Source organism: Rana temporaria, chromosome 7 (genome assembly GCF_905171775.1).
Source record: "Rana temporaria chromosome 7, aRanTem1.1, whole genome shotgun sequence".
In the NCBI taxonomy this organism is placed as follows: domain Eukaryota; kingdom Metazoa; phylum Chordata; class Amphibia; order Anura; family Ranidae; genus Rana; species Rana temporaria.
This window is the reverse complement of record NC_053495.1, coordinates 50,855,420-50,927,508: the sequence shown is the minus strand read 5'-3', so window position 1 is coordinate 50,927,508 and position 72,089 is coordinate 50,855,420. Positions and strand designations below refer to the sequence as shown.

The window sequence follows — 72,089 nt, the reverse complement described above, 5'->3', positions numbered from 1 at the left end:
TCTCTGAATCTACCCCATTGTCTACTAGAGACGTGTCTTCTTACTTGAATATTAATGTACTTTGGATTAATGAACCGATCACAATGTGAGTGAGAAACTTATATAGCGCAACACATGCAAACTGAATCGCCTCTGGGCGCTTAGTATCTATTCCCTAAGTAAACTTTTGCCCTCAGAAAATGTAAAGCTTTGCATCAGCTTCCTGTAGTACAAAACGGTTGGCTGTTGTCTTCTGCCTCCAAAGTGAATTTCCAGATTTCCAGTGAATCCTAATCAATTTCCAGGCCTGGAATAAAACTCTGTGAACGGCCTCTCTAGTGTGTATTTCCCAATCATATTCTTCCAATACACCCCACCCAACAGACTAGCTCTCGAGTTCAGAGGTAAGGAAACCTTAAATACTAAAGGACAGTTGTCACCGCTCCAGCCCAAGATATGTGTAATTTGGGGCGACGCCATAAGAGATGAATTATGTCTCCATGATCACCTTTAGACAAAGCATCTTCATTAATGGACTGACGGCACACTGAGCATGCTGTGAATCAGAGCAAAAAAGTGCATGCGACGGTGATAAATCGAACACTGCGATTTTCTAAACAGCAAAGATTAGGGTAATTTCAAAGACACCTACAGTATCTCACAAAAAGTGAGTACACCCCTCACATTTTTGTAAATATTTTATTAAATCTTTTTATGTGACAACACTGAAAAAATTACCCTTTTCTACAATGTAAAGTAGTGAGTGTGCAGCTTGTATAACAGTGTAAATTTGCTGTCCCCTTAAAATAACAACACGGCCATTAATGTCTAACAAAAGTGAGTACACCTCTAAGTGAAAATGTCTAAATGGGGCCCCAGTGTCAATATTTTGTGTGGCCACCATTATTTTCCAGCACTGCCTTAACCCTCTTGAGTATTGAGTTCACCAGAGCTTCACAGGTTGCCACTGGTGTCCTCTTCCACTCCTCAATGACAACATCACAGAGCTGGTGGATGTTGGAGAACTTGCGCTTGTCCACCTTCTATTTGAGGATGCCCCACATATGCTCAATAGGGTTTTGGTCTAAAGACATGCTTGGTCAGTCCCTCACCTTTACCCTTAGCTTCTTTTGCAAGGCAGTGGTCGTCTTGGAGGTGTGTTTGGCGTCGTTATCTTGGAATACTGCGGCCCAGTCTCCGACGGGAAGGGATCATGTCTCAGTATGTCACGGTACATGTTGGCATTCATGGTTCCCTCAATGAACTGTAGCTCCCTAGTGCCAGCAGCACTCATGCAGCCCCAGACCATGGCACTCCCACCACCATGCTTGACTGTAGGCAAGACGCACTTGTCTTTGTACTCCTCACCTGGTTGCCGCCACACACGCTTGACACCATCTGAACCAAATTAGTTTATCTTGGTCTCATCAGAACATAGTACCTATCCATGTCTGCTTGTCTTCAGCCAACTGTTTGCGGGCTTTCTTGTGCATTATCTTTAGAAGAGGCTTCCTTCTGGGACGACAGCCATGCAGACCAATTTAGTGCAGTGTGCTGCATATTGCCTGAGCACTGACAGGCTGACCCGAACCCCCCCCACCCCTTGAACCTTTGCAGCACTCAAACATCTATTTCCCAAAGACAACCTCTGGATATGCCGCTGAGCATGTGCACTCAATTTCTGTGGTTGACTATAGCGAGGCCTGTTCTGAGTGGATCCTATTAAACCGATACATTGTCTTGGCCACGTGCTGCAGCTCAGTTTCATGGTCTTGGCAATCTTCTTATCGCCTCGGCCATCTTTATGTAGAGCAACAATTCTTATTTCTCTACCGTTCATGGACGGACACAGCAGCCTTTGACCTTAGGGTATTATATCCTTCCTTCCAGGAGAGATTAGGCAGAAAACAGCACTTTAAGTGTTAAAACACTTTCCTCAGTACAGCTGCTCCCAGGGGGCGTGGTCCCTCGGGTAAAACCCACACTCAGCCTCAGCAGCTCCAGTTTTTTTCTGCTTAACGTCAGGAGAGACATGGCCTTCTGGAGTCCCTGTACTCTGGAGTTTTTTTGCGATTTTTTTCGCTTTTATTTTGGTTTGTTCCTGCATTTTTGAATCCTGAGATTCTACTATCAACTGCCAACAGGGTGACAGGCTGGGTCTTGACTCTTGTAGTCCCCCCATGTTCCGCCATCGAGCGTGTCCCAGCCCTCAGCTCAGCTCTGTGTCGTCCACGACATGCCCTGTTTGCTCCAGGGGTGGCCAGGGAACTACATGTTCCAGGGCGCACATATGACCGGTCTCTATGGCCTTGTCACAGTGTGTCTGGCCGACAGCCATGCCGTTTAGCGGACATTGGTTCTGTCAGGAATGCCTCTAACCGGTGGTCGCAGGACGGGTAAGTAGTGGCCCCTTGCCCTGGCAAGGTGGTATGGCTGGTGCTTCCCTGGGGAGGTCGAATGAGGGTCCGCCCTGCTTTCCTCTCTCCCTTCCTCCACATGCTGGGTGGCGGCTGTAGGAGGGGCCCTCCTGGGGTTCTTTCGCTACCGGGGACCGTGTGTTGTGGGGTGCTGTTTTTTTTGTTGCTGTGTGTGCTGGCTGTGTTTTTTTACTGTGTCACTGCCATTTTGCCGCAGAACCGGTTTGCATGGCCTGGCCTCGGCACCACAGGTTTTCACCAAGGTGCTCGCCCCGATCCTAGCCCTGCTGAGGCAGCGCGGGATCGCTATCGTAGGATATCTGGACGACCTTCTCCTGAGAGCTTCCTCAATCTCAGAGTTAGAAGAGGACATGTCTATCACATGTCAGACTCTCCGAGAGTTTGGCTGGCTTCTGAATATCCAGAAGTCAGTCTGGGTTCCGTCTCAGCGACTGGAATACCTGGGGTTAATCATGGATTCCACGGAGACAAGAGTTTTTCTCCCAACAGAGAAACTTCAGACACTGCGATCTGCGGTGCAGCAGTTGTCGACCCAGAAGTGGTCATCTCTTCGGTTCTGGGTCTGATGGTGGCCTCTTTCGAGGCAGTTCCGTATGCCCAATTCCACACCCGAGTGCTACAGAAGGAAATTCTGTCACGTTGGGACAAGCTCCCTTTATCTCTGGATTTCCAGATTCAGATCCTCCCTGTTGTGGTTGCTGATGTCTCCGGCGCTTCGGACCGGGAAGTCGTTTCTGCCACGCTATTGGACAGTGGTCACGACGGATGCCAGCCTCTCCGGCTGGGGGGGGCGTTTGGGGCAACCAGTCAGCCCAGGGGCGCCACTCAGGAGTGGTCCCGCCTTCCGATCAATCAAGTTGTGCCTTGCCAGGTGGTCCCTGGAGCTGCAGGACCGACCGGTCAGGATCCAGTCAGACAACGCCACAGCCGTGGCGTGCATCAATCATCAGGGAGGCACACGGAGCTCGGCTGCAGCGAAGGTCGCGCACATCCTTCGGTGGGCCGAGAGGTCTGTTCCGGCTCTATCGGCCGTGTACATTGCGGGAGTACAGAATTGGCAAGCCGACTACCTAAGTGGCCAAACACTAGACCAAGGAGAGTGGTCACTCCACCCGGAGGTGTTTCAGAGTATGTGCCAAAAGTGGGGCACTCCGGACGTGGACTGTCTCAATCGGAAGGTACCACGGTTCGTGGCCAGGTCAATGGACCCGTGGGCGGACGCGTCAGATGTGTTGGGGTCACTATCGCCTAATTTACGCCTTCCTTGGTTTGCTGTTGTTTTCTCACCCCCTCGAATCTTTTTGACACTGCTTGGGGACGTCCCTAAGGTCAAAGGCTGCTGTGTCCGTCCATGAACGGAAGAGAAAATAGGATTTTTGTACTCGCCGTAAAATCCATTTCTCTGCGTTCATGGACGGACACAGCACCCACCCCTCCTTTTTGTTTGTACTGCTTGTTACGAACTGGAGCTGCTGAGGCTGACTGTGGGTTATACCCGGGGGACCACGCCCCCTGGGCGGAGCTGTACTGAGGAAAGTGTTTTAACACTTAAAGTGCTGTTTTCTGCCTAATCTCTCCTCTAAGGAAGGATATAATACCCTAAGGCTGCTGTGTCCGTCCATGAACTCAGAGAAATGGATTTTACGGTGAGTACAAAAATCCTATTTTTTTTCAGATGCTCAGAGTTCTTTGCCATGTTGAACTTTCAGTGACCAGTGTGAGAGCAAAAACACCAAATTTACCTTACCTGCTCCCCATTCACACCTGAGACCTCGTAACACTGAGGAGTCACATGACACCAGGGAGGGAAAATGGCTAATTGGGCCCAAATTCAAAATTTTCATTTAGGTGTGTACTTTTGTTGCCAGCAGTTTAGACATTAATGGCTGTGTGTTAAGTAATTTTGAGGGGACAGCAAATGTACACTGTTTATACAAGCTGTATCCTCACTACTTTACATTGTTGTCACATGAAAAACATATATACAAAAATGTGAGGGGTGTACAGTACTCATTTTGTATATGCATATTGTTTCTAAATGCTTTAGGCTGGGTTCACACCTCCGACGGATGCGGCTTGCAGCAGGGGTCCGGCGTGTCCCTGTTCTCTGCCACGGAGATATGTGAACCGGCTCCATAGAGAGCCGGTCACAATCTCCTGTCATGCGAATTGAATTACAGTTCAGCTAAACTCACACAATTTGAAACCCGCATTTAGTGTGAACCTAGGCTTAGTTCGTTGGGTTCAATATTGCGTTGGCCCACCCTTTGCAGCTTTAAACTCTTTAGGGAAGGCTGTCCACAAGTTTTAGGAGTGTGTCTATGATAATGTTTGATCATTCTTCCAGAAATGCATTTGTAAGGTCAGGCACGGTTGTTGGATGAGAAGGCCTGGCTTGCCATCTTCCCTCAAAGAGAGACTAAGGCCCCATACACATTATTAGATTTTCCAAAAATCACATAGTGCAAGGGCCTGCCTGATTGCATACAAATTGAAACTCTTAAGGTTTCACCCCATATTATATAGTTTTGGTAAATCTGCAGAAAATCTAATAGTGTGTATGGGGTCTAAGATAGATTACAATGCAACATGCTGAAGATTTTCTACAGTGTACAACCATGTGGTTGTTTCTGCATGGCACTGTGATGTGCCCACGCCCAGGAGCTGTGGAAGAAATAAAAAAAAAAAAAAAGCTACAAAAGGAACATTTTTGCAAGGATTTTCTATTGCTCATTACATGTGAGTAATGAGTTTAAAGCTCAGTTTCCACTAGTGCAACTTATCATGCGACTTTGGCCACAAAGTCACAGCCCATCGATTTCAATGGCAAATGTTCCCATCTATGTGACTTTTGAAACAGGTGCCTGCATTACGTTGATACAATTTTGGAGTCACTCGTGGAAACGTAGCCAAAGGCTGGATCAAAATTGCTTCAAAGTAGTAAAGGTACCTTTTCAAAGTCGCATAGATGGGAACAGGTGCTATTGAAATCAATGGGCTGTGACATGTCATGCAACTGTGTCCAAAGTCGCATGACAAGTCATACTAGTGGAAACAGAGCCTCGAGTGCTTTCACACTGGGGCGGTAGGTCTGTGGTGCTTTACCGCTGTTTAACCTGCCCTTTTTGGCTGCTAGTGGGGTGCTTTTAATCCCCACTAGCATCCGAAGAAGTGGTTAAAATCACCCATGTTGCGGTGCTTCTGAAGGAAGCTCTGCCCAATCATTCCAATTGGCAAGGGCAGTGTAGGACCACAGTATACAGCTATACTGTTTATGTGCACAGCACCTCCCAGGCAGGGCCATGCTTGTTTGACCCTCCCTTTTTAGATTGTAGTTCAATCGATACAAAAAAGGTAACAGTGGGGGGGATGAGCGGATGGAGAAAATAAAGCAGTTGTTAGGTGGAGGCAGGATAGGCTTCTCTAAAAGTGGAGAGTAAGAAATAACTGGACAGTTTGGGTAGGGTGTTCGAGGATGGCGCAGTCCTAGAGATGAGCATGGGAGGAGATGACCAGGGAGCTAGAGAGCAGGAGGTATGAAGAGAACAATTTGGTTCGTACCTTGAGACTAGGTTAGTGATGTAGATGGGGGCCGAGTTGTGGATGGCTTTGCAAGAAGTTGTTAGCATTTTGAATTTAATATTTTGGGTGAGCAGAAGCCAGTGGAAGGATTGGCAGAGAGGGGTAGCAGACACTGAATAGTTGGCAAGGTGGAAAAGCGTGGCAGCAGTATTCATGATTGACTGAATGTAAAGATAAGCCAACGATGAGGAAGATGCAGTAGTCGAGGCAAGACATAACCAGGGTGTGGAATTAGAAGCCGTCATGTCATTGATTAAGAAGGGGCATATTTTGGAGGAGAGGTTGAGGTAGTAAGCTTCGGACAGTGATTGGATGTGGTGTCAAAAGGAGAGTTCAGGATTGCACATTGGTATGCGGGGACAGGTTGATAGTGGTGCCGAACTTGTCAGGGGAAGAGGCACGTGGCAGAGGAAATACAATCCAGTCTGTTAGTAAATTTAGTAATGCTTGAGGAGACTGCTAGAGTGATTTGAGATGTAGGAGAAAAGTTTGGGTGTAGTCAGCGTAGAAGTGGTATTGAAAGCCAGGGGAGACCATCAGCTGACCCAGTGAAGTGTAGACCGAGAATAGGAGATGAGGTCCAAGAATAGAACCTTGGGGGGACCCCCTGATGGAGGAAGAGGCAAGGAGAAAGTAGAATTGCGACACTGAAGGTGCGTTGGGATAAGAACCAACAAAGAGTACAGTCCTGGAGCCCAAAAGAGTGGGCATTGTTTGTTGAGGAGGGTATCAAAAGGCAAAAGAATAAATAGATGCTGAACAAAATAATACATTTTAATTCGTCCCGTTAGCCGACAGGATTTTTAGACCAAAGTTTACAGAAGAGAGTGAAGCAGGCTCTATGCAGTAATGAGACAAAAAAAAGTATTGATAGAGGCCACCTTGCAGATAACGGCTGGAGCCAAATGCCGGGCTGCCATTCCCCTTATGGAGTGTGCTGTCACCGCCTCTGGAGGAGCCAAGCCCTATAAGCCTGCTGGATGGTCTGTACGATCCAGGCCGCAATTGTCCATGGTCAAAGCTCGCTTCCCTTTTTTCTTCCCCGAGTGCAGGATGAACAGGTGGTCAGAATGTCTAAAGGAAGAAGTAACTTGCAGGTATTCTTTCAAAATTTTGCACACATCCAGAGGATGATCTTCAGTGGACCCCAGGGTCCTGAATGTAGGTAGGACGATTTCTTGGTTCTCGTGGAACACTGAAGTAACTTTGGGATTTGAGCCCAGGATTGGGATGAGGACCACCCTGTCCGAGAAGATTGTCAGAAAAGGTTCTTCATGGCCTAGGGACCTGATCTCAGAGACCCTCTTGGCCGAGGCGATGGCTACTAAAAAAAGCTAGTTTTGCAGCAAAATTCTTTAACGGAAAGAGGGGAGGATCCCGTGGTACCAAGTCCAGACAGTGAGTCTGGAACAAGGGGAAGATCCCATTTGAGGACTCTTGGCCTTCTTTGGGGCCTGAGTTGACACCCCACAGTAGAACTGCTGGCTTAAGGGGGTGAACAGCCAATAAAGTTCTGGAGAAGGCCAACAAGACCGAGACTTGGACTCTAATGCCGCGTACACACGATCATTTTCCGGCATGGAAAAAAAACGTTTTAAAATGATCGTGTGTGTGTGCGTACTTCACATAATTTTTCGGGCTTTTGAAAAAACGACAATTTTTTTTTTTTGAGCATGCTGCATTTTTTTTAACGACGTTTTAAACAATGTCGTTTTTCGGGTTGTAAAAAATTATTGTGTGTGTGGGCTAAAACGACGTTAAAAACCCACGCATGCTCAGAAGCAAGTTATGAGACGGGAGCGTTCTAGTAAAACTACTGTTCATAATGGAGTAAGCACATTCATCACGCTGTAACAGACAGAAACGCGCAAATTGTCTTACCAACACAGAATCAGCTAAAGCAGCCCCAGCGGTGGCATCATCCGCATGGAACTTCCCCTTTATAGTGCCGTTGTACATCACCGCGCTTTGCTAGAGCATTTTTTTAAAACTATGGTGTGTGGGCAACGTCGTTTTAATGATGACGTTGGAAAAACATTTTTTCTACATGTCGAAAAACTTATTTTTTTTCATGTCGAAAAATGATTGTGTGTACGCAGCATAAGAGCTTATAGATAGGGATAAATCTAGGCCAGATTGAAGGAAGCTGAGGATATCCTGAACTTCTGAATGATCTGTTCGTAGAGGACGAGAATTTGACAAACTTGCCCCATAGTCTCCCATAAAGTTTATTCGTGCTTGTCTTCCTAGCGCTCATGAGAGTGGAAATCACACTTTTAAGGCACACCCAAGAGATTCCAGCCTCTCCCTCAAGAACCAGACCATCAGTCTCAGTAATGCCGGACAAGGGTGCAGGACTTCCCTATGAGAAAGAAGGTCCGGCCCGAGGGGAAGAGGCACCGGATCCCAGAAGCTGAGCTGGATCAGGAGGAGAAACCAAGGCCTGTTCGGCCAGTACGGTGCTATTACCACCACCTCGACCGATTCCGCGTGAAGTCCCCCGCGTGTAATACTTCAAGTTGCAGGGGGAAGAAAATAGATCCACTTCCCGACGGGATCCACTCAAACGTTTGCACATGAAGAAAAGGAGAATTCCCCCAAGGTGTGGCTTTCACGGTAACAATAATTCAAAGGGCGTAATGATTACAATAAAATTTATTACATAAATTAATAAACAAATTGTTTTCTACTATATTTTTTGTAAGAACAAAGTACATAGGTGCGTGTTGGACTCATCCACAGGGATAAATTCAGGCCCTACTCGTTTCAGAATAAAGTCCATTCTTCAGGGGCCAAAATCCATGTGGGGTTGTACTGTATGCAATATAAACAGAAAACAATACATCAAAACATATTACAAAATAATGTTTTTGGTACATAACAGGAAGAACATGAAATTAAACATACACATTACATATGTCATACCCGTCACCACGTAAGTGATGTGTAGATTTAAATTTCATGTTCTTCCTGTTATAACAAAAGGATGTTTTTGGAACATATGTTTTGATGTATTATTTTCTGTTTATATTGCATACAGTACAACCCCACAGAGATTTTGGCCCCTGAAGAAGGGACTTTATTCTGAAACGCGTAGGGCCTGAATTTATCCCTGTGGATGAGCCCAACACGCACCTATGTACTTGGTTCTTAAACAAATTGTTTTCTACTATATTTTTTGTATTAAATTATATAATAAATTTCATTGTAATCATTATGCCCTTTGAATTTGTTACCGTTAAAGCCCCACCTTGGGGGAATTCTCCTTTCCTATTTAACATAGGGGTGTTGGTAACTAACAAGGGTCTCCCTCATAGATGTTCCTCTTTTGCTTTGCACATGAAGAAACCACTTGTTGTCTAACCAAGTGCGCGACAGAAAATCCGCTTGAACGTTCTGGACTGAAGGCCACCGAAATGTCAGATTCTTCTGGGCCCAAGACATGATGGGCTCGACTTCTCTGAGTAGTGTGGCGCTCAGAGTGCCCCCTTGCCTCTTCAAATAGGAGACCACTGTGGTGTTGTCCATTCTTAATAAAACTGACTCTCCCTTCAGGAGAGAAGAAGGACACACCAGGCTGCCCAACGTTCGAGCCCGGGTTGAGAAGACAAGTATCCCACTTGCCTTGAGCAAGTCCCAATTGCATAGGGCTGCCCAACCAGCACCGCTAGCATCGGTCGTGGCCCATGAGATGGGGGCAATTGGGCAGGTTTTTGCGCTGAAGCCACCAGAAAATGCTGTTCCTCATCGTTGATAATATGTGAATAGGTTGACTGTTGTCCCCTGGTTTCCATTGCTGGAGAAACCCTGACTGCAAAGGGCACAACCTCCACGATCTTTTTTAGGCATTGTGAGGCCCTCAGTCATGAGGAGTTCAGAGCCTGTGAAATTCTCCACTGGGAGAGAGAGATGGTGCTTTCTACTGTATCAAATTGGGCCCAAGGTGGCTTTTCCCCAGGTTTAGGAGCCACCCGAAATTGGTCAAGGTGGAGAAAACCTGTTCTCTACAGAGCAGCAGCTGCTTTTTGAATTGGGACAGCAACAGGAGGTCGTTGAGGTAGTGATAAAGACGTATCCCTCTCTTTCTGATGAGGGCCAGAAAAACTTTTGAAAAAAGACACAGGGTGAGGTTGTCAGCCCCACAGGGAGGCAGGTGAACTGTAGATGTCCTTGCCCAACTAGGAACCGAAGTTGCTTGAGAAACTCCTTTGGCACAGGGATGTGGAAGTAAGCATCTTTTAAGTCAATTGAGATTGTCCAACAAGCCGGGCGATTGGCCAGTCTCCATTTTGAATATTTTATATACTTGTTTAGGTAAGGTTTTATCAATCACTAGGCGCCATGAACCGCTTTTCTTTTGAACCAAGATACTAGTAATACTACCAATATCCCCAGAAATTCTTTGTCCGTCTTCAGCAAATCCACGTAGGACAGTAATGCCTGCTTTTACTCTTCTGACCGAGGTAACAGGGTAGGAATAAATTTGGGGGGTGGGGGGGGGGGGGGGGGGAGTACTGGTGAAGGACCATGTGTGGCCTGACGAGACTGTCTTTATGGTCCGAGATTAAGGCCACCCAGACGTGCCAGAAGAGGCACAGACTGGCCTGGGCAGGCGCAATCTCAAAAATACTTAACCGTTCACGTTCACCAGACGCCTGGCTCTTAGCGGACTTTCTGAAGGATGCTTGCCCTCTGCTCCAATTCTTTCTAAAGTCCCGGCCAGGCCTGTAAGAGCGTGCTTGGTTTTAGTGTTCCACACTGCGTCTTCTGTGCTGCGATATCATCCGACCAAGCAGACGCCTGTCCTGGGGAAGAAAGCCCGACCTTTCACCCATGGCCTGGGCTATAGTATCATCCAGCTGTTGCCAAACAATGAGGACCCCCTCAAAGGTGATCCTACACCAGGCTTGTTTGGATGCCGGGTCTGCGAGTCAAGGACATAACCATAAGGCCCGCTTAGCCATGACCGAGGAGAACATAGTCTGAGCCAACAGGCAGATCAGATCGATAGATGCCTCCCCCAAGAAGGCTGCCGCTGAGTACAGAGTCTACATTTCTCTGTCCAGGCTTCCTTGCTAGAGCCAGGGCAAGTTTACACGCCATACCGGCAAGCCCGTAGATTCTCTTGGAGGTCTTGATCCATTCTTCCCACTTAAGGGCCTCCTTGATCGCTTTGACTTTGAGAAACCAGAGAGAAGTCAAAGCCTCCGACACATTTGTCACCTTCCATCTCGCTGTCCAAGGAATCAGGAGACGCAGCGTAGGGCTGGGAAGGACCCGGCTCCACTTATGTCTCATCAGCCAGGGAGCAAGATAGGGTGGTGGACTGGCTACACGTGTGGGCTGTACCCCATTCCTTTAGGGATTGCTGCACCACACGTTTCACAATAGACTCCATGTGTTAGTTCTCCCGTCTTTTTCCCCTGACCGCCCAGGCATAACATCTAGCACACAATGAGTTGTCCTCTGGGACTCGTGTCCCACATCCCCAGCCGCCTCTATGATCAGAGCAGCTGTCATGGCGGTGGGAGCAGTGTCTGGAGGAGGAATGAGAACATCTCCTCTGCTGGTGGGTGCCAGACGGAGAATCTTGTCTAGATCTGGACGATGAGTGGTAATGCTGTGGCTTGGCGAGGTCTCTGTCGTCCCGGACCACAACTTGAGGGCCCGTTTTGAAAGAAAAAAAGAATAGGCCGGGGGAAGGCGGCAAGATATGACAAATGCAATAATAACAACTTGAGACTGCAAACTCGACCCCTCCCCTCACCTGCACGTACCTTGTGTGTGAGGGCTGGCCGAAGGTGGTGACTTGTCCATGACCTCTGGACAGAACGTCAAACACAATAAGCTGGTCTGTAGATGACCTAAGAACAGCCAAACATACCAGGAAAGCCAAATATGTATAATTATATATTACCCCCCTCCCCCCCTTTTGTATTTATCCATTATAGGAGAGAACAGGCACTCCCAGAATGCTTACCCAAAAGGGTGCAGACCAGGCTGGTGAAAGCTGCCGCTTGCTGCCTGCAAGGATTCCCAACCTAACAGGAGCTGGCAGGCCTTTAAATCCCCCACCCGTGTGACATCACCGCCCACCCACCCCCACCTCATGCCTGCACCGTGGTAGGCAGCCACCGGGCATGTCGCACGCACGAGCCAAACCTCACTATCACAGAGGCCCCTCGCATGAGCAAACTATGGCGGCCGAGACCCGGAAGCATCGCGGCGACCTGGAACGCAGAAGCATTAGTGCCTTGAAAACCTACTCGCCGAACCGTGGCTGGGCTCTGTGCTGCACCGCATGAATGGTATGTCAGATTTCGGAAAGCAGCCAAAACAGCAACAATCATGATGTAGGTCCATGGAGGACAAAATAGGAACGCAGTCCCCTAGGGGTGAGTGCAAATTTATGGGAATGGGGTCCTAGCATGGAGAGGAGGTGGGGGTTAACCCACACGTAGGCTGCCATGGCGTCTGTCAGGAAACACTGTTTGAGTGTTGGTGAAAATGATGGGAAAGATTAAGGATACACATTAGTGTAGGATAGATAGGTGACCTTAGTAATTGCAAGGAAACAGGGTCCAGGGGAAACAGGTCTGACGTTCACTGAATCCCCCCCCCCCCATATTTGGATAGAGCAAGGGAGGGTTATAACCCCCATCCGGTTGATTCTAGTCATCTGTGTTCCCCCCCCCAACAGTGAGCAAGAGGAAATCTTTAAAAGTCATTAGAACAGTGTCTCCCACAGGAGGATTTTCCCACCATTTCTGTTCTGGCACTCACTTAACCACTTCAATACCAGGCACTTGTACACCTTCCTGCGCAAGCCAATTTTCAGCAATTTGGCCAAGAATTGCGTAGTCATACTATACTGTACCCAAACAAATTTATAATTTTGTTCCCACAAATGGAGCTTTTTGGCGGCATTTAATCACCTCTGCGACTTTTTTTACGCAACAAATAAAATAACGAAAAATTTTTTTTTGTAAATAAGTAGGTTTTCTTCAATGATGGGCATCACTGATTTTTATGTGTGCCAGTCAGTGCCCATTTGTAGCCAATGATTGGCATGTTAGGCATTAATTTGCACGTGGATGGCCATATAGGGGGGGGGGGGGGGGGGGGTGTACCTGGCCATTCACATGTTAGGTGCTTCCCTGGTGGTCCAGTGTATTTTTTCGTCCAAAAGTTTTCATTACCTGTTTTTGTGTAAAAAAAAAAATATATATATATATATATATATATATATATATATATATATATATATATATATATATATATATATATATATATATAATTTTTTTTTTTACACAAAAACAGGTAATGAAACTTTTGGATGAAAAAAAAAAAAATATGGGCCAACTTTACTGTTTATTTTTTTTTTTGTTAAAGTATATTTTTTTCCCAAAAAAATGTGTTTGAAAGACCGCTGCGCAAATACCGTGTAACATTAAATATTGCAGCAATCGCTATTTTATTTCCTAGGGTCTCTGCTAAAAAAAAATATATATATAATGTTTGGGGGTTCCAAGTAATTTTCTAGCAGAAAATACAGGATTTTTACTTGTAAGCATCAAAAAAAGATTTAGCCTTTAAATGGTTAAACTGAGAATTCTCCTACACGGAGTTCAGTTAATTGATAAGTAGCAACATTGTATATCTTTTCTAAAACTTTGCAGGCTGCCCAGGAGAGAGAGAAGGTCTTCTACAGGAAGCTTCAGGCAACTTGCATTGACTTCTATTACAGAAGCTTTTTGCAAGTCGCGGTGCTGAAGTTTAAATCTGCATTTTTAAAGCACAAATCGGCCGATGCAGATTAATTTAAAAACGCCAAATATCGGCCGATATATCGGCCAACCGATATATCGGTCGACCTCTAATCAGCACAGACCCCCCCCCCGTCAGGAGAGACACCGTTCGGCTCTCCTCTACTTGCGTCTGTCAGACACGAGTGAAGAAAAGCTGATCAACGGCTCTTACCGTTTACATTGTAATCAGCCCTGATTGGACACGGCTGATCACGTAGTAAAGCACCTCCGTCGGAGGCTCTTTACCGAGATCAATGGAGCGGTGTTTTAAAATTGACACATAGATCGCCGCAATGCGAGCCCCCACCCACTGTTATTCTGCTGGACATCATATGACATCCAGTCAGGATAACAACCACCGCCCGGGTTTTTGCTGTAGGCTGGGCGGTAAGTGGTTAAAAATGTGTAATTTTGTTGTTGGTGACAACAGGACAAATAGGGAGGGTGAATTGCCCAAATATAGACAAGGACGGGAACAAAAATATGATCTCCACTATCCAAAAACAAAAAAAGTACCTTCAGTTCTACTTTGATGGAGGGGACATTTGTTGATTGAGGTAAAGTTCAAAAGGCTTTTAACCCATTACCCACTTTATCCAAATAAAACTAGAATGCCAGACAAATTCATTTCTTTTTTTAACTGCCATTTTCCAGTGCAGGTGTGAATCTGATTAATATATGATCAATTACTATGGGAAAAAAAAAAAAAAAAAAAAACTTTATTTGGTAAACAAGGGCGGTATGGGGTTTACTTGCTAATAAAAGCAGCATTTCTGCTGATCAGATCATTAACAAATGTGTCAATCAAGATCCTTTGTTTTACTCTGTGGAGCATGTGGTTGGTCTGTGATGCTGACAGAAGAGCTTTTTTTAATGGAAAGTGAATGTTAAAAAAAAAAAAAAGTGTTGCTCATAGAAACTGCATTTAATGGGTCACTTTTCTGCTACTTAACCACTTCAATACCCGCCCATAGTCAAATGACATCCACAGGAGTGATCTCCCATCCTGGGTGGATGTCATATGATGTCCTGGGGTTCTTGGCCGTCTAGGGGGCGCGCACCGCATTGCTCGGTGCGCGTGATCACGGCAGGACTGCGGATGTGTGTGTAAACACACAGATCCACATCCTGTCAGAGGTGAGGAGACCAATGTGTTCCCAGTACAGAGGAACACAGATCAGTCTCCTCCCCTTGTAAAATTCCCGCTCCCTACAGTTAGAATCACTCCCTAGGGGACATAGTTAACCGCCCTGATCGCCCTCTAGTGTTAACCCCATCCCTGCCAGTCACATTTATACAGTAAATCAGTGTAGTTTTATAGCACTAATCGCTGTATAAATGTGAATGTCACAAAAATGGGTGTCAAAAGTGTCCGATATGTCCGTCGAAATGTCACGGTCACAATTAAAAATATAAAATAAACAGATTGCCGCCATTACTAGTAAAAAATAATAATTTAAAATGCAATAAATCTATCCGCTATAACTTTTGCGCAAATCAATATACGCTTATTGCTTTATTTTTTACCAAAAACAAGAATACATATCGGCCTAAACCAGGCATGTCCAAAGTCTGGCCCGGGGGGCCAAATGTGCCCCCCCTGGGGATTTGGAGATATATATATATATATATATTATATATATTAGTTTGTGGCCCTCAGGGCCACAAAAGATATATACTGTATTTATTGGCGCTGCCTTGGAGGGGGCAGGACGAGCGCCGTCAGATTACATGAAGAGAATCTGTTTACTCAGCAGCGTCTCTATTGGAAGTCCCGTCTCCTGGGATGCCATTGGACGACTGTTCTGTCTTTCATAGGAGGCGGGACTTTGTATTAAAAAGAGGCCACAGGGTAAACAAGAGATTCTCCTGTTTGTAATCTGTCTGCACTCGTCCCGCCACCCTCCCTCTGCCCTATGAGGCTGCAGATGGGCATCGTTCAGGCTGTATTGATGGCAATGGTAAGGCTGCATTCATGGCACATATGAGGATGCACTGGTTGCAATGGTGAGGTTGCACTGGTAAGGCTGCATTCATAAGCCCGTGCGTGTTATACGCCAATAAATACGGTATATCCAAATAACACGCCCAAGCTCATCTCTTCACTACACACAGCCACAAAGGCAAGAGAATTCTTGTTGGGCAGTGTATTAGTGCTCAGACGAACACACTTAGACCGAATTTTAATGGTTCAAAGAATGTCAGGCAAAATAGTCGGCCCTCACGCATGTTCACTTAATCAAATCTGGCCCTCTTTGAAAAAAGTTTGGACATCCCTGGCTCTAAAGGGACACCCCTGGCTCTGAGAAAAAAAAAAAAGGTAATCAAAAAGTAAAAAAAAATATTGCTCCCCCCCAAACTGTCGCTCAGAGGTCATCAAATACCAATACAAATGAAAGCTCTATTTGTGGGAGAAAAAGATTTGGGTACAGTGTTGCATGACCGCGCAATTGTCATTCAAAGTGCAACAGCGCTGAAAACTAAAAATTGGTCTGGGCAGGAAGGGGGTGAAAATGCCCTGTATTGAAGTTAAATACAATAGTCACCCAATTTTTATAAAATGAAACCCCGATTATTTTTTTAAATGAAGCACTCTTACATGTTCTCACATCAGACTCATTTTTATAAAGAAGACAGACAATCACCAACCGTCCTGCAAGTAACATTTAATAAAACCGTAAGAAGGAAATCATTTTGTAACAGACTTATAAATAAAGAGAAATATGAGCTCCATAATGTGTACACAAAAATGGCAGAAATTATATACATGACAAATGCAGTTAGAATAACAAATTTCAAGTCAAACTGCCCATTTAGCATAAAACCGTAGAAAATAAAAATAACTGGCTGCAATGGTTTAAAATGCCCCTTGAAAAATAGTGGAAATGTTCTGAAGAAATATAAAAAGGATATGCATTTCTCAATACTGCACTAAAACCACGTTGCAAAGATTTTTTTGCCCTGGATTACAGTTTTAATAATCCAGAACATAAACCGAACCATAAATTCTGGGCCCTCTTTATGTATGTGGTGGTCATATATAAGCAGGAGAAGTCCTCTCAGCAACCAAATTTTCCACAAGGTATGTAAAAAAAAAAAAAAAAATATATTATTGATATCGATATTATTCCACAGTGGGTGTAAAAAAAGTTTACACACCCCTGGAATATAAGGTTTCTGTGATAAAAAAAAAAAAAAAAAAAAAACAAACACATTAAATTCAGAACCTTTTCCCACCTTTAATGTGACCTATAAACTGTCCAACTCCAATGAAAAACAAAACAAATTTTAGGGGTAAAAAATAAATAAATAATATACTGTGCTTGCATAAATGTGCACACCCCCTTGTAACTGAGGCTGTAGCTGTGTTCAGAATTAAGCAAACACAGTCAAACTCATGTAAATAGGAGTCAGTACACACCTGCCATCATTTAAAGTGCCTCCGATTACCACAAATAAAGTTAAGCTGTTCTACTAGGTCTTTCCTGACATTTTCCTAGTGGCATCCTACAGAGCCACAAAGAGCTTCCAAAGCATCGGAGGGATCCAATTGTTAAAAGGTATCAGTCAGGAGAAGGGTACAAAAGAATTTCAAGGCATTAGATAATATACTATGAAACACAGTCATCATCAAGTGGAGAAAATATGGCACAACAGTGACATTACCAAAAACTGGGCGTCCCTGCAAAATTGATGAAAAAGGACAAGAAGGAAACTGGTCAGGGAGGCTACCAAGAGGCCTACAGCAACATTAAAGGAGCTACAGGAATGTCTGGAAAGTACTGGCTGTGTGGTACATGTGACAACAATCTCCAGTATTCTTCATATGTCTGGGCTATGGGGTAAAGTGGCACGACATCCAAGCCCTGCTAAATTGAAGTCTTCCAAAAGTGGGAAAATGTGTTATGGACCGATGATGAAACCAAAAAATAAATAAAAACCATAATGCCAAAATATATGTTTGGCGCAAAAACATTGATCACCAAAAGAACACCATACCCACAGTGAAGCATGGTGGTGGCAGCATCATGATTTGGGGCTGTTTTTCCTTCAGCTTGAACAGGAGCCTTATTCAATGTAGAGGGAAATATGAATGGTTCCAAATACCAGTCAGTCAATATGGCACAAAACCTTCAGGCTTTTGCTAGAAAGCTGAACTTGAAGAGGAACTTTATATTTCAGCATGACAACGACCCAAAGCAACAAAGTAATGGCTTCACCAGAAGATTAAAGTTTTAGAATGGCCCAGCCAAAACCCAGACCTGAATCCAATTAAAAATCTGTGGGGTGATCTGAAGAGGGCTGTGCACAGGAGATGCCCTCGCAATCTGACAGATTTGGAGTGTTTTTTGCAAGTCAAGATGTGCCATGCTGATAAACTAATACTTTGTTAAAACACCTTTATGTTACAGCACTCAGTCTTTGTGTAGGAATCTCAGGGTGTGCACACTTTGCAGCCATATGATTTTATTTTTACTATAGTTTCTAGGTCACATTCAAAAAGGTGAAAAAAAGTTCTGATTTTTTTTTTATCTGTCGTTTTAAAGACAGAAACCTGACATTTTAACAGGGGTGTGTAGACTTTTGACACACATACATATATATATATATATATATATATATATATATATATATATACACACACATACACACACACATATATACATACATACATACATACACACATATTTCTCATTAAGAATCAGCTTGCTGTGGCCTCCTTTCCTCTGCTGGTAGAGAACCACCATCGTCGACAGTGACCTGATGTTCAAAGATGTTACCCGTTACAGTCTATGTGATGTACAAAGTAACCACACCCTGCATCTGAAACTTGGCTACAAAACTGACAAAGTGTGGTTGCCACATACCATGGGCTTGGATCAACTTTTGAAAAGTGGACTTTTCTTCCTTTAAGACACCATACTCCTCTGCTTGCTACACAGGCATGGTGTTTAAAAAAAAAAAAAAATTGTCACCTTAGCCAAAGTGACAATGTCCCTGCAAATGTGCACCACCCCACCCACATTCCTTATATTTAGCTTGCCAGCACTCCCCTGGTACTTATTCCTCTGTCACAGCTGGTAACATCTAGCATTTCCAGGTATGTGGCAGCATGTGACCTCCCCTATAATAATGCTTGGATCTAGTAGCCAATCACTAGACCCAAGCATGGTCACATAAGTAAAATGGCCACCCCCCCAAGTCACCAGCTCAGGTCTTTTCAGTGCCAGTTGCAGAGTAGGATGGAGTGTCAAGAAAGTGCTAGCAAGACAATTATAAGGGGGCACAGGGACCTTTTGCAGAGACACTCATCACTTTTCCCAGAATGGGCAAGGTGACAAGGTCTTTTGCTACGGAGATTTAACCATTGCTGGTAGTCACCTCATTAGTCTAAAGCTATACAGGATATGTTCAGTACTTCTAAAGTCACTTGCATGTAGCAACGATCAATGCCTCATAATCGAAAGGTTTCAGTCATGTGCAACTGATCTCTAATAGATGCTACCAAATTCCAAAAGTGGTTTAGTCTCGCAGCACTTTCTAAGAAAATGGTCATGTACCTCTAAACTTGCATAGCAAAACAGTAGCAAAAAAAGGCACAGAATGCCAAGCTTGGCTGCAGAACCACCGCTCAAGAAAACCGTTTGAGGTGTTCGCATGACTAAAGCCATCTGGGTTTTTGATCATGTAACCTCTGCTGAATACCACTGGCTGATCCTCCCCTTCAGCAGAGATTGCAAGACCAAATGCTTAGACATTACGAAAAATATTGAGTGCTTTCTGATACCATTTATAATGTTAAATTGTAAAGAAGACAAAACACACCACAAACACCACACAACCCTGGGAGTTGACATTGATGACCCATTTTTAAAAGTGGCAGTCATCCAGATTTCAGCATCTAGGGAGACTTAAAATGAGCATGCAGCCAGTGGCATCTGAACTTCTGTCCTCTTCTTGTTTCAGATAATAATATAATCAAATATTTTGTTTTAATGAGAAGACATTTAAATGCCGCTTTTTTGATGGTACAAAGGTGGTCATGGATTGGTTAATAGGCACCAGGTGAGCAATTTATGCTTAAAAAATAAAAAAAGTTTATAAACAAAAATATGAAAAAGTCAAACTCCACAAGTTAAAAGGAGGAAAGCTACTTTGACTTGGCAAAAAAAAAAAAAAGTTTTCAGTCACACCTTTTTTTTCAAATGAAATATAAAATATAAATATAGGATAAAACATTTAAAACCAATGTTAAAAGCACACCATTTTAAAGGCTTTAAAGATGAAAGGAAAAAATAAAATAAAAAATATGATAGGGCGAACAGTAAAGTGCAGTAAAACTAAAACAAATATATATAAAAAGGAAAAAAGAAAAAAAAAAAGTGTTTGAGGTTAGATGAGAATATCCTGATAGTGTTTTACATATATTATTATAATTACTATTATATAAAAATCTCTAGCTTGTCCCGTTATCACCGGTTGGCAAAAACTTTTCTAGTTGGAAGATCAGGTCAACTGCAGCATTAACATCAGGAACAACATGGCCAGGTTCTACCAAGGCTGGGTCAATCCTGAAATCCCGGTGGCCATGAAATACCGTTTCAGTAACTGACTGTGTGGGGTCAGCAGGCACTTCAGCGTGAGGGTTGTAGATCCCAGTGCAAACCAGAACAGACTTACAGTGGGTGGCACTGGGACAGGACAGCTCACTTTCCCATGTTGCCTCCACATCCTGAGAAACGGTTGTCACTCGGGCTCCAGAGCCGGTCTGCACCAATGTCTTTGAGCCTTTCCTAGAATTTCTCTCCTGAAGATAGCGGTTGTAGTGATTAGCACCATAGATATCAGTCATTAGGTTATCCCTGTAAAAAGGAAAAAACAAAAAATGTCACACATTACCCAAAAGATGTATACTGACCGAAGTAGCAAAGTTGTCCTTTACCAAAATACAGTATGCTAAACCTGCATTTTTGAGTTACCAGGTTTAAAAAAAAAAAAAAAAAAAAAAACAATTTTTCTTCTTTGCGTTTTAGACTGGGTGGGAAAAAGTTGCAGCCTTTGCCACATATTGTCTGCGTGCTCCCTCACTTCCTGTAGTGTAACTTGTACAGGAAAGTCAAAATCTAACTAATGGAGGGGCTGCAGCACAACACTAAACTAAGAATAAGTGTGAGAATATGAAGAAAAAAAAAAAAAAAAAAAAAGGAGAAGGACACCCACACACCATTTACTGATCATGTGGGAACTTGCTCCTTGCCCAATGATCCGTAGCATTTTTACGGCCGTTTTATGACCATGTGAAATGAGGCCTTAGGGAATATTTATATATTATAATAAAACAAAAATGTATATATATATATATATATATATATATATATATATATATATATATATATATATATATATATATATATATATATAAAAATCACACACACACACAAAATTACTGCACCTACAATAGCTATAAATAAGAGCATTACCCAACAGCATAGAGTGTTTGGACAGGCTTATTCCACTGCATCTCTGCTGCTTTGGTCCGGATGAGGTATTCTGCATAGTGGTAAGTCACTTCACTTGGCTTGCCCATTAAGGCCTCATACTTCAGCTCCTTTCCTGTAATCTTCTTATAAATGCTTTCAAGACAAACCATAAACATTCCATGCCCAAACCTGAAAACACACAAAAAATAAATAAAAAAATGCAATTAAAAAATTAGTTTGGCCATTCGGTTGTCCCAATGTGACAGTATATTAGAAAATGTTGAATACAATTAAAACCAGCACTGATTTCCAGCTGCAGGCTGATGTATTGCAATGTGACACTAGAGGGAGCAGTCACTACATTAAACACAGACAGTGTAACCATAACTGGGTTAAGGAGAGACGGGACTAAATTAATCAAAAAGCCCTCCAAACAATTTTAATTCCCTTCCCACCATATGTTGTATGCTTATACTGGTTTGTCTGATCCCCAGACCTTCTCCATGGGAGCCAAAGGATCTATGGAGTAGTAGAGCTTTGGATCGGTCAGTTATGCAATATTCATTCATTAAAATGGCCCAAGCTGCACCAATGCAACTGCAATAAAAATACCTAAACTTCAGGTTTAATTATTCCATTGTGCCATACTAGGATACTGGATGCCATTCACAATGCCAAGAATAACCCTGCCCCCCCCCCCCCTCTCATATTTGAATTCTGACTATACAAAATTTTGATGACAAGGTTTTAAACTGGTGTTTTTTCCCCCCACAATCTCCTGTCATGCAAATTCACAATTTCAAACCTGCATTCAGTGTGACCCCTAGGCTTAGTCCATAGGTTTCAATATTGAGTTGGCCCACCTTCTGCAGCTTTAAACTCTTCTGGGAAGGCTGGCCACAAGGTTTAGGAGTGTGTCTATGGGAATGTTTGACCATTCTTCCAGAAACGCATTTGAAATTCAGATTTGAATTCTGACTATACAAAAAATTTTACGACAAGATTTTAAAACTTTTTTTTGTGATACTTGGATCACTACAAACCTTTCATTTGGACTATTTATACTGTCTGCATTTGCAAGTTTTCTTACTTCCCCTTATAAAAACATCCTTTAACATGAACCTTTCGGTCAAATTGCATAAAATAGTGTAGGGAGGCTGAAGGTACCTCGATGTGTCTGCAAAGGTTGGAACTGGTCACCTAAAAAAACGCCTTTATTTGTTTTTTTAAACTAAAGGATCCTGCTGTAGGATTGTAGGCAGGGCTTTTTCTCACTCCAGGTTCATATAAAACCCTACCCCATGTCATGATTCACCGCTTCATCCCGGAAGGATTTGCCCAGTTTATGGCCAGGCCATTTTTTTGCAATAAGGCACTGCGTTGCTTTAAAGCGGTGTTTCACCCTAAAAAACAAGTTTCTAGCATGCCATTCAAAATAGCCGGAGTAGGTCTCGGCTCTTCACGGCGCTATACGGTGCCTGCGCACAGACATCGGAGCTGACTGCGCAGGCGCCGTGAAGAACAAACTCCTATTTCGGCTATTTTCGTGAAGCGTGACGCGCCATAGCCGGCCGTCAATCACGAGCCCTCTGCATAGGAACGCCCATTCCCCGCCGGGAGTCTGAAACTTTACTACGCGATTAAACAGTGAGTACGGCGCCCCAAAAAAAAATATAAAGGCATACTATAGCTCGCGCTAGTATGCTGAATGACATGCTAGAAAAAAAAAAAATTTTTTAGGGAGAACCCCCGCTTTAAGTGACAATTGCTGTCGTGTGACCTTGTACCCAAACATGCATGTCCTTTTTTCCCCCCACAAAGAGCTTTCTTTTGTTGTTATTCGATCACCTCTGCGGTTATTTTTTGCACTATAAAAAACAAAAAAAAAAAAAAATTTTTCCCCCCTTTCAAAAGTATTCATCAGTTTAGGCCGTTTTTTTTTTTTTTTTTTATTTAAACAAAAGTATCGCAGTAGTTGTATATTAACTGGTTTGCGCAGATGTTATAGCATCTACAAAATAGGGGATAGATTTATGGCAGTCTCATTTTTTACTAGTAATGGTGGAGATTTTTAGCGGGACTGCAACATAGCGTTAGACAGATCGGACACTTTTTGGGGACCACCGACATTTACACAGCGATCAGTGCTATAAATAGCCACCGATTACTGGGCAAATGTCACTGGTAGAGAAAGGGGTTAACACTAGGGGGTGATCAAAGGGGTTAAATGTGTTCCCTCAGCGTGTTCCAATTGTAAGGAGGGGGGGGGGGGGGATTGGCTGATGGGCTGCCAGGGACATGAGAGATCACTGGGAACATTAGATCCCTGTCATAGCACCTGTCAGAATTGGGAAATCACCAAAGGCTCCCCGTTCTGCCTCCAATAGGCGATCGCAGGCCGCCGGCAGACAGAGTCTGCAGCACACAGCCGCGTCATTCAGTCTCACAGCTGAATGTGAATGAACTACAACTGCGCTACGTACGGGCACACATACGACAGATCTGTTGATCGCTGGTGCAATGCTTTACAGGAATTAATTTTTTTTTTTTTTTTTTAAGTGAACTCCTCCTTTAATGTCAACTTTGATAGAGGGCTGTATACAGCGTGGACTAAGAATGCAGGATCAACGTCACAAAATTACGCAGAGACAGCTACAGGTATTTGTAGGTACAGCAAGGTGCCTGCACTTCACCAAGCAAAATAGTGGCAAGCATTTGCAGCAGAGTCAATAAAACTACCGACATGCGGCAAATTCAGGCCGTTTTTACTATGCCACTGCCAAAGAGACAGGTTCTTTTAGTGGTCAGATTCTTAAAGAATTACCACCAGTTCTCAGATTAGGAATCCGGTGATAACGAAGAACACAGAGCTGGCATACAGGAGGGTATGCCCATACAGCATGTGGTGACCGTTCTGAGAAGCTGTCATGTATGCAAGTTTCCCCACAAAGGGCTTTATCCACAGGCCCATTCAGCTGGGGAGTCTTGTCAAAGCCAAAATGTAAACAAAAGGTGATGTCACTACCCAAAATATTGCAATGCCCATATTTGGGAAATCACTTTACATTGGGAGGACGAAGCCTGATGGGGAATAGAGATGGTAACGCATCAGATCTACTTTACTTTTGATTGGCGGCACACAGCAGTGGGCAGATTTAAAAAGTGCTATCGGACTGAATAGCAGCTATGGATCCACACCAAAAAAAAAAAAAAAAAACAACCCACACACTAATAGGTAGATTCAGGTAGATAGGATTAAACTTGCGGCGGTGTAGCTTAGCCTTTTTGGGCTACCCCGCCGTAAATTAGTTAGGCTAGTAATGATTCTAAATCAACTTACCTGCTAATCTACGGCGGTGTAGCCTAAAACGAGGCGCCTAATTCAAATTGGTTGGAGGGGGGCGTGTTGTATGGAAATGAGGCTTGACCTCAGGTTTTTTTTCACTGCGCATGCGCCGGGCGCCTACATTTCTCAGGGCACATTGTGGCTAAGTACGCCGTACGGGCCTATTGATTTTGACGTGGACGACGCAACTCCCGATTCGCGGACGACTTACGCAAACTACGTAAAAAATTCGAACCTCATGGCGGGAACGGCGGCCATACTTTAACATTGTTATTCCACCTCATAGGAGGAATAACTGTAGGCCGCCTAAGGCCTTACGGAAATGGCGTAAAGCGACTGCGGGGGCGGGCGTACGTTCGTGAATTGACGTAGAAGCTCATTTACATATTCTACGCAGGCCGCAATGGAAGCGCCACCTAGCGGCCATCCGAAAAATTGCAATCTAAGATATGACGGCGCAAGCCGTCGTATCTTAGATATGGTTAAGCGTATCTCTGTTTGAGCATACGCTTAAACAAACGCCGGCGTAGATTCTGAGTTAGGCCGGCTTATCTACTGATAAGCCGGCCTAACTCTTTGTGAATCTACCTAACAGTCTTATATTATCCTCCATGTAAGCCCTTTTGACACTTATTGCACGAACACACACACACACACACACACACACACACCACAAATGTTTGTTCCTACCGTGGTGAACGGGCCTCCGCCATCCACATCAAATCCATATTACATGCCAGCAATGGAATATGAGGGTAACTGGAGAGTCGATGGGGGCTTGCAGGATGACCCTCTGTCAGCAATACATCTGTAATTATCTGAAGATTCGTTTCCCATCGGATGGGTTCCCCAAACAGAATTACAGCTGTAAAACAAGAACAGCAGCTTATAGCACTGGCTACAGAATTACTACTACTTTCTGGATTTTGCATTCCCCCCCCCCCCCCTTTATCTATAACAGGGATATGCAATTAGCAGACCTCCAGCTGTTGCAGAACTACAAGTCCCATGAGGCATTGCAAGACTGACAGCCACAAGCATGACACCCAAAGGCAGAGGCATGATGGGACTTGTAGTTTTGCAAAGGTTGGAGGTCCACCAATTACATATGCCTTATCTATAACCTTGATTGCTTACTACCAGATAGGTTTTCTCTATGATCACATTAGACATTTGCAGGTGTACAAATGTAAAATTGTTCATTCATAGCAATCCCAGCATACATGAACAGACTGGCCAACTATTCAGCATTTACAATTATAGGTCAAATAATGGCGACAGCTATGTTGGCCTTTGAATTGGGTTACATGGTCATCCAATAACGGTCACTATGCAAGTGAATAAAAACTCAGATTTTAAAAAAAGTCAACTGAAAGTATGAAAACCCTTCTGAAGTATTTCAACCTTCAAAAACATAATGCCTTGTACTCACAGACACTTAACAGCTCCTGTGTGCAGAGGCATAAAATCCCCATGTGCCATATACAGACACCAAGACAATCAAATGTAGGTATGCAGCTGTGCTCAGGTAAACACCATCGGCTTCTGCATTTACCCATGCATGCACGTATAGTCAATTTTAAGTACTCAACACACAGAAGCTGCCACATGTGCACAAGGCTTACAGCAATATTCTTGCTGGAAACAGGTCTTCAGAGTGGAAGGACATGAAAATAGAAGTGTTGTGGAATAAGGAAAACAAGAATATAATTTGTTGTATAATTGATGTAAACCCAGTTCATGAAATTTTAGCTGGGCACATATATCTGAAGTATTTTGTCATCTCTCTTTAAAAGGCCTATGTCCCATAGCTCTCTCCTGAACCATTCCTCTGTTATCAGCCTGATAACGCGCCAAATTCTGACACATCAGATAAAAAAATAAATAAATAAAAATAGCCTGAAATTTCTGTCAGGGGAAGCTACTAAAATAGATTAACAGGGAGCTGGCCCCATTACAAAACACCTCTAAAAGTCTCTGCCTATGATGTGAGCCTGCCAATCAGCAATGTTAGCTATATGCCCAGACATAACACTGTGTTAAAACAGGAAGAGAAAGTTTTAACAGGATTTGAACTTTCTAAACAGTATATAAATGTGAAGACAGCAGATATGTATGTAAAACTTATGTAGGGAGATTTAGTTAATCTCTGTATCATCTGAGGCTGTTCACTTCACTGGGTGTATGGAGGGTTCACATCCACTTTAAAGGAGTTGTAAAAGGTAAAAGTTGTCTCACCTTAATGCATTAAGGTGAACAAACATCTGCGGATTAGGGCCCCCCCCCCCCCCCCCCCGTTTACTTACCTGACCCCTTGAAAGTCCCGCGCCGTGAACACGCTTGCTTCTCGGCCAGGCTTCTCAGCTTATTCATTGGTTGATTGAAAGCAGAGCAGCCATTGGCTGGCGCTGCTGTCAATCACATCCAGTGACGTAGCGCGCTGTACAGCGGGGCCGAGTGATACAGTTAGCGGCTATGGCCGCCGGCTGTATCACAGGAGCGCGCCCGCAAGAACTCATCACCATGCAAGCTTGCATGAAGGTGATGAGTTCTTGTGAGGGGGAGCCGAGACAGCCGCCAAGGGACCCCAGAAGACCAGGTTCGGGGACACTCTGTGCAAAACGAGCTGCACAGTGGAGGCAAGTATATATATTATATATATATATATATATATATATATATATATATATATATATATATATATATATATATATATATATATATATAAAAAAAATTACATACCCTTTAAAATATTATGTTTGTGTTAAAGGTTTGTAAAAACTTGAATTCTCTAATTATCTGCATTACAGGTGCCTAAAATGTGTCGGGATCTTAGCGATGAGACAAAGCCTCACATAATAAAACACGCGGCATAAGCAGAATAATAATTACCATCTATTTTTGGCAGATCCACAGCAGTTGATGGCTGTAAGAAAAAAAAAAAAGTTAAGGCACTTGAATATATTTGTAGTTACCCAAATAGCTTTCTGCAAGCTCCCTGTCCCTCAAAACACATGGGCTTAAAAAAAAAAAAAAAAAAAAAGAAAACTTCCAGTTTGGCATGAGTCAATCCACCAAGAGTTACTACAGCTGTCCCTAAACAGCACACAGGCAATGCAAACAAAACTTGTCTTGCAACACTTTTTGCAACTTTAGCGAGCATTTAGCCCGGCTTTAGCTTCTACTTCAAATATCAAAGATTGACACCCATAATTCTTTGTTCTGCTGACAGACTAAACAATCCAAGTGCTAAGAAGAACTGGAACACTGTGACCCATTAGAATTTATATGGTGCAATCTTCAGTTACCAGGGCAAATCTTTAATGATGCTAGCCTAAAAAAAAGTCACTCATCTGTATGAGTTATAGAGCATGGGCATTTTTATCACTAACCTTTTAAATACGAGTTGCTTCAAGAGCTAAAGTAAAATGTCACTGGATGGGATCGTTAAAGCAGTTTGCAGATCCGTCCCTCCAGCTGGTGATATCAGTGTGTCACAGTGACACAGAACACGGCATTGAATTGCAACCAATACACAGGTCACAATGCACTATATATGAGCAGAGACTCCCATTAAAACTTGTTTATCAAAACTATTAGTACTTAGACTAGCCAGTATTTAATGTGCTTTCATAACAAAGAAAGATTTTTTTACATTGGGTAAAAAATATGATTCTTTTACAACAAACTTGGGAGAGTGTTGACCTAGAATGACAACACTCAGTCACTGTACTATATGAAGGAGCAGTGTTGTCACCCTAGGACCCCCCCTCCCCCCAAGATAGGAAGAGGCATTCTGTAATCCTCAGCAATTGTTTAGAAAGTTTAGAGCCCCCTGCTCTAAACCAAGGTCCAGTTTACTGTCCTTTAGACTTTAGGGGGGCTGGACTGATCAGTGGGGAGAAGAAAGAGCCCAGTGCCAGTGGGAATAGACAATCTCGGTGGCAAGTGGGATTATAGATACACACTAGCTCCGGTGCCCAATAGATGAAGGAATAGGTGCCCCATACCATTGATAAGAGCAGTGGCCTGTGGGCTGGATAAAAGTAAACAAAAAAGGGCCAGTTTGGAGATCACCGATAGAGCGCACGTGTTAGGGCTATATACACTTCAAGCTGATGAAAACTGATAGAATTTTCCAACCTAGCAAACTACATAAACATAAAGAGATTAATACTTACCAAAATTGTAGGTCTTCTCTTGTGGTCCACCATGTCAAGGAATGGATAGGACTCACACACAGAGTCAACGGTAATAGGATTTGAAAATCCTAAACTGATTTCTTTGTTAAAGAAAAAATAACAACAGCAAAAAAAACACCCACACACAAACTTGCATATACCCAAGATGAATGTGGAACATTAGATACAAGACAGAAGTACAATACACATGTTCAGGATGATGCTATACATTATGTTATGTGCATCTCTCATTTCATTTGGGCCCAAAAAAAATTATTATATCTCACACACACACAGCTTCATTCCCACCACCCCCCCCCCCAATTCAAACCACCAAGGTTGCGACTTTGCCCTATCCCCATTGTCTGATCGAGACCTCTTATTACCGAGTGAACAATAGTAGGGTTTAGGGAGCAGACCAGGCAACCATGCGGGATGCTTCAACAGAAACTTCCCATATACCGTATATACTCGAGTATAAGCAGAGGCACCCAGTTTTACCACAAAAAAAATAAAAAGAAGGATTGACTCGAGTATAAGCCTAGGGTGTCCATCTGCATGCCTCACTGTGTCAATGCCTAGACTTGCGTTTAACATGGGAGTATAAAGAAGGGGAAAAAAAAAAAAAAAAAAAAAAAAAAGTGTGCTCCACGGCCGTAGGACAGCAAACTTTGCACACTTGTAGAGGAAGAGTGGGGCTATATGTGTGCCAAGGGAGCCAAGTACCTGGTCCCCAAAGTCCGGGAGATTAGGTGCAAAAAAGATGACTCGAGTATAAGCTGGGGGGGGGGGGGGGGGGGCGCATTTTCAGCACACACACAAAAAAAAAAAAAAAGTGCTGAAAAACCCTGGCTTATACGGTATACATAAAATAAAAGAAAGTGTGTGTATATATCTCCCCAGTTATAGTGCTGCCATATATGGTCAACTTAAGGTAAATATTTACTAGGCCTAGCACTTTCTTTTAGATCTATAAAATTTACCGCCTTGGGCATGTACCAGCATATTCTACGTTAACTGGGTTTACTTGTCATTTGTTCAATTATTTACCAAGTTAAAAATCTTGAACTTTCCACTGGAACCCTCTTGTGCGACTTTGAACTTGACTGTATTTACAAACTTGGTGTAAATGAAAATAAAATATATATCAAAACAGGAAAATAAGCGACAAGGAATTGTGTAATAACTACAAACCATTATTGAGGGCACAACATACAGAATACCGAATATGAAAAATTACCTGGCCACACAGGCGTCATAATTTACTGTTTACTCAGAATCTTGTTCACAGAAAGTCAATAAATAAAAAACAAACACACACACACACACACACCACACACTATAAAGACACACGTAATGTTGAGTATAGGCATGTAAAGGAGCAGAGGCATGTCAAATTCTGCTTCAGTGTTGCAATTTATACTCATGTAAACATGCGTGTGTACATAAGTTACTGAAATCAAAATGTAAAGTTTTCTATTTTTGTTTTATGGCTCTGTACTCAAATTACTGATCTTTACTCATGGTTCCATAAACAATGCATTCAATTTTGGGCTTCCCATTTATGCCGACTCCGGCACATGTGCGTGGAAGCCCTCGGTTACAGCATGGTTCTCTGAAGGTCCAGCATAGTATACCGGGCCTCTGGAGCGAATGCGCCTGTGACATCACTGGCTGCGTCCAGGGTGAACATCTCCTAAATGATGCACGTTTAGGAGATATTCATTTTACCTACAGGTAAGCCTTATCACAAAGCAGTCTTTACGATCACATTAAGCATCATATACACCCCAAAACAAAAATATCAGCACGTATTTGCGGTTCTCAGACTGTGGAGGGCACCAGACAGAACTCTCTTGCAGGGTCACCAAGAAAAAGGTCTACTTGAGCCTATCTGCAGGTGTATGGACAGCTCAGGAACTCCATATTAGCCAATATTTACAAAGAATTAAGCAAAATAAGAAATGTCAGCAGAAATGGTAGGAAGCGATGTCATAGAAAGGATACTACTTTGCTATATCTAGAACTGGGCCTTGTCCAGATACCAAGACGCACTTATTGTGATACTGTCTGAAGATACGCAGTGGACTGTGTGACATCATCACTTGGTCCTGTGAGATCTGATGGAAGAGGAAGAGAAGAGGGGTTATTAGAATATCAGGATACATTTACTCACTGTATACAGATTTCAGTCTCAGAGCAACAAGAGCCCCCTCCTGAACTCACACAAAATTTCTGAGCACAGAGAAACAATGTTAAAATGGTTTAAATTATGAAAGTTTAAGACTGGGTTTAGGACTTGTGTGGTGTGTAATGCACATAGGATAAAATTATAATGCAAATAAATTTTTAAAGTAAAATACAGCGCTGTTTTTTGTCAGCATTGCCTGCATTCATTGTAAAACAATTAGCAAATAAAATCACAATATTAACTCCTATTCAGATTGTTCCATGCGATTGAGGTCATGGAGCCTTCCATGTACATATGCTGGTTTGACACTGTATAGGAGTACAGTTGATGAGGGGGGGGATAGGGATGACATCAGTGGCAGAAGGATAAATAAAGGAGACTCTGTGGACATAATTGGGGTCACTTTAGATGCGGGGGGAGTCGTCAGTCTCCCTGGATATGCTCTCTACACATACCACTGTGTTCCTTCCAGATGAAGGACACTGGTCGCTATGCTCTTATGTCTCCTCTGATACAACACACTGCTATGTATAGAGGAGCTTACCTGTGTTCATTGCATTGCTGGACATAAGTGTTCAGTGCCTCCCCCAATCAGCTGGAGTGGATGATGATGATGATGATGATGATGATGATGATGATACAGACTTTAAATGGGGGGGGGGGGATGCAGAGGACACTGAAACAAAGCCCAGGGGAGAAGTGTTTGAATCTTGCAGATTACAGCCAGGGAAAGGTGAGGAGACTTCACTTGTATCACACTCTCCGCTTCCGGGTTTTAGCTGGGGACATGCTGCCATGGAAATAGACACATGAAGAACGTGCTCGGTCTAGATAGCAGCCTGGGTGTGTACCTCTTCATCAAGCACACCCACATGTCCTCCAGGAGGGAGGGAGTGAAGTAGAGGCTGGATTGTGGAACCGTGTCCATCCCCTGGAAACATTAGAACCATTTCAGACCGATTCTAGACAATTCCACAAAAACTAAAAAAGGAGGGGGGGGGGGTGCAATGCAGGTATGAGCATAACATGTACTACACATTTTTGCATTCCCATACTTCTCCTTTAATTAGTGCATTGGGGTGCCATTTGAAATTGAAAGGAACTCAAAGCAACAGGAATCCGTTGCCTGAGGGTATTTCAGAAATAAGATATGGTGTCCGACAACTTAAATCCAGCTTGCAGACAGGCTCCACCCTACATATGGCCACTTTAAGATCTGAATATGGAAGAGTGCCTGGGAGCTGCCATTGCTGAATACTATCCGATAGGGTTGCACCGACACCACTTTAAGATCGAGTAAAAGTACGATACTAATATGTGGACAGTGTGTGTTTAATTTTTACAAATTGCACTTTATTTTAAAAATATTACAAAGGTTTCTTATCAACCCTGCGGATGTCAAGCACTTTATTGAATGCCACACAGGGAGATCGGTGATTGTAGCTCCCGCCGATCAGCCGACTGTCCAGGTATCAAAAGCATTTGCACAAGTATGAAATATGGGGGGAACTAATGCGCAAAACCAACCTAACCAAGGCAGGACAAGAACAGATCAAATAAATAAGCAGCAGCCACTACTAATAGTGCTCACACACTGGTAACAGATAATAAAATGGGGGGTGTAGTGGCGCTTGCAACTGAAATCTCTAAATAATAAATACACTATTTGAAAGGATAAATAGTGCAAAATAAACTCTGCCTCCTGGCGATGGTAAAAATGTGTATCACTCTAAACCGGAATACCATCCAACAAAAATGACATAAGGACGTTGGAGGGCTGTTGGTGACGTCACCCGCTCGCGGCCGCAGAGCGGGGACACAGGAATACGCACCAGCTACTTTACATGCTGTTCTTACAGCATTTGCTTGTAAGTGTTTACTTTTTTTTCATTAAATTTTGTAATAATCGTACACTATGGAGGCATCCCTGTGCTTTATTTTGGGAATCATCGCGCTGAGCCTGTGAGTTCATTGGAGTGGATCTATCGGCTGACTGTGGAAGACACTATTGGGAACCATTCATTTAGGCTATTTATAGCCTCCCTGAGGTAAGGGGCTAGCACATATATCCCTGGTCACCGTGGAGAGTCGGGCTGATTGCAACCACAGCACTCTGCATGTTACAGCAACTAGAGCACAGATGCACTTTAGAATTACATTAATTGAACTGGCCACTGGAATTTAGTTTTCTTCACTCTTGCACGTGCACTGGACACGGAAATTATATTTTATAAGTTTTCATTGGGACCCTCTGACAGTTGTCTCTAGGGATCCCTGTGTGGACTATATTTGTTATATATTTTTTTATTTTTTCACTACAGCACATATATTGGATTGTTTCTATAAACTGAAATATTCACTTTTTTATTTATTATATATATTTTTGGACATTCAGTCACCGGATATTTTTTTGCATATTTGCACACTGCACTATTTGTGGATGAAGCACTTTATGGACTATCACATTATTTATTTGGATTTGTAGGAATTGATTTATGCTTAGGATTTGAAGTTTGCCATTAATTAGGACCATTGTGCTGTCATTGGCACGTTGGTCACACCTATTTCATTATTTGCTCACTCTCAATATCTTCCACATTATGTCATTTTTGTTGGATGGTATTCCGGTTTAGAGTGATACACATTTTTACCATCGCCAGGAGGCGGAGTTTATTTTGCACTATTTCCCCTTTCAAATAGTGTATTTATTATTTAGTGATTTCAGTTGCAAGCGCCACTACACCCCCCATTTTATTATTTGCACAAGTACTCATGCAAATGCTCGGTATTGGCACAGATACTAGTATCGGTGCAACCCTACTAGCTGGAAAAAAAATTAAAAATGCCTGTCTGGAATGCCAAACCTCCAATTTCAATACACATTAAGCCAAAACCTACAGCAAATAAGTCATAAATATAGCTACAGGACTTAGATCAGGAACTCAGAAAGAATTTGAAGCAATTACACCAACATGCCAGCTTGGCAACAAGCATTTTCCAACAGATCAACAATGGCAGCCTGTAGGCATCTCTTACCAACAAATTTCATTTAAATAGGACAAATGCACTGAAACAAACAGTACATTTGCATCTTAGTTTCAGAAAATCCCCCCCCCCCCCCCCCCCCCAAATGTGAGCCTTGAGCCTGCCTTCCACACAAAAGAAAACGTTTTACTGCACCATAAAGCTGAACTTTGTTCCTGAAGAATGTTCACACAGTGAAAGTGAGGTTTTACAATGGCAACATATGTCATAGTTAGTTAGTTTACTCCAGTTTGGTGAATGTTCTAGGACCGGGGCGCCAACACAATTTCATTGCGTTGCCTCTAATAGTGACAATTATATCCAAGAAAAAAAAAATATATATCCAGGCCTTTCTTCTAAGATAATGATAATAATAATAATAATAATAATAATAGATACATGAACCCAACAGTCATTGGTCAGCATTTGTGCATCCAGGCACAGAAGGGGATCACAGTGCAGTTTAACACACGATGCTCCATCCCACACTACACCTGCATTTGCCTTGTCCACACCATGAGTGCAGGCCAGGCAGAGATCTGTGGGTGCTGTTGCAAGGCTTCTGTGTTTACAAGCAACGGTGGCGAGAGGGGAGTGGAGGGTGATAAACGATGGTGGTGGAACAGAGTTCCATCACATTCTAGCTGAAACAGCGCCCTGGGTGTGAGGGCCACGTGAAATAGACTGATGGGCCTGATTTTGCCCCCAGGCCTTGTGTTCGACACACGCGAGCTAGTATGGATGAATACAGAGTGTGTGTGTGTGTGTGTGTGTGTGTGTGTGTGTGTGTGTGTGTGTGTGTGTGTGTGTGTGTGTGTGTGTGTGTGGATATACTCACAGGCACTCCAAGTATATTGGATAGCTGGTCAGCTTTGGTCTGACGAAGGCAGTTTCCAGCATTTGTGACAAAGACGACTGGCACCAAGAACTGGCCATGGTTATTCACCAGTTTCTGGAAGGCTTTTCTTGCGGCAGGAATCGGGGTCTTCCCTCTGACAAGCACTCCATCAATGTCAAACAAAAGTCCGAACGTCGGCTGGAAGAAAATAAATAAAAAATTATGGATTAACCAAATATTTATGCACATCAAACCATAAAGTATAGATGAACCCACATTAAAAATACAATTCTCTTTGGCATATAGAGCACTGTCAAACCCATATATTATTCCATCATGAGGGTCTCTAGGCATCATGAATGCTTTAGTAAACCTAAGTTACAAGCTAGACATTGATATTCAGCAGCAGCAGCTCTCAGGGTAAAATCTCTCCCCCACCCTATAAAAACCCTTCCACAAAGCCAAATCCTCAAGGTCAAATTAGTGTTGCAAGCAGCTTTTAGCCAGAACAAGGAGAGAAAAAAAAAAAAAAAAAAAAAAAAAAAGGAGGAAGATTGAAGAGTTAACCAAAACAGGGAACGCTTCCAATTTCTTGTATTCTCCAGATCAATAAATCTGTTGGTGTACATTTGGTTGGCTACACATACAGCAGTCAAGCACTGATGCTGCATCTCAGATTTAGACGATGTAGTCTGACATAAGGAAGACTGCCTACATATTTGCTGAGGAAGGGACATCAGCTGTCAGAATACAATGTCAAACCGAGCTTCATAAAGAGCCAGGCATTAATCTTCATGCAGTACGGCCACACTGAGGCTCAGTATTAAAGATCTCAGAAAGAAGGTCAGTCTGCATTTAGTCTCCTGGCCAACAAAAGGACCAGATCCAACCTCCTTGCTGCAGATTTCAATCAATCATTTGCCCCCCCCCCCCCCCCCAATCTCCAGCTGAGATCAGCTCCTTGCATGAAAATTAGACTTCCTCTGTCCAATGCAACCAAAGTTTCAGGTAAGAAGAGTCAAGAATTATAGCAAGTAACCTTCAACAGAAATGACTAGTGGATAATGGGAAACAATGTTCTCCCTTACATGTAGCTCCTCAGGTCACAAACAAAAAATTATTTTTGGATTAAGCCTTACTAACTAGGGCTATAATTCAGCCCCCCCGCGGCTTCTTTGATTTTTCTGTTTCAATCTATTGTTATTTTGAAAAAGAGTAAAACAATCACTTGACAGAGTAGCAAACAATCCTTGCATAGTCTGTACATAGAACAAAAGACGACCTTGGCCATTGGGTTAGATCTTCCACAAGGCCTGGGGTAAGCATATGGACACAAACATGTAAAAATGGATAACAAGCATTTAGCTACAAATTAAATATGAAGCCTTCTTTGATTTTCGTCAAGCTGGGTGGGTGATGGTCATGACTCAAATTCCAACTCAAGAGGAATCAACTGAAATGTGAGCTTTAGGCCCCTTACACTGGGGTGGGAGGTGCGGTGGTGGTAAAGCGGCACCATTTTTAGCGGCACTTTACCGTCTGAATTGCGGCAGTATTCGGTCGCCAACGGTGCAGTTTTACCCACCGCTAGCAGCCAAAAAAGGGTTAATACCGCTGGCAATGCGCCTCTGTAGAGGTGCATTGCTTTCAATGGGAAGGAGCGGTAAACACACCGCCAGGGCTGGCCCTACCATGGGACCCAATGGGACCATGGTTCCAGGCGGCATCCCGGCCGCCAAGATGTTTTATTTAATTTATTTTTATGAGGAGGAGACTCGTAGCAGAGAGCGGAGCGCATGCTGGTCGGCGTTGCGCCGTCTCTTGCACTGGTTGCTAAAATTGCTTGCCGAACGTCACCTAGCAACCAGTGATGTCAGACTGCAGCCGCCCCGGCATTCACAGCGCTCAGCCTTCCGCGCCAATCAATTGGTCCGCCCACCTCTTCCATCTCCTGCGTGAGGGAAGTGTGGGTCTGAGGAGAGCTGCCTGTGGCCGGCCCCGGTGACAGAGAGGGGGAGGGGGGCGATCGGGTGAGATATACAGTACAGACACAGCCCGCAGCTCTCCTCTCCCTGTCACAGCGCCGCTGCTCCATTTACCAGAGAACTCGGCAGCGACGCTGTGACAGGGAGAGGAGAACCGCGGGCTGTCTGTACTGTATATCTCCCCCGATCGCCCCCTCCCCCTCTCTGTCAGGCGGAGCTAGAAGAAAGAGCGGCTCTAATTGGACTCGCCATGCCGCCGCCTTGCTTCCTGCTTTCCTCGTCATAATTGGCCCTCTGCTGTGGCCAATCAGAAGACTGAGGACTGGGGGCATCATGGAAAATGTAGTCCCTCAAGAGTGGTGGCCCCAGCGTGTCCACAGACACCATGCTAAAGCCCCCAGCATGCAAGCACTCTGCTGGGGGGGGGGGGGGGGGGGGGGTTCAAAAGAAAAAAAAATACTGTGCTCATATTGGGGGAAGCCAGAGAGAGCCACGCTGTACCCGCACCAACCAGAGAGCCACGCTGTACCCGCACCAACCAGAGAGGGAGCCACGCTGTAACCGCACCACCAAAGCTCCCGGCCGAAAAGTACAGCTAAAACAAAGGTAAAGCGGGGGGGGGGGGGGGGCAGCATTTCATTCTTGGTCCCAGGCAGCAACATTTCTTGGGCCGGCACTGCACACCACTCCAAAGATGCAGGTAGCAGGACTTTGAGCGGTCCTGCTAGCACACCGGTCCAGTGTGGTGAAAGCCCTCGGGGCTTTCACACTGGAGAAACAGCAGCCACTGTTGCAGGTCGGTTTGCATGCGCTATTTTTATCGCAATAGCGCCTGCAAACCACCCCAGTGTGAAAGGGGTCCAAGTCTGAATACCCCAATACAGTGTGGGCACTTCAATGATCTATAATTTAGGATTCCTTCAGGTTAAGAGGATGAAAAAAATAAATAAAAAAAAAACTTATGTAAAAGTTAAACAAGTTCAATACACCCAAAAGGAGAAGAAGATCATGACATGACAAAGGCTAAGCTATAGATTCTGCCAATTAGGACGCCTTCCAAAGGACACAATTAATTATATGTTTAGCCAAGAACTGGCAGTCCTCTTAAGCAGAAGGAAGGAAAAAAAAAGGGGGGGGGGGACAACTCTGAGGGCCCTTTCACAATTGTGTGTCACCACACCTAAACATGTTTGGGCCCCTGAACATGAAGATTTCCATTACATTTATCTTCATTCATACCCGTGGCTGAAGAAAGAAAAAAAAAAAAAAAAACACACACACTTGCCGACTGTCACACAGATATACTGGCTCTCGTGGGCGAAATCCCATACAGGTACATCTTACCCGTTATCACCCACCAGAGGGCGAGAGCACACACCCACTGCACGTGGCCGGCGGGCACGGTCGCCAACACAAATCCCTGTGCTTGGGAGGAGTCATATTGTTTCTTCTGCAAAGTAGGAAAAACAATATGGCTCCTCATCCCCACAGTTAGAACACTTAACCTCTTCCCTACCAGTGACATTTACACAGTAATCAGTGCATTTTTATAGCACCGATCGTTGTACAAATGCCAATGGTCCCAAAAAATAAAGTCAAAAGTCTGATCCGTTTGGCACAATCCCCCCCCCCCCCCTCTATACGTGAAAAAAAACACACACACACAAATTTTGTTTGGGTACAGCATTGAACAACTGCGCAATTGCCAGTTAAAGCAACACTTTACACAAAAATTTTAAAAGTGCTCTGGTCAGGAAGGGGGTAAAATCTTCAGGGGCTGAAGCGGAACTTCCCCTTTGGTGTGGAGCTTTGCTTTAAAGCTCAGCTTCATAAACAGCAAGAGAGAACAGAAATCACATAACTAACTTTTTAAAAAGAGTGTATTCATAGACATTGGGGATTGCTTCAGATCTGGGTATCTGTGCAATCTTGTGCGATTACTCCCTGCACATCCTGTTTGTGTAGCTTATACCAGGGGTCTCCAAACTGCGACCCGAGGGCCAGATGTGGCGCTTTGCTGGCCTTTATCTGGCCCTTGGGGCTTTATTCCTCCCACTGATATGAGGCACTATTCTTCCCACTGACACCAACAAGGGGCACAATTAATTTTACCGATACCAATGATGGGATACAATTACTCCTAATAGGGGCACTCCTCATCTTACTGACTGCAAACTCTGAGGCCATATTTATTCTCACCAATGCTGGGCCCGGGACATTTTCTACCTCCGCTGGCCACAATCCGGCCCTCCTAAAGTCTGAAGGACAATAAACTGGCCCTTTGTTTGAAAAGTTTGGAGACCCCTGGCTTAGGCTCGATTCACACTTATGCATGTTGCTTTTTAGCGTTTTTGCAATGCTTTTTGCGGTGCTTGCTGCGTTTGACGTGTTTTTTTTTTTTAGCCAGTAATTTTTTTTTTTTTACATTTCCTTTAACAACCAGCTATAAACAGGTTGGGAAAAAAATAAAAAATAAACGCAAAACGCTAATTGCGGCAAAATGCGTTTTGGATGCAGGTCTATTGAATTCTATTTGCATGCAAAACGCTGCTTTTTGCTGGAAAAAAAGTCCGACCCTTTTCAAAAACGCAGAGGCACAAAAAAGCATTGATGTGAACATGTTCCATAGGAAACCATGTTAAAAAAATTTCCTCGCATTTCTGCAAAATGCATCAAAAAAAGCATTAGTGTGAATGGAGCCTTACACCATGAAGACACATTTGTGCAATCAGTTTTGAAATGGATGACAACTCCTAGCAATTTTTAGTACCGTGGTAGCTCGACAAAATCACTGGTGCAGTTCTAGTCCTAAAAACGCAAATGTTTTAGAAAAGCATGATGAACTTTACGCTAAAATAAAAAAGGGGGGTTGTCATGGATTACTAAAATATAAAATGCATGGGTAACTTATATTTTAACTGCAATAACAAAAACATGCCTTAAATATTCCTTATGTAAAGGAAGAACGTCTGCCATCTTATTTCTGTATGTCCCCCACTGCCAAGATCCACCCCATCTGTTCTGAGGACCACCGTCTTTGATTCAGAAGGTGATGGGAAACCCCAAAATATTTCTTTGAATCCTATTCTTAGTTGTCACTGGAATAGATGGCAAAGGGAAATCTTCATGGAATGATTTCTTCTGATGCATAGTACTAGGAGGAGAAGGAGAAAAATCGCAATTGACTGGACATGCGCAACAATCAAATCCACACAGTATTTGGCTTCAGGTTCTCCTTTAAACAGGATGCTTCTGAATTGCAGCATGGCAAAGAAAACAAAAAGCAGTCGGGGGAGAGTTCTAACCGGTCCAAACCCCCTTTTGTTACCCCTGCATTTCAGATATACTGTATATTAGTTTGTGTTAATGGAGGAATCTGGGGTTTTATCGCCATTCAGCCCAATGGCTAAACAAGAACTGCCAGCTTAGGAGGGTAGGAGGCCAATGATATCAGTCAGCAGTTTGCCCTGTCTGATAACTGGGAGAGGGTGGCAGTTTTAGTTCTTTTGGGGTCTGGAAGATTGGCAAAAAGTGGTCTATGAATTAGGAATGCCATATTATACAGCAGATACTTTTTGGTGGGGTTTCAAAAACGTCACCAACAAAGTATAGTTTACATAAGCCAATATGAATTGTAAGTAATTGATCCTTTATGTGGCATTAAAAGGAAAAAGCCTGCCTCCCATAGAAACATCTCCATCAAATGCACAGCAAGCTGTTAATTTAATTGCATGCACAGGGAAGCTCCAAAACTGCAAGTAACTGAAGATTCTCATCTTTTACTGTCTTACCATTTTAGGTTTAGCTTTATTCAAACCACCGTTTGACGTCATTGGGTATTTTTAGGTAGCAGCAGAGAGATTGTGCAGCCAATGAGATTACCAACAGGAAGTCAGTTGCGTGTAGCTATAAAATGAAACTTCCTTTTCATCATTTTCAGTTCTCATATGCTGCGCTTTTAGTTTATTAACCGTAACAGTTAAAGGGGTTGTAAAGGTAATTTTTTTTCCTAAATATCTTCCTTTACCTTAGTGCAGTCCTCCTTCACTTACCTCATCCTTCCATTTTGCTTTTAAATGTCCTTATTTCTTCTGAGAAATCCTCACTTCCTGTTCTTCTGTTTGTAACTCCACACAGTAATGTGAGGCTTTCTCCCTGGTTTGGAGTGTCATGCTCGCCCCCTCCCTTGGACTACAGGAGAGTCAGGACGCCCACTAACACACAGCTCCTTTATCTGCAACGTAGAGAGCGTCCCGACTCTCCTGTAGTCCAAAAGAGGGGGTGAGCACGACACTCCACACCAGGGAGAAAGCCTTGCATTACTGTGTGGAGTTACAGACAGAAGAACAGGAAGTGAGGATTTCTCAGAAGAAATAAGGGCATTTAAAAAGCAAAAAAAAATAATTGAAGGAAGTGAAGGAAGCCATTTGGGTGGAAAAATCTCTTAAGCCGGGAATCTTGGGGTCCTCCATGAGTGTTTGAAATCTGCAGCTGGCAATGATTTATCTTTTCTCATCTCTCTTTTCCTTCTCTACTATTTTTTTTTTTTTTTTTTTATTCTTATTTATTGTTTTGTTGTTATTTATTTTTTACGTCATTGTTTGATAGCAGTCAGTTTAATTCACAACTCTTGAGTTAGAGAAATGTTTCTTCTGTGGTATCATACCCAAGGGAGATATTTTCTGCTTTGGATATTATTGTTGGATCATCCCTGGTTACACTGAGCCACTGGAATTTAACAATATGATCCTCACTATTGGACTCTCACGTGGGTCTGGGGATTTCAGTTTCTCCAGAGCCACGAGTACGGTCCAGCTTTTAACGGTGTACTTTTTGAATCTAACACTTTAAGTCGACTCCCGACACAGTTTGTGCCCATTAGGGGTGTCGGGATGGACTTTGGAACTACGTGCACTTATCAGGTTTTCCTGCCTTTTTAAGATCTTTTAGTACATAGTTGAGTAGGATGACCTATTTAATATTGAGTGACGATTATTAATCTATATCGAATAATTAATATGTACTGTGTGATTTTCACTGCGCCCCAGAATGTTCTGGTGGCATTGAATTGTACTGTACTGCTCTTCAATAAACTTCTTTTAAAATAAAAAAATAAAAATATATATTGTACCTTTACAACCCCTTTAAGAAAAATAAAATGATATAGTATCACTACAGGTCTCAGTGTGAAATGTGCTCCATGAGGAAAACTATAGCCCACGTGTCAAACAAGGCCCGAATCGAGCCCAGACCATTTCATGTTGCCCTCTAACCTCTCATCTCAGCCCCCACCTTGTCTCAGCAGTTGACAGAAGAGGACAGAACTTGTCCTACAGACCCTGCACTTCTCTGTAAAGCCGCAGCACCCCTCATCTCTGCCTCCTCTGGTCTCAGCATTCGGCAGACTGTCAGCTGACTCCAGCCCTCCTCTGGTCCTCCTACAGAACCTGCACTCCTTGTCTCAGCTCCACCCAAGCTTCTTCCCAGCATCAGTACAAAGTAAAGGGGGGGGGGGGGGGTGTCCACACTGATTGTAAAGGAGGGTTGGGGACTCAATGTCTGATGTAAAGGAGGGCTCTGGTTTTCAGATACAACCGTCCCTTTAAGGGCAGCCATGATGAAGCCCGGGTTGAAATGGAGTTTGACACCCCTGCTATAGCCCATTTTTCTCAGGCACTCATGTGCAGCCATCTAATGCCCCTTTCACCTGGGCATCATCCACACCTTAGTGAAAGAAAAAAAAAGGGGGGGGGGGGGGGGCTGAAGGACAGACTATGTATAAAAACTGATCAGTTTAAATCCGATTGCTCATATATTCCCCCCATTCTTAAAGAGGTTGTAAACCCACTTTGACTTTTGCCTACAGGTAAGCCTATAATAAGGCTTACCTGTAGGTATAAAGAATATCTCCTAAACCTGTACGGTTTAGGAGATATTCCCCTCGCAATGCACCGCCGATTGCAGCGGCGCATGCGCAGGGGGGGATCCTCGGCTGAAGGGCCGACCCATGCCGGAATCAAAATCTCCCGCGCGCATGCGACGTCATCGCAGCTCCAGCCAATCACAGCGCTGGAGCGGCGATACCCGGAAGACACGCTCGGCTCAGCATGGACCAGGTAAGTTCCCTACTTCGTTCCGAGGCAAGTATTTCATAATGAGCTAATATGCGGTGCATACTAGATCATTATGGCTTTTGCCTTGCAGGTGTCAAAATAAAAATGGGGCTGAATTCTGTGATGTCACCTGCCCCCCGTTATTGGTGCTCCTTTACATTCCCTGCAGCAGCCACACACTGTCTCAGGGGAGCTGCTGCTTCTGGATCATTTTGACTACACCAAAGCTAAAATGTATTTACAGCGCTCTCACAGTGGCGACAATTTATGGTGGCACAGTGGCTGCGTGTGTTGGCACAAGTGTCTGCATGTGTTAGCACAGTGGCTGCGTGTGATGGGCACAGTGACCCCTCCCGCCCCTGCCTACTGTTATCACCGCAGCGGGGAACATTACAGACAGCGTTCGTTTGAACAGCCGTTTTCCCCGCTGCGCATAGACACGGGGATCTGTCCAATCGCGAGCAAGGGGGAGTGTCTATGTGACTCCCCCTTGCTCGCGATTGGACAGATCCGTCCAAGGGGGAGTGTCTATGCGCAGCGGGGAAAACAGCTGTTCAAACGAACGCTGTCTGTAATGTTCCCCGCCGCGGTGATTAACGTGGCAGCGGCGGCGGCGGGGGGGGGGCGGATTAAAAGGTGCGCCGGGCCGTATACGGCCCGTAGTTTGCCCAGGTCTGTTCTAGATCATAAAAACTGACTTCTAATAAATTGATTAAACTGAGAGTCAATGGCAAACCTGCGTAAAAACAGAAAAGGACAAACCTATCCAGTTATTAATGGCCAGTATACATCCTCCAGATTACTAGAATAGATTACTGTCTGTTCCTCTTCAAAAACAGGAAAGAAAAAAAATAAAGAAGAAGGGGGAAGACCTGTGTGAAAAGGAGCCTGAAGGTAAATTTTTCTTCCAACAATTTACTGTTAAAGGGGTTGTAAAGGGAAAAAAATTTTTTTTCATAATAAGCATCCTTTACCTGCAGACATTCCTTTCCCCCCCCCATTCCTCATTGTTCGTTTTTGCTCAGAAGTTGCTCTATTTCTTCTCTGTTCACTTCCTGCTTGTTTGATTGTTACTCACCACTGTGAAGGGAGGCTTTACCTCAGTGGTCAGTAACGTGCTCGCCCCCTCCTGGGAACTACATCTGTGCGGCAGGACGCTCTCTACATGTTAGAGACTTCAAGGAGGTGTGAATTACTGGGCGTGCCGCAATGCATACTGGGAAATGTAGTTCTTACATGAACGAGCGCCGCAAACCAGGAAGTGAATGAGCGAACAGAAACTAGAATGCCGGAGGTGATATAGATGAAGGAATATAATAGGTATTTACTCGTTTTTTTAACAGAATCATTACACTATTCTGTCTGTCTACCTTGCAGACATTAATTTTAGGCAACTTTTTTTTTTCCCTTTAGTGACTCTTTAACTTTCTAATTGATATGCAGAATTATTCTCTATATACAGAGCCATCAGCAAGCCAGAATTTACAAGGCAACCTTTTGAACTTATTTCGACCAGCATGATCAGGCCGTTGCGCCCATGAAATTACCTTTTTGCTCGCAATAAAAAAAGAAGGATGGCTACAGACTTTGTAAAGATTGCTGAAGAGATAATGGAACTATATGGTCAGATCAGCCAGCTGCAGCCCGCAGAAACCCACAAGGATCCAGATTATAACTGGTTCCAGGCAGCAGGTACACCATGTTCTTCCTTTTGGCATTTATGTGTATGAATATCTGACAGCTTGTAAGAGAACACGGCGCCCAATAATATATAAATCTCCCAGCATGTCCCAACCACACTACACCCAGAACTAATAACCAATCATCTCACACAAACTGATTCACCTAATTGGGCGTTTCATTAAAAGACTCATTCACCGTTTCCAGTCACTAATTACACATTGATAATTTCTGTAGCCGACATTGCACCAGCCTGCAGTGCAAAATGCTGCGCTTCACCAGTCTGGCTGGAGTGCCCACTGCCTTTGTTACTTCACACCATACTGCATTTACAGTATACGTTGGCATGCATTTTAGTGCTGGTTCACACAAGTGAGCTTTCATATGCAACCGAGTCACACAATCATATAACAAAGGGAAATCTCATTCAACACGGCCAATATGTAGCCAAGTTGCAGCAAAGTCACCATACAATAGAACTGAAACAATCACATGGCAGGAGTGTGAACCCGGCCAAAATGTTCATCTGTTGAGAAGTGTTTTGAAGTTTTGTTTCCTTTAAATTAATTCCCAGTTCCCTGGAAGACTCAAAACAAAAGCACTCTTCACTTCAGTACTTCATCCGTGTTGGATGTCAATGCTCTGCAATGCGTAAAAAAATAAATAAATAAATACAAAAAAAAAAAAAAACACACACATTGTGTAAACAAGGCACATAGGGGGGTTGATTTACTAAAGGCAAATCCACTTTGCGACACAACTGTACTTGTAAGTGCAGACGGGGGAAGCTCTGCTGATTTTATCATCCAATCATGTACAAGCAAAAATGCTGTTCTTTTTTTTTTGCATATCCCCCTCAGATCTACAGCGACTGCACTTCCAAGTGCACGGCAGATTTGCCTTTAGTAAATAAACCCCATAGTGTTGTACTAAAACTGGAGAGTGCAAAATCTGGGGCAACTGTACATGGAAGTTGATTGGCTACCAACTTCAGCTTGTTCAATTAAAGGGGTTGTAAAGGTTTGCGTTTTATTTTCTAAATAGGTTCCTTTAAGCTAGTGCATTGTTGGTTCACTTACCTTTTCCTTTTAAATGTTCCCCCTTGTCTGAATTTCTTACTTTGTTTCTCCTCAGTAAGCTTGCCGCCCCCCCCCCCCCCCCCCCCCCCATCACCGAGCCATTCTGGCTGGGGGTTGGTCATCCAGAACAGCTTACTGAGGAGGAACAGGAAGTGAGAAATTCAGACAAAAGGGAAAAAAAAAATCATTTATGAAAGGGAAATCAAAAGGAAAAGGAAAAGGAAAAAAAAAAAAAGTTAGTGAACCAACAATGCACCAGCTTAAGCACATGAGGACCGTCTCACGTACATATATGTCGGCACTTTAAAGATGGATATCTTTATAACGGCAGCAGCTGCCACTACCGAGATATCCATCTTTTCCGTGGCCGGTCCTAAACGATAATGGTGGTCTCCGCATGGGATTCACCGTTATCGGCGGTGGGAGAGGGCCCCACCTCCTGCTTACTGGAGCCGTCTTTTTTTTTTTTAAAAAGCGCCCAGTCGAGCTCATTACGCAGAAGCGAACGCATACGTGAGTAGTGCCCGCATATGAAAACAGTGTTCAAACCGCACAAGTGAGGTATCGCCGCAACCGTTAGAGCGAGAGCAACAATTCTAGCCCTAGACCTCCTCTAACTCAAAAGATGCAACTATAGAATTTTTTAAGGGTCGCCTATGGAGGAGTTTTCTAAGGGTAAAAGTTTGACGCCATTCCACGAGCAGGCGCAATTTTGAAGCGTGACATGTTGGGTATCATTTTACTCAGCATAACATTATCTTTCACAATATAAAAAAATAAAATTGGGCTAACTTTACTGTTGTCTTATTTTTTATTTTAAATTTCAAAAAAAGTGAGCTTGCAAGATCGCTGCATAAATACGGTGCGGCAAAAAAGTGACCACCATTTTATTCTTTAGGGTGAGAGAGATAGAGACACACACACACACACACACACACACACACGAGACGCACCAGATTTTGCACACTCCAGTTTTAGTAAATCAAGCCCGAATTTCTATTTGCAGGAACCTGCATTTTCCACACTGGATAAACACAGGGCATTCCTTAGAGCCACAGAAAGCAGCCGGTTTCCCATGTGTCTCACTCACAATTAAGGCCCGTACACACGATCGGATTTTCTGACAATTGTGTGATGGCAGGGTTTTTGTTGGATAATCCAACCGTTTGTACACTCCAATCAACAAATATGTTCCGTCGGATTAGCCGATCATGTGCACACAAGTCCTTTGGACTAAAATCCAAAGTACAAACACGCATGCTCTGAACCAATGTCAACCATAAGACAACATTGGCAGAAGTTGCCCAAGGGGTGGCTGAAAGACGTAGTTTCGTGTACGTTGGCTGAAAAAGTTCTGCTGTCTCAATGCAGAACAAGTTCACTGCCAACGCTCTTCGCACAAAATTCCACGGATTTGTCCGATGAAAAGCCAAAATCGGGTGCACGAAGCTTAACACAAGCGCGATGCAAACCCCCCCCCCCCCACCAGAATGTCAATTTGTCTTCTGGCAATACTTCCACCTGTTTACCATTTCATTCTAAAAAACCCCGAAAGGTTTTTGGCAGAGTTAACAAGAATATGACCCCCAAGGTCAAATTCATCATGCAAGAGTCACCCTTCCAGGGACTTTGCTTCAGGCTAAAATCATGACAGAGGTCCCAACCCGATGTACATATAAATAGAAGGTATAAATAGATGGCAAAAAGAGTCATGTTCCGGCACACATGGATAGTAAATTTGACCTGGCACCTTATTTTCTGGATTCTTTTTACTCCCCGGGATCTTAGTGACCCTGTAATTACTTTAAGGGCGCCGTCACACTTGTGTGCGAGTTTCATGCACCGCAATCACGTTAAATTTGTTTTTAATACGTCACAGGAGATTGTAGTTTACTGCGTGATTATAGGAAAGGACTTTCTTTTTTTTAAATAAAGTCATGATGTACTGCCACCATTTTCTCTTTTGTGTCACAACAAAATGTTTTACTACTGCCACTATTCTTGTAAGGCATGGTTCCATATAGAAAAAAATAGTTTGTATATATATATATATATATACACACACACACACACACACACACACACACACACTTTTTATATTATATCTCCATCTATCCAAACCAAGAAGATGAGAACAGTACACAAGTCACTTTGTGTTTTTAGGACCCCATAGGACAGTATGCACCATGGAACAAATGGCCAAAATGCAAGCAGTACCCCCCGCCAAATGCAACTTTTTGAAGTGAATGGGGCCCTGCTGCAACCAAGTGCAATGCACAGGGCTGCAGAGTGGTGGTGTGGGTTAAAATTAGGAGGGGCGCATCTTCACTGGTCATGCGATTCGATTATCCTGCGATGCATCACGATTACCGACCATGGTTTTCATAAAATATATTCAAGAAGTCAGAAGAACGCGATATAGAATATATATATATATATATATATATATATATATATATATATATATAAATAATCTCTATCTCCATAATTTTTTTTTTTTTTTTATTGGTTTCTAACAGTGTTTACTGCAATCAGCCATGGCTTGGTGAAATGCGCATAGCGACTGCAGATTCTAAACATACTCTCCACGTCCCATCTATTAATAGTAATGTCAGATGGGCTTTTACACGCTCTGTTTACACTAATGAATGCGACAGTGGTTTTCCCTCATTCATAAGCAGTCGTCACACACACACACACCTTGTGTTCCATGCAGTAATTGCACTGCATTTAATTTTATTAAAATGTGTTAATTAACCTTTCCTACATTCTAATGTATCCTAATCCACTGAAAGTCCTGCTCTATACAGTGCATTTAAACATTACATTATGATTTGCACAGCACATAATACTGCTGATCTCAATAAGAGCCACAGAAAGGGGCCGAATTCATAACCCCATCCATATAGCATAGATATACCTTCCCCCCTCCTGATCATTATGATGGGAGAGGAATCCACTCCCAAAATGCAGCACAAGGCTTATCATTAACCTGCACTTTACATTCTTATCTTAATATTATTTGCAGTGTCTATTGTTACCACATGCAGATTGTACCGTTATTTACTTAAAACGTGCTAAAGCAACAAGCCTATCTGCTGCTTCCTCCTGATCCTACAATGATCAGATGGACTGGCCATCCGTGACATACCAATAAACCAATGTGCTATAGGAAGTCTACCTGCACAGGGGCCCCATACAGACCTACTGCTGGTATCATTTTGTTGTAAAAGCCAACTAGACAGTTCAGGTCACAATTCTTAAAGCGAAGTTCCGCCAAAATAAATAAAAAAATAATAATTGAAAGTCAGCAGCTACAAATACTGCAGCTGCCGACTTAATATTAAGACACTTACCCGTGATGTCATAACCACACCAGAAGCAGATCTGCCCCTTGGTTGCAGGCGCTGGCATCTTCAGTAAGGGAATCAGGAAGTGAAACTTTGCGGATTCACAGCCTAGTTCACTACTGCGCGAATCGCGCTGCACGTCCTTACTGGTCCCCTGCTGTCTTCTGGGAACTGTGCGTCTCCCCAGAAGAGGAAGAGGGGGAGATGGAGGAGGAGGAGGGGGGGGGGGGTCTAACATTGCATAGATCGCCTGAAGTGGGAGAAAATACCTGTATAAAGGCCCCTACACACGGTCAGACTTTTTGCCAACAAACTTCAAAATCTGCAAGTTTTCAAATTTGTCCGACCGTGTGTACGCTCCATCGGACCAACTTTTTCGGGTTTCATCGGGCAAAAAGTTCGGTCTGCAAACGGACAAACTTTACGTCAACAAAAGTCCGATGGTGCCTAGTCCGACCGTGTGTACAGCAAGCCATCAGACTTTTGTACAAAGTGCAAATACGCATGCTCAGAACCAATGTTAAAATCAACCAACAATAGCAGAAGTTAACCAAAGGGTGGCGGTAAAGAGCAGAAAAACCACGTGATGTTGGGAAAGTTTTAGAAAAGTTTGCAGAAAAGTCAGAGCGTGTGTATGCTATGGGTGTGACCGGACAAAAATCCAAGGGAAAGTTTGTTTGATGTCCGACTGTGTCTACGAGGCTTTAGACAGGCATCTGCTCCCCCCTGAAATGGAAGTTACATTTTTGGGTAGAACTTCACTTTAAAAACAACCACATTGCATGCAGGGGTTGTAAACTCTTGTGTTTTTTCACCTTGTCTCGACTCTTGATTGGATAGGTTGATAGCAGCACAGCAATCGGCTCCCGCTGCTGTCAATCAAATCCAATGACGCAGGCGCTGGGTAGAGTCCTGCATTCTGTGTGAATGGACACAGAAGCAGGATTCAGTAGTGCACACGTGTCCAACTTAGGAGAGTCTTCTCCAATGTGGGCACCCGATGCAGGGAGGAGCTACCAGGGCCACTTCGACTGTACGGTGGAGGCAAGTATGATGCACACATACAATTGGCCTTATCGGTGACCATGCTCAGAGTACAACCCCATACAAGTCTAGAGCGGCTCACTGTGTAGGCATTGTCCCCAATAAAAAGGGAGTTATCCCCATGGTGGTATATGCTGTACAACAGGACATGGCTGTCACTGATTTAAAGGGGTTGTAAAGGTTCGTCTTTTATTTTCTAAATAGGTTCCTTTAAGCTAGTGCATTGTTGGTTCACTTACCTTTTCCTTCGATTTCCCTTCTAAATGTTTTTTTTCCCCTTTGTCTGAATTTCTCACTTCCTGTTTCTCCTCAGTAAGCTTTCCACCATCATCTGAGCGGTGGAAAGTCATTTAGAACAGCTTACTGAACACCTTACTGAGGAGGAACAGGAAGTGAGAAATTCAGACAAAGAAAAAAAAACATTTAGAAGGGAAATGGAAGGAAAAGGTAAGTGAACCAACAATGCACTAGCTTAAATTAACCTATTTAGAAAATAAAAAACGAACCTTTACATCCCCTTTAAGAAGCTGGCGTGGGGTGTTAGTGCAGGTTAGCTCAAGTAGGGATGCTGAGAATTGGATACAGGTAAAGGCTCGTGCATACTGCAGCTCAAAAAAGCTGCTCCTACGGGCTCTTGAGCTAAAAAAAAAAAAAAAAAAAAAAACACATTTTGGCTTTTTCAGAGGTTTACAGGCATATGCTCTTACATGTAGAGAGGAAAAAAAAAATGTACAACCTAAAATAGCCTAATAGGTTATCTCAGTAGCAGGGGTAGGGAGCATTAGAACAGGTCAGTTTAGTAGGGGTGTGGCAGTTTTAGTGCAGGTAAGGTCAGTTCAGTAGGGGGAGGGGGGGCAGTATTAGTGAAGGTCAGTTCAGTAGAGGTGTGGCAGTTTTCATGTAGGTCAGTTTCGTAGGATTGCACGAATAGTTGGCCTTTAAAGACTGTCCAGCTTTTATGTCTAGTTGAAAGGGATTCCCCCACCCTAGTGACAGTGAATAGAGACGTTTCTTAAATCAGGAAACAAACAGAAGACACCTTGCTGTTATGCTGATCAACTGCTTCCAACATTGAATATTGGAGCGAGTGGACAAAACAAAAACCACATGCACTGTAGAAATTTGTTCAAACATTTTCCATCAGGCTCCATCCAATTTTTTCGTTGCCGGGGTTGAAAACGCACACATTCCATTTGACCTCACTAACTGATCAGAAGAAAAAAAAAAAAAAAAAAAGCCGCCTTATCAGAGGAGGTGAATTATCAGCCAGAAGAGGTTTTCTAATATCTCCAACTGCCATCTGTGTGTCTGCAGGGAGCCCCACACCTGGCATACCACGGCTCTCTGCTGTCAGAGCCTTTACCTGACCTCTGCTCAGGTCATACAAGATGAGAAGTTTTCAGACCAAGCAATGTATTTATAGATCTCTCTCTGCAAATTTAAATAAAAAAAAAAAGAAGATAGTTTGCATCCAGGTCAGCAGCACTAGAGATGTACACATCCTGCAACGCTGCACACGGCAAGAGCAAATGTTCTCCCCGACATACAAGAATCTAAAAACAATTTTGTCTGACAAAACCCAAATGGGTGTACAAGACGACACGTGTTTTTCAGCAATTCTGACATGTTTACCTAGGTGGATGTAAACATATACATTTATTTTTGTTTAAGACTAATAACCAGTCAATACAGAACGGTATTTTTTTTTATTTTTTCCCCATATACTGCTTATCCTTAAAGGGGTTGTAAAGGTTTGTTATTTTCTAAACTGGTTACTTTAAGCTAGTGCATTGTTGGTTCACTTACCTTTTCCTTCCATTTCTCTTCTAAATGTTTTTTTGCTTTGTCTGAATTTCTCACTTCCTGTTTCTCCTCAGTAAGCCGTTCTAAAAGACTATCCACCGCTCGGATGATGGTGGAAAGCTTACCGAGGAGAAACATTTAGAAGGGAAATGGAAGGAAAAGGTAAGTGAACCAACAATGCACTAGCTTAAAAGGAACCCATTTAGAAAATAAAAGAGGAACCTTTACAACCCCTTTAAATATATAGAATAACTCCACACATCAATAGGATGTATTATCCAAGGCCTGCCTGCCGTTCTGAAAATCAATAGAGCTGTACAAACATCACAAGATTTCATGCTTTTGTTTGTTGAAGCTGCATTCACTCTTCATTCCCACAATTTGTTTTTCTAAATAAAGAAGTTCTCTGGAAATTCCAGCCTCATTCACACAGGATTTCATTGCCAGCTGCAGTCAGTCATGAATCCAGTGTGTTTCTGTGGCTGGATGAAGAAGTGGATAGCTGTGGACACTGAGCCTGTACAAAGCAAGGACGGGGACTACCTGTGCTCAGGGACAGATGCAAGTCACCATGTCCCCTTGCTTTGTGCACTGATCCAAATCATTTGGTGGAGGAGGGGGGGGGGGTGTGGATTTGTTTTTCAGGGGTTGGGCTTGGTCCCTTAGTTTGAGTGAAGGGAACTCTTAACCACTTAACCCCCGGACCCCTCGCATTTTTGCGATTCGGCACTGCGCCGCTTTAACTGACAAATGCGCGGTCATGCGACGTGGCTCCCAAACAAAATTGGCGGCCTTTTTTTCCCACAAATAGAGCTTTCTTTTGGTGGTATTTGATCACCTCTGCGGTTTTTAGTTTTTGCGCTATAAACAAAAGTAGAGCGACAATTTAAAAAAAAAAAAAGAATATTTTTTACTTTTTGCTATAATAAATATCCCCCAAAAATATATATAAAAAAAAAAACGATTTTTTTCCCCTCAGTTTAGGCCGATACGTATTCTTCTACATATTTTTCGTAAAAAAATTAAAAATCGCAATAAACGTTTATTGATTGGTTTGCGCAAAAGTTATAGCGTTTACAAAATAGGGAGGGTAACAGTTTTATGGCATTTTTATTAATATTTTTTTTTTTTTACTAGTAATGGCGGCGATCAGCGATTTTTTTTTCGGTACTGCGACATTATGGCGGACACTTTTGACACATTTTGGGACCATTGGCATTTTTATAGTGATCAGTGCTATAAAAATGCATTGGATTGCTATAAAAATGCCACTGGCAGGGAAGGGGTTAACACTAGGGGGCGGGAAGTATGTTCCCTGGGTGTGTTCTAACTGTAGTGGGGGTGGACTCACTAGGGGAAATTACTGATCACTGTTTATACATTGTATGAACAGACGGTCAGGCATTTGTCCCCTGACAGGACTGGGAGCTGTGCGTTTACACACACAGCTCCCGGTCCTCGCTCTGTAACGAGCGATCGGGGGTGCCCGGCGGTGATCACACGCGTCGGGATCAGGGACGCGCCCCTAGTGGCCGCTTCGCAAGGCAACGTATAGCTACGGGCTCTCGCGCAGGGGAGCCGACCTGCCGCCGTATAACTGCGGCAGCTGGTCGGCAAGTAGTTAAGGTGTCAGCATACCAAGACATTTCGGACAAAATTCATGCTCCCAAACTTGTTAGGAATGGTTTGGGGGATGGGCCCTTCCTGTGCCAATATGACTGTGTACCAGGGCACAAAGCGAGGTCTACAAACACATGGATGAGCGAGTTTGGGGTGAAGGAACTTAGCTGGCCTGCACAACCCAATAGAAAGCCTTTGGGATGAATTAGGCCCCTTTCACATTGGACCTGTAGCCGCGGTATATCGCCGCTAAAAATAGCGGCGCTATACCGCTGAGATTGCCGCACACACACACGTTTAGCTATATTTGGTGTTTATAATCACATCCTGGACACCCAGAATTCTGTTTCCTCTAAAGCAGGGGTGTCAAACTCAATTTCATCATAGGCCATATCAGCATTATGATTGTCCGCAAAAGGGCCAGTTGCATCTGTAAGATTAGATGTCCAGCGCATCCCCTCCCCATTAGATGTCAAGAGCCACCCCACCATCAGAAGTCCCCTATTCTCCATTACATCACAGTGCACCTCCCTTTCCTTATGCTGCTGTTGGGAAGAAGCTGGATGCATTGCTTGAAAGCAAAAAGTAAGGGTCTGGAGGAGGACCAGAGGAAGTCTGGAGCTCTCCTGCAGCTGGAGAGGTGCAAGGGCCACATGAACTAGCCTGGAGGGCCGGATGTGTTGGACACCTGTGCTCTAAACTGACCACAACCAGAAATTGGTAAATGCCCAACTTAGCTGACAGCATGAAAAATCATTGCATGCATGTGTCTAGAAATGTCCTCCAAGGTCTATAAAATACAACAGTGCCGGTGTGATTGAGACTGAATATCACTCAGTCTGTCCAATGGGATCAACTTCACTCATAGACTTGTGATGTCCCAGGCTTCATAGTCCATTCAACCTCTTAAGGACCGCCGCATGCAGATACACGTCGACAGAATGCCACGGCTGAGTATATATATATATATATTTTTTTTTTTATTTATTTAGCCAGCCATGTGGTCACGCTCGCGACCCTGATGCAAGCTCTGAATGTGCCCCCGGGATCCGATGTCCTCCGGGGTCCCACAATCAGGTCACAGAGCTAAAGAACGGGGAGATGTTAGTGTAAACACAACATCTCCCTGTTCTTCCTAGTGACATGTCACTGAGCATCTGTTCCCCATCATCGGGAACAGCGATCAGTGGCGTGTCACGGCAAGCCACGCCCCCCCAAAAGTTAGAAGCATTTCCTAGGTCACACTTAACCCCCTTCATTGCCAGTGTAATTTTTACAGTAAATCAGTGCATTTTTTATAGCACTGAGCGCTCTAAAAATGACAATGGCCCCAAAAGTGTCTGATATGTCCGCCATATAGTCGCAGTCACGATAGCGATATAATAATCTCGATCTCTTAACTAAAAAAAAAAAAAAAAAAAAAAATATTTTTTTGGGATATATTTATTTATTGAATTTTTTTCCAAAATTGTCACTATTTTTGTTTATAGCGCAAAAAAAAATAAAAAAAAAAAAACGCAGAGGTGATCAAATACCACAAAAAGAAATCTCTATTTGTGGAAGAAGAAAAACAAAAAACCCAAAAACACACACACGTCAATTTTATTTGGGAGCCACGTCGCACAATTGTCAGTTAAAGCGACAGTGTCGAATCACAAAAAGTGGCCTGGTCTTTGGACAGCCAAATGGCCCGGGGGCTTAAGTGGTCAATGTCTGCTAAGCTTTGTTCAACAGTGCTTCATGTTGAGAGGGTTTAGTTGTTTTATGGATGTTCCATAAACACCCGTCACTTATAACCACATGTGGCGACATATATAGCGCTGATCTTGACATAAATCAATGTTGTGACCAGAACATAAGCACCCATCTCAACACATTACATGTCATGGCAGACCCCTTTCACACCGAGGCAGTTTTCAGGCGTTTTAGCGCTAGAAATAGTGCCTGAAAACTGCCTCCCAAATGTGAAAGCCTGAGCGCTATCACACTGGAGCAGTCGCTTGTGGGACATTAGAAAAAGTCCTGAAACACAGTACTAAAGCGCCGCTAGAAAGAGTAGCACGAACGCACAGGCAGCCCCAATGTGAAAGGGTTTGTTTTGTAGTTTTCTAAATAGGTTCCTTTAAGCTAGTGCATTGTTGGTTCACTTACCTTTTCCTTCAATTTCCCTTCTAAATGTTTTTATCCCCCCCCCCCCCTTTGAATTTCTCACTTCCTTTTTCTCCTCAGTAACCTTGCCCCCATCATTCGAGCCATTCTGGCTGGAGGCAAGGCAGTCAGAACAGCTTACTGAGGAGGAGGAACAGGAAGTGAGAAATTCAGACAAAGAAAAAAAAACTATTTAGAAGGGAAATCGAGGGAAAAGGTAAGGGAACCAACAATGCACTAGCTTAACCACATAAGGACCGCCTCCTGCGCATATACCTCGGCAGAATGGCACGGCTGGGCACAAGCATGTACGTCCTCTTTAAGTGCCCAGCCTTGGGTCGCGGGCGTGCGCCCCGGGACGAAGCTCCGTGGCCCGAGATCGTCCCGCGATCGGTCCCCGGAGCTGAAGAACGAAGAGAGGTGTGTGTAAACACAGCTTCACCGTTCTTCACTGTGGCGCCGTCACTGATCGTGTGTTCCCTGTTATAGGGAAACACGATCAATGACGTCACACGTCCAGCCCCCCTACAGTTAGAAACACATATTAGGTCACACTTAACCCCCTTCAGCGCCCCCCTAGTGGTTAACTCCCAAACTGCAATTGTCATTTTCACAGTAAACAATACATTTTTATAGCATTTTTTGCTGTGAAAATTACAATTGTCCCAAAAATGTGTCAAAATTGTCCGATGCGTCCGCCATAATGTTGCAGTCACGAAAAAAATAAATAAATAAAGAGAAGAAGCTGATCGCTGCCATTAGTGTTAAAAAAAAAATACAATTATTAATAAAAAAATGCAATATAACTATCCCCCCCATTTTGTAAACGCTATAAAATTTGCGCAAACCAAATCGATAAACGTTTATTGCGATATTTTTTTTACCAAAAATAGGTAGAAGGATACGTATTGCCCTAAACTGAGGGAAAAAAAAACTTTTTTTTTTTTTTTTTTTAGATATTTTTGGGGGATATTTATTATAGCAAAAAGAAAAAAAATATTGCATTTTTTTCAAAATTGTCACTATTTTTGTTTATAGCGCAAAAACTAAAAACCACAGAGGTGATCAAATACCACCATAAGAAAGCTCTATTTGTGGGGAAAAAAGGACGCCAATTTTGTTTGGGAGCCACGTCGCACGACCGCACAATTGTCTGTTAAAGCGACGCAGTGCCGAATCGCAAAAACTGGCCGGGTCCTTTACCTGCATTTTGGTCCAGGTCTTAAGTGGTTAAAGTATTTTGCTTATATGTTGAAACAGGTGTATATATATATATATATATATATATATATATATATATATATATATATATATATATATATATATATGCAGAAGTAAAGACAAATCATTATTATTAGAACCCCAACCAGGTATCACTGTTGTCTGTGTCCCCATTAGGGAGATTCGCCCTCCATCAGTCCTGTTTACTGAAAGGAAATTCAAACTTTCATGTTGCCATCATAACAGCAATAGAAGGGAAATCTTCCAATGGGGACACCAGTTCTGGTTCCAACCAGAGATCCTCTCACTTTTCAGGGATTTCCTGTGACTTCTTGTTGCGTCTATGGGACAGGAAGTGCGGGAAATCTCCCCAATGGGACTCCCTCACCCCTCTCTTACTCCATACACAATGAAGGAAGTTGTACATGAAATAAAGAATTGTAGAATGAAATCCCCCCATACAGACACATGAGACTTCAGAGCTCCTGACTGGAGTGTGAGGAGCGGTCATTGTCACAGCACTGGCCGTGTCCGGGGCTCCTGGGCTCCATGTCCCCTCAGTGGAGCCCCCCAGGGTACTGCCACTATCCCCTCCCCCACACACAGCCCCTATGAGAGAATTACCTGGTGCTCATCGGAGGCCGTACACATTCCGGCCCGGGAGTCCCTCCTCACCGTCCTCCGTGTCCCACACAGCCTGAGACCCCGACACAACATCCACATCCCCCTCATCCTTCTTTCTAATCCCCGGACTCCGCTCTCTATCCGTTCTGCTCCGCTCCCGGGATATATCTCAGCTGTGCGGGGACACCCAGCCACTCACAAACCGGCGGCTTCCTACTCAGCCAATCAGGGACCACAACCAGATCCAGCCCCCAGACCAGCAGCTTCCGGTGAAGACAATAACACCAGTCTGACCAGTATATGATCCCAGGCCAGTACAGGATGCCATTGTCACCTCCCCTCCCCCAACGTGTCATCCATATCCACCAATTATGTGATGATCATTCCCGACACTAAGATCCACCGATCATCTCATCATGTGTCCTGTCCTACACCCACCTACCTACCTACCGATCATCTCATCCACCACCATGTGTCCTGTCCTACACCCACCTACCGATCATGTCATCCACCACCATGTGTCCTGCCCTACACCCACCTACCTATCATCTCATCCACTACCATGTGTCCCGTCCTACACCCACCTACCGATCATCTCATCCACCACCATGTGTCCTGTCCTACACCTACCTACCTACCGATCATCTCATCCACCACCATGTGTCCTGTCCTACACCCACCTACCTACCTATCATCTCATCCACCACCATGTGTCCTGTCCTACACATACCTACCTACCTATCATCTCATCCACCACCATGTGTCCTGTCCTACACATACCTACCTACCGATCATCTCATCCACCACCATGTGTCCTGTCCTACACCCACCTACCGATCATCTCATCCACCACATGTCCTGTCCTACACCCATCTACCTACCTATCATCTCATTCACCACCATGTGTCCTGTCCTACACCCACCTACCTATCATCTCATCCACCACCATGTGTCCTGTCCTACACCCACCTACCTACCGATCATCTCATCCACCACCATGTGTCCTGTCCTACACCCACCTACCGATCATCTCATCCACCACCATGTGTCCTGTCCTACACCCACCTACCTATCATCTCATCCATCACCATGTGTCCTGTCCTACACCCACCTACCTACCGATCATCTCATCCACCACCATGTGTCCTGTCCTACACCCACCTACCTACTGATCATCTCATCCACCACCATGTGTCCTGTCCTACACCCACCTACCTACCGATCATCTCACCCACCACCATGTGTCCTGTCCTACACCCACCTACCTACCAATCATGTCATCCACCACCATGTGTCCTGTCCTACACCCACCTACCGATCATCTCATCCACCACCATGTGTCCTGTCCTACACCCACCTACCTATCATCTCATCCACCACCATGTGTCCTGTCCTACACCCACCTACCGATCATCTCATCCACCACCATGTGTCCTGTCCTACACCCACCTACCTACCGATCATCTCATCCACCACCATGTGTCCTGTCCTACACCCACCTACCGATCATCTCATCCACCACCATGTGTCCTGTCCTACACCCACCTACCTATCATCTCATCCACCACCATGTGTCCTGTCCTACACCCACCTACCTATCATCTCATCCACCACCATGTGTCCTGTCCTACACCCACCTACCGATCATCTCATCCACCACCATGTGTCCTGTCCTACACCCACCTACCTATCATCTCATCCACCACCATGTGTCCTGTCCTACACCCACCTACCTACCTATCATGTCATCCACCACCATGTGTCCTGTCCTACACCCACCTACCTACCGATCATCCACCACCATGTGTCCTGTCCTACACCCACCTACCTACCTATCATGTCATCCACCACCATGTGTCATGTCCTACACCCACCTACCTACCGATCATCTCATCCACCACCATGTGTCCTGTCCTACACCCACCTACCTACCTATCATGTCATCCACCACCATGTGTCATGTCCTACACCCACCTACCTACCGATCATCTCATCCACCACCATGTGTCCTGTCCTACACCCACCTACCTACCGATCATGTCATCCACCACCATGTGTCCTGTCCTACACCCACCTACCTACCGATCATCTCATCCACCACCATGTGTCCTGTCCTACACCCACCTACCTACCGATCATCTCATCCACCACCATGTGTCCTGTCCTACACCCACCTACCGATCATCTCATCCACCACCATGTGTCCTGTCCTACACCCACCTACCTATCATCTCATCCACCACCATGTGTCCTGTCCTACACCCACCTACCTATCATCTCATCCACCACCATGTGTCCTGTCCTAAACCCACCTACCTACCAATCATCTCATCCACCACCACGTGTCCTGTCCTACACCCACCTACCTATCATCTCATCCACCACCATGTGTCCTGTCCTACACCCACCTACCTACCCACCGATCATCTCATCCACCACCATGTGTCCTGTCCTACACCCACCTACCTATCATCTCATCCACCACCATGTGTCCTGTCCTACACCCACCTACCTACCTATCATGTCATCCACCACCATGTGTCATGTCCTACACCCACCTACCTACCGATCATCTCATCCACCACCATGTGTCCTGTCCTACACCCACCTACCGATCATCTCATCCACCACCATGTGTCCTGTCCTACACCCATCTACCTACCTATCATCTCATCCACCACCATATGTCCTGTCCTACACCCACCTACCTACCAATCATGTCATCCACCACCATGTGTCCTGTCCTACACCCACCTACCTACCGATCATCTCATCCACCACCATGTGTCCCGTCCTACACCCACCTACCTACCGATCATCTCATCCACCACCATGTGTCCTGTCCTACACCCATCTACCCACCTACCTACCGATCATCTCATCCACCACCATGTGTCCTGTCTTACACCTACCTACCTACCGATCATCTCATCCACCACCATGTGTCCTGTCCTACACCCACCTACCTACCCACGATCATGTCATCCACCACCATGTGTCCTGTCTTACACCTACCTACCTACCAATTATCTCATCCACCACCATGTGTCCCGTCCTACACCCACCTACCTAATGATCATCTCATCCACCACCATGTGTCCTGTCCTACACCCACCTACCTACCGATCATCTCATCCACCACAGTTAACGTCACCTCTATTCATCTTCATGTGTCCTATCCTCAGGGCCTTCTTTAAGGCAGGGCAAAAGGGGCAGCTGCCCTGGGCCATGTCATTGTTGTGGGGCCCAAAGCAGCTGCCTCATACTTGCCAACTATCCCAGTTTAAAGTCCCTTGAAGTTTCAGTCCTTCATGATATCTCAGTGCGAAGTGCTGCCCAGATCTGCCCTATTGTTGTGTACAGATGACTCACCTGCAGACCCTGTGTTTACATGTAAAGAAGCGTCATTCATATGTAAATAACGGGAGCATTCATATGTAAATAGTGACAGCATTCATATATAAATAAAGGTGTCATTCATATGAATATTATGTCCCTTCTGAAGTGAAAAGATGATGTGCTGTAACCTCTAGCAACCAATCAGTGAGCAGTATTGCTGTACAGTAATCTCTAGCAACCAATCAACAAGAAGAAACCATGTGCTGTAACCTCTAGCAACTAATCAGTGAGCCGTAATGTGTGCTGTAACCTCTAGCAACCAGTCAGTAAGTGGTAATGATATGCTGTACCCTCTGGCAACCAATCACAGTCACTGCCTGATCTGATACAGTAAACAGATTTTAAGTCTAAATGATATTTATTTTATGTCTCAGAGAGGGTGGAGAGCAAAATTGCATGGGGGGGCCCCAAGAATTTTTTTGCCCAGGGTCCAATCAACATTAAGGACGGCTCTGTCCACATCACCTCCATTCATCTCTATGGGGTAGATCCACAAAGAGAGTACGCCGGTGTATCTACTGATACACCGGCGTACTTTCAAATTTCCCACGTCGTATCTTTGTTTTGAATCCTCAAAACAAGATACAACAGCATCTGGGTTAGATCCGACAGGCGTACGTCTTCGTACGCCTTCGGATCTAAGATGCAATTCTTCTGCGTCCGCTGGGTGGCGTTCCCGTCGTAATCCGCGTCGAGTATGCAAATGAGCTATTTCCGACGATCCACGAACGTACGAGCGGCCGTCGCATTCTTTTACGTCGTCTCTAGTCGGCTTTTTCCGGCGTATAGTTAAAGCTGCTATTTGGTGGCGTACGCAATGTTAGGTATGGCCGTCGTTCCCGCGTATAATTAAAAAAAAAACATTTTGTTTGCGTAAGTCGTCCGTGAATCGGGATGGACGTAATCAAAACAATGACGTCCTTGCAACGTCATTTAGCGCAATGCACGGCGGGAAATTTAGGGACGGCGCATGCGTAGTTCGTTCGGCGCGGGGACACGCTTCATTTAAATGAAACACGCCCCTACTCGCCGATTTGAATTACGCCGCGAGAGATAGAATTTGCGCCGTAAGTTACGGCGGCGTAGTCTTTCTGGATTCAAAGCAAACAAAAGAAAGTTACGGCGGCATAGCGTATCTCAGATATGCTGCGCCGAGGCAGATCTTTGTGGATCTGTCCCTATGTGTCCTATCCTACACCCACCTACCTACCTACCGATCATTTAGGCTGCATTCACACCTGAGCGACAAAACGCCCGACGCCGGACGCTTCTGCCGCTAGAGGGGAGAATTCCCATTGCTGTCTATGGAGATGGTTCACATCTCATAGACGCCGAACGCCTGTCGCCTGAAAAAAAGTCCCGGACCCTTTTTTTCAGGCGACATTGGCGTTTGCCCATTGACAGCAATGGGAAGACTTTGAAAAAAAAAAAAAAATTGAAAGTTTCACACTCGCGGCAAAATACGCCGCTACCGCCGAACGCGGCTGTCGCTCAGGTGTGAATGGAGTCTTAGGAGTATTAGACAGGCAAACACCCAAGTACATTGTGCTTTAGAAAGCTTTCATTGGGCTGGATTCAGGTACATTTGCGCATTTATTGCGGAGGCGCAGGGCAACGTTTTTGCCCTGCGCCCCCGCAAATTTACTGCACTGCCCTTGATTCACGGAGCAGTAGCTCCGTAAATTGCGTGGGCACGCCGGCAAAATGCCCGGCGTAAGCGCGCGCAGTTTAAATGATCCCGTAGGGGGCGGGAATCATTTAAATTAGGCGCGGTCCCACGCCGATCGTAGAGCGCATGCTCCGTCGGGAAACTTTCCCGACGTGCATTGCGGCAAATGACGTCGCAAGGACGTCATTTGCTTCAAAGTGAACGTGAATGGCGTCCAGCGCCATTCACGAATCACTTACGCAAACTACGTACATTTGAAATTTCGCGACGCGGGAACGACGGGTATACGTAACATTGGCTGCCCCTGCTAATAGCAGGGGCAGCCTTACGCGAAAGACGCCGTACAGAAACGACGTAAACTGCGTACGCAGGGCTCGCGCAACGTTGTGAATCGGCGTTAGTATGCAATTTGCATACTATACGCTGAGCACAACCGGAACGCCACCTAGTGGCCATCGCAAGAATGCAGCCTAAGATATGTGGGCATAAGAGCCTTATGCCGCGCATATCTTAGGCTGCAGTCGGCGTAACGAGGTTCCTGAATCAGGAGCATTCGTTACGCCGGGGCAAGTAAGCAATTGCGCCTGTGTAACTATGGTTACACAGGCGCAATTGCTTCTTGAATCCAGCCCATTGTGTATTTGAATACACTGGAAATGAACCAGCTCTGCGTCTGCTAAATGGGATTTGCTATTTACATAAAAGACTTGGAAAAAAAGTGTTCATGTGTTATTGGACGGTATATATTGTACTAAAATCATTTGTTAGAAAACATAAGTAAGAATATAAATGTAAGCTGTAAAAATGTGTTGCATCTATGGTGAAATATAACATCAAAACTGAATTCCAGATATGATCTTCAATGCATACTTACTGTACATTGGTCCAGCTTGGCATATATGGTGTATCCATATTTCACACCTGGTGGACCACTGGAAGATCGCTGTAGTAGTCGGCGCTACTACAGTAATGGCCGCAATGTTCTGGGTTCTATACGAATGGCTGCCCCAACTGCACACTGAGGGGTTGCTTGCTCATCACTAAGACCTCCATACAATGTCTTTCGGTAGTTTTCGGTAGTTTTTCAATGAATACAAGACTTTCTCTGACTGCCCAAGGTAGAGGGGGGGGGGGGGTCACAATATGTGAACCAATGTGCCTTACATTACACCAATGGGTAATGCACATGTCTTTATACATACAGTAGGTACTACAATCTTTCACCAATATACCATTGTAGGTCCGGTTCACTTCTGATTTGTTTACATTGAAGCATGGGTAAGAGCCGGTTCACGCTGGGGTGAACCTGGGATCCGACTTCAAGACGCCCCAAGTTACCCCAAGTCGCGCGGTCGAGAAAATTAATGAAAGTGAATGGGAGCCGTCTTAATGTACACTACTGAGGTCGCTCCGACTTCAGAAAAGGTTCCTGTACTACTTCAATCCGACTTCTAGGCAGTGGCGGTGCGTCCATAGAGGGCGCCGGAGCGCCGCCCCCTCTCGCTCTTGCACCGCCACTGATTACAATACAATGCATTGCATGAATCTATGTATTGTTGCCGCTGCCGCCGACTATTCAGATGGCCGGCCGGATGGTGAGCGCCGGCCGTCTGAATAACGGCAGCTGGTTGGCTTTGTGGAAGTGCCTATCAGAGCCAGCGGCTCTGATAGGCACTTCCGAGTACAGCCCTCAGGCTGTAGTCGGCTTCCGAATGCTTATCTAAGGGACGTACGGGGGGTGCGTTCCTTAGATAAGACTGACAGACGTCTCAGCCAATCAGGTTCATCGGTTCTGGTTACCGGTAACCTGATTGGCTGAAGCGTCATCGAGGGCAGGAGAAGACATCAAGGGACGTGAAAGGAGGATGGCTGTCCCCCAGAAAGGTAAGTGCCGGGTGGGGGGGGGGCATTTTACAGGGCACAGCGGTGAAAAATTGGCACAGTGGCAGTGGTGACAATGGGCACAGTGGCGACAATGGGCACAGTGGCAGTGGCATCAATGGGCACAGTGGCGACAATTAAAGGGCACAGTGGCATCAATTGGCACAGTGGCAACAATTAAAGGGCACAGTGGCGACAATTGATGGGCAGAGTGGCTGCGTTTGATGGCATGGCACAGTGGCTGCGTTTGATGGCATGGCACAGTGTTAACAATTAATGGCACAGTGGCTGCGCTTGATGGCATGACACAGGGGTGACAATTGATGGCACAGTGGCTGCATTTGATGACATGGCACAGTTTCTGCATTTGATGGCATGGCACAGTGGTGACAATTGATGGCACAGTGGCTGCGTTTGATGGCATGGCACAGTGGTGACAATTGATGGCACAGTGGCTGCGTTTGATGGCATGGCACAGTGGTGACAATTGATGGCACAGTGGCTGCGTTTGATGGCATGGCACAGTGACTGCGTTTGATGGCATGGCACAGTGGTGACAATTGATGGCACAGTGGCTGCATTTGATGGCATGGCACAGTGGTGACAATTGATGGCACAGTGACTGCATTTGATGGCATGGCACAGTGGTGACAATTGATGGTACAGTGGCTGCGTTTGATGGCATGGCACAGTGATGACAATTGATGGCACAGTGGCTGCGTTTGATGGCATGGCACAGTGGCTGCGTTTGATGGCATGGCACAGTGGTGACAATTGATGGCACAGTGGCTGCGTTTGATGGCATGGCACAGTGACTGCGTTTGATGGCATGGCACAGTGGTGACAATTGATGGCACAGTGGCTGCATTTGATGGCATGGCACAGTGGTGACAATTGATGGCACAGTGACTGCATTTGATGGCATGGCACAGTGGTGACAATTGATGGTACAGTGGCTGCGTTTGATGGCATGGCACAGTGATGACAATTGATGGCACAGTGGCTGCGTTTGATGGCATGGCACAGTGGCTGCGTTTGATGGCATGGCACAGTGGTGACAATTGATGGCACAGTGGCTGCATTGCGGGGGGAATATCTCCTAAACCGTACAGGTTTAGGAGATATTCTTTATACCTACAGGTAAGCCTTATTATAGGCTTACCTGTAGGTAAAAGTTACAAAAACCCATATACAACCACTTTAAGGAATGAGCCTGGATGTTGGTGTGCGCAGGCGCCATCTAGAGCTGACTCTGAGCTCTACATATTCGGCTATTTTCGGAGCTTATCAAAAGGTTTTTTTTGCTCACAAAACATACAGGGCCAGATTCAGAAAGATCAGCGGATCTTTCTGCTGGCGTAACGCAACTCATTTACGTTACGCCGCCGCAAGTTTTTCAGGCAAATGCTGTATTCACAAAGCACTTGCCTGTAAAGTTGCGGCAGCGTAGCGCAAATTACCCCGCGAAATTCAAATTCGGCGGGTAGGGGGCTTGTATCATTTATATGATGTGCGTCCCCGCGCCGAACGAACTGCGCATGCGCCAGCCGCGACTGAATCCCAGTGCGCATGCTCCAAATGACGTCGGCAACTTGTCATGCTTTCGTCGTGAACGTAAATTACGTCCAGCCGTATTCGCGAACGACTTACGCAAACGACGTTAAAATTTCAAAACTCGGTGCGGGAACGACGGCCATACTTAACATTAGCTACCCCTCATAGCAGGGGTAACTATACGCCGGAAAAAGCCGAACGCAAACGACGTAAAAAAAAAAACGCCGGGCGGTCATTCGTTTCTGAATCGACATAACTCCTCATTTGCATATTCCTTGCGTAATAATACGGATACGCGCCACCTAGCAGCCGGCCTGGAATTGCAGCCTAAGATCCGACGGTGTAAGACACTTACCTGTCGGATCTTAGGGATATCTATGCGTAACCTGATTTTATGAATCAAGCGCATAGATACGCCGTCGTATCTCTTTCTGAATCCGGCCCACAAAGTATGAAAACATGAAATATTGTACACAGTAGTCAGACATTAAAATAACATATCATAAGACATCATGTGTAGCTTGCAACCAATAAAGCAAATATTCTGCCATGATTTCCCCAAGCTCATCTTATTCTGCTCAAACCCCCGCCACCCCGCCCTCACCCCTCCCCCTCCCATAGGTCACCCATCCAGTCAGAGATTTAACCAAGTACCCAGCCAAGTGTCCCTCCTCTTATCTACTGTACTTAGCCTATACACCCCCTAGCAATCTCATCTGAACCAGTTCCAGCGGGCTCAGACCAGGTACAGCAAACCATGGATCCCAAAGTTTGACAATTTTCCCGGTGTTACCCATGAGCTTATATATATATATATATATATATATATATATATATATATATATATATATACACTTCTCCATTATGAGCGTTCTACCCATGTGCTGTATCCATGTTTTGACCTTGGGCGGTATAGCTGATTTCCAGTTAAGAAGAATGTTTTTTCTCGCCTGAAACAAAGCCCTGGCAAATGCCACTCTGGTCACCTCCTCCGGTATCGCCCCCTCCAGAACCCCGAGCAGACAGCACAGTCGATCCAGTGGGACGTTGGTCCGGAACACTGAGTTAAGTGTATCCAGAACCTCTGTCCAGAATCTGTGGAGATTGGGGCAACGCCAGAGCAGGTGAATCAGGTCCCCGGGCACTGCCCTGCACCGCCCACACAGTGGGTCGGGTGCCCTGCCCATTCTGAAGAGTTTCACCGGGGTAAAATGCACTCTCAGTAAAATGTACAATTGAGAGACTCTTTCTGACACATTGAGCGAACATGTATTAACTGCCTGTAGCGCCTCCTCCCAGAGTTCCCCTGCAATGGGTCCAACATCTGCCTCCCACTGACCCACTACCCTCACAGGGTGCTCCTCCAGAAATGATGCTAGCAGCATGTTATAGCACTGGGGGTTTGTCAGTTTCTTACTTCAGTACTTTCCGAATCAAAAGCTAGAATACGTATGCAGCAAGAAGATCCAGCATGTTTCTTTTAGGTCAATTACTCAAAAAACATTGAAGATAAAAGATCACCAGGATACTCTATATAAATAGCAGTTTCAGATGATGGTAAGGATAGGCAGCCTACTTCAATGCTTTATTTTCCAGGCCAAACACGGCCAACATCAACATCAATAGGGAAGGACAATGTTGATGAAGGAAGAGAGAGAGAACCTTGCAGTATCAGGCCTGGATATTAATGGAGCAGTACCGCTCTGTATAGTACCAATTTGTGACTCGGGTGAAGTGCCCCCAGACAGACCCCTGCCACAAGCCTGGCAGCGGAGGTGTCACTTTAGATTTCTGGGAGGAACAGGCCTCTCTCACAGACCCGGCTCTAGGGCCTCTGCCACAGGCCAATTACAATAAAGGAATTAGGTGAATAAAGAGAGCAAATCCTCCCAGTAGACTTTTCTATATAGGTCCCCGGATGACAGCAAGCATACCTGTCAGCGGCTCGGTCACCCGATCCCAGCCTGGGATTTTTCTCAATAGGTCCAGGAACCCAGCGAAACACTGGGGTCCCCTCTCACCTCCGGATGAGGTTCAATGCAGTCTGCAGCTTCGGCCAGGTAGGCCGCGCCGGCGGGGTCCATGGATGCGCGCACCCTGAAGGTGGATGCCGCACATGGAACGGGGACCCCACGAAGATTTTAGAACACATGACACCTGTCACAGATATACTCCTCTCCAGCACGCCCCCCAAGGGAAACAGCTCCTCTGATTGGCTGCTGGAGAAACTTACTCTGCCAGAACCCCTCTGGCGCCAACTGCCGGCCAGGGATGGTATTACATCCCTGGACCACAGACTGACCCAGTGGACATTTCTGGAATGACAGAAGTCCCAAAATTTGAACACATCACGAATGGGAGCAAAGTAACTCTCCCATTCCCCATTAACTTTAGCGTAGTGCCCATGCTGAAAGCAAGGGGGCGCTACAGAGTAGATTCACATCCCTCATCTAGCAAAGCTATTACACTGGAAATGTACTATCTCTGTTGAATACTTCATTCATGTTATATTGTAGAGTGCCGACACTTCTCCTGCTACAGCCATCATACTGTAGGTTTGTGCGTATAGAACATGAACTAGAGCTAGGATTCGCATTACTGGAGACATTCAAGATACATTGGTAATCAGTGTATTATTATGCTGATACAGAACAGATTTATAGATTTGGGTGAAATGACCTTGTATGATAAACTCAGTACACAATATAATATGTACAGCTTACCTTCTTCCGAGGTGGTACTGGTACATGAGCAATAGACTTCTGCTGTCCTTCGTCCCTTTCATTTTCAGGGTGGCAGTCTTCTCCAGACTTAGGAAAACAACACAATGATCAAATTAATGAACAGTACATAAGCATTTCAAACTTGTGATTTAAAGGTATCGTGCTAGAAATCTCCATCTTATCCCTAACAAGATGAAGACAAATAGCAGGATGGAGGGAATGAGGGGCCAGCGTTTTTTGTCGAGAGGTCTTCCTAATAATTAAAACAGGAAGAGCTCTGGTATGTACTATTCAGGGGCTATGGAATTGCATAGAGGGATTTTTGGAAAATCTTGCTGAAGGGGAACTTACATTTTAAAAAGGACACATTGGCCCAGATTCACAAAGACTTACGACGGCGTATCTCCAGATACGCCGTCGTAAGTCGGAATGGCCGCCGTCGTATCTATGCGCCTGATTCATAGAATCAGTTACGCATAGATTTGGCCAAGATACGAGTCTCCTACGCCGTCTTATCTTGGGTTGCAATAATTACGCTGGCCGCTAGGTGGCACTTCCTTGATTTCCGCGTCGAATATGTAAATGAGCAAGATACGCCGATTCACGAACGTACGTACGCCCGTCGCAATTAGTTACGCCGTTTACGTAAGACATACGCCGGCGTAAAGATAAAGCATGTCTCTAGGTGGTGCAGCCCATGCAAAGTATGGACGTCGGAACAAGCGTATCTTTTTACGTCGTTTGCGTAGGTCATACGCGAATAGGGCTGTGCGTAAGTTACGTTCACGTCACAGGCATTGAGCTGACGTATCTTTGGGCATAAATAAGACGTGATACTGCGCATGCGCCGTTCGTTCGGCCATGCATCTACATGGGAACAAGCCTCATTTAAATACAACACGCCCCCTACCAGCCTACTTTGAATTACGCGCGCTTACGCCGGCCCATTTACGCTACGCTGCCGTAACTTAGGACGCAAGTGCTTTGTGAATACAGCACTTTCCTCTCTAAGTTGCAGCGGCGTAGCGTAAATACGATATGCTACGCCCGCGCAACGTAGAGCGGCCGTACGTGAATCTAGGCCATTATGTATACAGACCAACATTTTAAAAACAACAGAGTACATATTAGAGACATAAAAATGTGTTTCTGGCCAGAGAAAACTCACAATTAGACATAAAAGACATAAACATTGCTTAACTACTAACAGATATCAACAAATATTGAGCAACAAAAGCATGCAGCATTTTCATGATCAAGGTGTCTGTTTTTGACATTTTGTTCTGTCCAGGCCACATGATCTGTATCATAAGCTTCCCTGGTCAACTGACCCTTTATCATGCTCACTACACGTGGCCCACCCATTCAAATTACAATGTTCTAGTGAAAAGTCAAAACTGCCCACCTGTCAAAGATAAGTATCGTTCTGATTAAAGTAAATATTGCAAAATACAGCGAACACACTCTAAGCACAAAGAGAAAAAAAAAAATATGAGGTTATTATTATTATTTCAGGTATTATATAGCGCTGTCAATTTTACGCATCGCTTTACATATAGTTGGCCATATATGGGCAGATGTCCACTTCCTCGTACCACACCTGAGGCATAGAATAAAGACAGAGTAGTCCATCGAGTCTGCCCGTTTTTTAATTTTCCCTTAACTCTTTTGTCTGAGTATACTGCAGATCTAGGTGTGTCCCAAGCATGTTTGAAGCCATTTACTATTGACTGTCCAACTACCTCTGCTGGAAGTTTATTCCAAGCATCAACTATCCTTTCAGCAAAATAATACTTTCTAAAATTAGATTTTTTCCTCCGGTTTAGTTTGAGACCTGCTGCAATCTTTTTTCTAAAAGCATAGAATTCAGATGCATTCACTCTTCGTGTATTCAAGCAACCATGGATGTCTCGGCTGGATGAATGCAATAGCTAACAGCAGAGACTCCTCCATTTATTATACAACAGAAACCTACCTAGGCTTAAGCTGGCCATAGACTGTTATGGCCAGATTCACGTACGGCGGCTTAAAGTTGTGCGGCCGTAGCGTATGTAATTTACGTTACGCCGCCGCAAGTTAGAGAGGCAAGTGCTGTATTCACAAAGCACTTGCGTCCTAAGTTACGGCGGCGTAGCGTAAATGTGCCGGCGTTAAGCGCGCCTAATTCAAATTGTGAAGAGGTGGGCGTGTTTTATGTAAATAAAGCATGACCCCAGGTAAATGACGTTTTGAACGAACGGCGCATGCGCCGTCCGTGGATGTATCCCAGTGCGCATGCTCCAAATCACGTCGCAAATAGTCAATGCTTTCGACGTGAACGTAGCCTACGCCCAGCCCTAACTTATGCAAACGACGTGAAATTTGGCGGCGGTTCCAACGTCCATACTTAACATTTGCTGCCCCATCTTTTTGGTGGTTTATCTTTACGCCTGAAAACGCCTTACTTAAACGGCGTATCTTTACTGCGACGGGCGAGCGTACGTTCGTGAATAGGCGTATCTCGCTGATTTACATATTCTAGGCGTAAATCAGCGTACACGCCCCTAGCGGCCAGCGTAAATAGACAACTAAGATACGACGGCGTAGGAAGACTTACGCCGCTCGTATCTTAGCAACATTTAAGCGTATCTCAGTTTGAGCATACGCTTAAATGTAGGACGGCGCGGATTCAGAGTTACGACGGCATATCTACTGATACGCCGGCGTAACTATACCTGAATCTGCCTATATGGTTTTTTTGTGGTTGTCAACGAGTTGAAAAAAATAAATAAAATAAAAATTAACCAAATCCCCATCCACACAATCGAGGTGGGTGTGGGAATCCTCCCTGCTGAGCTATTGTATTCTGACAGCAGGAAGACTCCCCCACTGTCAGAATACACATATCAGCGCTGCAGCCAACAGAAATCGATCCATAGATTAACGCCTCATACACACGATCAGATTTTCGAACAACCCTTCGTCCGTTTTTTTGTTGCATGCCAGTCTCATGTCAAAAGTGAAGAGATTACTTACCATACGAAAATTCTCGTACGACAGAATACAACTTCAGAACTGACGTAATGTGTTGAACAGTTTTGCATGTATTCTTTCGTTTTAGCATGCGTAGTCTTGTTTTTTTGCTTTCGAAAACCATACTAATTAAATAAAAAAACGGACATTGGGTTCACGTACGACAAAAATTTTATAGTCTGCATATCCAGCGTTTAATCGGACGAAAAAACGGAATCGGCTGTCTAAAGCACCATACTAACAATCTGAATATTGGCAGATCGTTCACTGCACTTTGTTTTACTTCAGATTTTCGTATCGTGTGTACGGGCCTTAA

General features: G+C 44.4%; 1 protein-coding gene across 1 annotated transcript; it reads right to left on the bottom strand.

Moving 5' to 3' along the window:
- Positions 1–20,051: 20,051 nt before the first annotated feature.
- Positions 20,052–57,875, bottom strand: LOC120945290 (haloacid dehalogenase-like hydrolase domain-containing 5). Its single transcript, XM_040359351.1, has 8 exons — positions 57,536–57,875; positions 34,869–35,066; positions 30,823–30,935; positions 28,816–28,909; positions 27,527–27,560; positions 25,325–25,499; positions 21,289–21,477; positions 20,052–20,670 (listed from the first exon to the last, which is right to left on the bottom strand). The coding sequence occupies exons 1-8, from the start codon at positions 57,641–57,643 to the stop codon at positions 20,265–20,267; spliced, it is 1,317 nt and encodes a 438-aa protein (XP_040215285.1). The 5' UTR covers positions 57,644–57,875; the 3' UTR covers positions 20,052–20,264.
- Between the last annotated feature and the right edge of the window lie 14,214 nt (positions 57,876–72,089).

What these genes read in the sequence shown, in the direction of transcription:
- LOC120945290 (XM_040359351.1), bottom strand. Translation starts at nt 57,643, where the DNA reads ATGAGGGGGATGTGGATGTTGTGTCGGGGTCTCAGGCTGTGTGGGACA. An exon ending in CCAATATACTTGGAGTGCCT is followed by an intron (nt 30,936 to 34,868) that starts GTGAGTATATCC and finishes CTCTTCCATCAG; the next exon opens with ATCTCACAGGACCAAGTGAT. An exon ending in GCGGAGGCCCGTTCACCACG is followed by an intron (nt 21,478 to 25,324) that starts GTAGGAACAAAC and finishes GTGTGTTTTCAG; the next exon opens with GTTTGGGCATGGAATGTTTA.